This window comes from Vicia villosa, linkage group LG6 (assembly GCF_029867415.1).
Source record: "Vicia villosa cultivar HV-30 ecotype Madison, WI linkage group LG6, Vvil1.0, whole genome shotgun sequence".
In the NCBI taxonomy this organism is placed as follows: domain Eukaryota; kingdom Viridiplantae; phylum Streptophyta; class Magnoliopsida; order Fabales; family Fabaceae; genus Vicia; species Vicia villosa.
Window position 1 is genome coordinate 138531826 of NC_081185.1, and position 72089 is coordinate 138603914.

Consider the following 72089-nt stretch of genomic DNA (forward strand, 5'->3'; position numbering starts at 1 on the left):
TTTGGTGCATTACGAGACGTAATTTGTGTTGTTTGTGCATTCTAATTCTCCATGTTCGCACTGGTATGTGTTGGGGTGTTTGGGATACATGGAATGCTGTTTTTCTGCAGATTGGGGTTTTTAGAATCGCGGTTCGCGCCGCGTACATAGGGGAGGCGCCGCGAACCTGAAGGCATATGGTAAGGAAGTCTTGTTGCGTTCAGTACGCGCCGCGAACAGGTGACCGCGCCGCGAAGGCGTTGTTCCAAATCGTTCCGCGCCGCGAACATGTGTACGCGCCGCGAAGGCGTTGTTTCGATTCGTTCCGCGCCGCGAATGTGTGATGGCGCCGCGTGCTGTTGATGTTTTGTGATTTTTTTAAGAAAGTTCAAAGAGGCATAACTTTCTAACCGTAGGTTTATTTGATGCGCCGTTTTGGGCTAAATGAACCTTATTAATCGATCTATGTGATGATGATTTGACTGGTTTTAGAATGATGACAATATATGTTGCTATTTCTTGATGATGATGATGATTGTAGCAAATATGTGCATGTTTTTGACATGATGATGATAGAATTGTGGTTGAATGATGTTAATATATATGAACATACTCGAATGAGGATGATGATTATTGAGGATGATGATGATAATGATATAAGTATGTTATATATGTTGCATTCATTCATGTGCATTGTTGATACTGTATCCATAAGGGATGTGTTGGATCAGTGAAGGGCATGATTCCCATTGTGTGGAATCTGTGCTGGCAGGGCCGTATCTGGATGATGATAGATCGGTCATGGGTTATACCCATTGGATGACGTTGGTACCACATGCATAGCGTCAGTTCATTCATATGCATGATTTATGACATGATTGGAGGTATTTCAGTGTTGTAAATGCTGATGATGCGTTGGTTGTTATTTATTTTGTTTTGTTTGTCTGTTTATGAAACAATTGGGTGAATGATACAACTGTGACGTGTTATTGCTTTATAACCTTATAACATTTGTTAATTATGACGAGACTCACCCTTACATGTTGTCATTTTCAGACTGAAGATAGCGGCTGTTCGACTCGGTGAGGATTAGCTCATGAGTCAGTGTTTTTAGTTAGCGTCAGGTGTCATGCTCTGGTAGTTGTAACACTGGGAACGTTTGTTTGTGGTTTTGAATGTAACTCTATATTTATCTGTTTTGATTGAAGTCTGAAACATTTAGTAATAATGTAGACTTGATGTGGTATTTCTCCGCTGTGTAGAACATGGTTTGGATAGTGAGTTATGATTTTTCAGGTGTTCCAATGATGCATGACTTATGTGACGTGTATATTTGTTATTTATGAATTGTGATACCTCTCTACATGTTACTCTGATTTAATAATATGTTTAATTGCCGCGGGTTATTTAGAGGGGTGTTACATATATCATCAACCCTCCGAGTGGCACGCAACTTAAACGGACAACCGCACTTTCTCGATCGCGTGTCCTCGTGTTTTAGCACACGGTTTGATTGTACATAACTACCACCCCGTTCGCAATTCAAAACAACGAAAGCTTTCTGCCTACTATTTTCGTTGTCCGACCTTAAAATAACAATTCCAAATCCAAGTTTACTAGCTTCATTCCGAACCCACTCAATCAATTGTTCGCGACTACCGAAGCTCCGATCATTTGTAAATTCTTGCCGAACATCAACCGCATTGATCATAGGAGTAACGTCAATAACCGGATCGTTATTAACGTTGACAATTTCCGGATTTAATACTCCATCGTCTTGCACAATGTTGTCCGGATGCACCATACCTAACAAATGCAAAAATTAGCAAAATTGGCCAAAACTGTTTTTTTTAACTGCCAGGGTATATTTCGGAAGTTCATTTCCGAAATTTATTAGGTGATATATTTCGGAAATGAACTTCCGAACGATATCAGTTTTCAGCATAAATTTGTTGAATCAATGTAGTGAAATAGGGGATGAAATGAGAGATGTTTACTTGAAATTGTAGCTTTCTATGCTCCCTTTAACGTGATCAACGGTTTGAAACTTGATTTTAGGGCGAAAAATTGATGGAGATTGATTGGGTTTTAGAGAGGGTTTTGAGAAGTTTTGGAGAAAAATGATGAAATAGTGAAGGCGGGAAATTTGTATATGCAGCAACAGTTTCGGAAATGAACTTCCGAAAATATGCACGGATTTTGAATTTTTTTGAGTTCGGAAATGCATCTCCGAAAACATCAAAAATTTGGTGTTTTCGGAGATTCATTTCCGAAGTAAAAAAAAAATCAAAAAAAAAATATAGCTTCGGAGATTCATCTCCGAAGCAGAGGCAGTTTTGGGTTTTCGCTGGGGGTGACCCCCATAGGGAGGTGGGTAAAGAAATTTTCTTCTAATATCTATCGTAATATATTTTTAATATTTATGTTGAAAAAATTTTTCATGTTACTTCTATATATGCTTATAATTTACATTGATGAATATATTATTGCACTTTTAATTTTTTTTCTTATTTAATTTTTATATTTTTCTAGCTTTGCTTTAATTTTTATTAAAAGTTATCGAAAATTAAAACATCACTAAAGAATTATAATAATTAATACTTCATTTATTTATTTTGGTGTCTTTCTTTCAATACAAAATTCGTGCAATAGACTAATATGTGATTTAAAGGATGACGAAAACCTTTTTTTTAAGGCAAAATATCCTTTTTGTCCCTTATGTTAACATCGGGGTTCATTTTGGTCTCTTAACTTTAAAAAGTGTTATATTGGTTCCTTAACTCTTCAAAAGGTATCATTTTAGTCATTTTTGTCACATTTGCGATGGATTTAGCGACCGATTTTTCAATTTTTCCGTCGCTAATGTGACAAAAAGGACTAAAATGACACCTTTTGAAGAGTTAAGGGACCAATATGACATTTTTTGAAGTTAAGGGACCAAAATGAACCCCGAGGTTAACATAACAGACCAAAAAAGATATTTTGCCTTTTTTTATTGATGAAGTATTAAAGTCAGCGTCAAATAAAATATTATAGTGAAGAGAAATTTTTGCATGGATACGACCCTAAATCCATATTCTTAGACACAACCAATAAAAAAGAGAGTAATTTTTTAATTTTAATTTAATTTTTAATTAGATTCATAGGTAGTTGAGATTATAAAAGAGAGAGAAAATTCAGTATTTATTTTTTAATTAGTTAAAATTTTGTGATTGGTTGTGTGTAAAACAATTTCTTAAGCCTTTGTCCACCTAAGAATTTTCCTATAGTGAAATTATAAAAAAAAAAACAAATTTTCTCTCTCTTTCTCTACTCGATACAACAACTTTTCTCTAGCTTCTTCTTCCAGATCTTTTCTTCTTCTCACTCAACTTCAAACATCGACCTACTTCATGAAGTTCTAGTTGTTGGTGGTGTGATGAGAGTTTAGTTTTCTCTGTACCACTTTTTCATTCGGTTGGGGTTACTCTTCAAAGTTTGTTCTAAGGTGCCGCCAAATATGCCTCTCACACCATCCTTTGGAGTTCTGGTTGGATTCTTGCTGATCATCATTTTAATGGCCGGTTTGTTGTTTCGGTGATGAGATCAGTTTAATTTTTTGGTAGTTTCGGTTCATATCCGATTGTTGTTGATATAAAGCTACATTTCATTGGTGTTGGTGGTGGTTTCTCGACTTTGATCTCTGGTTCTTTTCAGATATGTTAAGATATGCAGTTCTCAACAGGGTTTGAGGACTTTTTCACTGCACCATTGATTTCTTGCTCGTTAATACCTTGTTGCCGATGATTTGTTTTGTTTATGTTAGTTCGAATGTCTTAGAACTTACTCGATGCGGTCTGGGTTGGTTTGGCTCAAAAGGGGTGTTAAGTTAATGTGATTTTCAATTCATGTTGGTATGTGTATTGTCGGTGTTGGCGGTAGCTACATTCAACATTCTTAAAAAGATGAGTTTGAATCTTTAGACTCATATATCATGTTTTTAGAATGGTGACTTATTTTTACACATAATTTTTTGCAATTTGGTTTGGGCTCCGTGTTAGGTTCGCTTGATTGTGCTTTTGTGTGTAACTATTTGCTTTCCATTGAAATCTTTATCACTTTTGTTTTGCTTTATTATTTCTTTTCATATTTATGGTTTATAGGTGATTGTGGGGTCAAGTTTATGTCCCCTTAAATTTATTTGAATTTCCTTTTTCTTTAATGATGTTTTTTCTTCAAATTTTTTTATAGTTAAACTGTTACGAGAAGTGCAAAAAAAAAAACAAAAAAACAACTAAACCCATAAAACTAAAAAGGAAAAACAGCCGATAAAAATAGTGACCAAGGAACAACCTAAACAAGAAAAAGCTCAAGATAAAACACCCACTCTATGAAGCTCTACCTAATAGAAAATTCAGCTAGATCTTAAACCATCAGACCAATCATCATCAAAACATAGAATTTCATAAACAATAACTACAACCATCAGACCAATCATCATCAAAACATAGAATTTCATAAACGATAACTTCAAAAAAAAAATTATAGTTAAACTTGTTAGACGCTGGCCTATAGATCTAGAGGGGGGGTGAATAGATCTCACTAAGTTTTTACAGATTTTTCTACAGACTCGAGCGAAAGCGGTTCTGAATCGACTTGCGTCTATTCTGGACCGCTATTGCAAAGGTCGTATGTGTTTCAAAACCAAAACGTAAGTGGAATTTGATGGTGAAGTAATATGATAGCTAACCAATACGTTTAACAACTGAAATCCAATTAACTTCTAGATTGACAACTTTGATTTGCAATGCAGTAAGATTGGATCAAGCAAAAACACAAACACTTGGTGCTTATAACCAATTATGAACAGAAAGTAAAAGAGAAAGTAAAAGCGACAAGAACACGATATTTGTTTAGGCAGTTCGTCGATCGTCCTCGCTACGACTACGTCTGCCCCCAATTCCAAATTGAAATTGGGTAATCTTTCATTAATGTTGAAAGTAGTATATACAAAGAAGATAACAAAGCGATAAACGATAAACCAATTATGTCGATCCTTTGAATCTTCTTCCCCCTTAATCTTGAGCAAGATCAAGGTTATCCAAGAGCTTCACTTCGATTCCCTTCTGCAGTGTCTTGATTCCTTGAACTCCCCGTTCCTCAATCGTTACACTCAGCCGAATCCTCAATGAACGCCTCTTGATAAAAACCCCCAAGAACCACCCGTCGTGGAGGACAAAACCCGCAGATTTTATTCACCAACAAACCCCACGAACCTTCACCCACTAGGAATCTTCAATTCCGTTCCATGGACGTTATCGAACTCATCACTAACCCGCAACGCAAGAATGATTATGTGTAATTGTGTTGGAGATGATGAAGAACGAAGATGAGAAGCGTTTGTGTATCTTTCAGTCGTTGGTGTTAATTGAATAATTACCCTTGCACAATATATATGATTGCATAACAGTTAGAACCAAGAAAAACTGATTTTTGAACTTTCTTGATCAGTTAGGTCGACCACTTGTAGTGCTTAGGTCGACCTAACAGAGCTTGCAGAATTTTTCTCCCAGTTAGGTCGACCTGTTGAAGGAGTAGGTCGACCAGAATCCTTTTCTGATGCATTCTGGAGGCTTTTTCACAGATCAGGTCGACCTAGTTGCCATGTAGGTCGACCTAACAGACTGATGTGAAGATTTCTTCATTTTGAGTCGACCTAAATGGTCTGTGAGTCGACCTAGCAGAGGTATATGGATTTTCCTTCATTTTAGGTCGACCTAGGTTGACAGTAGGTCGACCTAACTGCTGATTTTCTGCATTTTCCATGTTCAGCTTGTGTTGAGTTGACTTGTATGCATAGTAGATCATCTTGTGCTTTCATGAGTGATCAAATGCTTTACTTTTCTGATTCCTCCTTGTTGTTTGGATGCTCATTTGAGTTTGCCATAAATCAAAAACATCTTTGAGTGTAATCTTGTATTCACATACTCCCCCTTTTTGATGATGGCAAACCAATAGTCAAAAGCTTTGGTAGTAAGTGATGAAGACTCAACAAGGCTCCCCCGTACATCCAGCATCTATCTCTCAACCAAGAAGTCTCTTCACAAAGCTCCCCCGTACACTCAGCATCTATTGTATTTATCTCCCCCTTTGACAACATCAAAAAAAGAAACAGGAGAATAGAAGAATAACAAGAGCACCATAGATAATAATGCTAGCATGTATAGTGTAGTAGGTAAAAGGTAGTTAATGGTAGAATGAGACACATATGTGAGCAGGAGCAGTTTTTATGCATGAGGTCACTATAAGCATGTTAATTGATAGCATATTATAGTATCAATAATATTTTTGGAAGTGAACAACAATTACGTTACCGCTTTTTCAATATGACGCCTGGCTTGATGATGAACCACCTTTATGCTAAAAAGGATGTTAGCAAGACAAATAGATATATACATAAGGTAAAGAAATAATATTAAGAGAAAACAAACGTAATTAACCCAAATTAGAGATATCGAGTATCCCTAATTCCCTACGAATGTTGAAATATTGCTCCGTTGCTAGCGGTTTGGTGAAGATGTCAGCTAGTTGCTTCTTGCTTTCTACATGTTCAAAAGTAACATCTCCTTTCTCTACATGATCTCGTAGAAAGTGATGCCTTATTTCAATGTGTTTGGTACGTGAGTGTAAGACAGGATTTTTACTCAAGTTTATGGCGCTTGTGTTGTCGCACATGATAGGTATGTGATCAAGCTTAATACCAAAGTCAAGAAGTTGTTGCTTGAGCCATAATATTTGTGCACAGCAGCTTCCAGCAGCTACATATTCTGCCTCAGCAGTGGATAATGCAACCGATACTTGTTTCTTACTATGCCAACTTATTAATGAGTTTGAGAATAGATGACACGTTCCACTAGTGCTTTTTCTATCGGATTTGCAGCCAGCAAAATCTGAATCGGAGAATCCTACCAAATGACACTCATTTCCTTTTGGATACCATAGGCCATATGTAGTAGTTCCACGTAAGTATCGCAGAATTCTTTTGACAGCTTTCAAGTGAGATTCTTTTGGACAAGATTGATATCTTGCACACATACACACACTAAACATGATGTCTGGTCTTGAGGCAGTAAGATACAATAGTGAACCTATCATACCTCGGTATAATTTCACGTCAACCTCTTTACCTTTCTCATCTTTGTCTAGATTTGTATTTGTTGCCATAGGTGTGTCAATTTCCTTTGCTTCACTCATTCCAAATCTTTTGAGCAGCTCCGTACAATATTTAGTTTGATTCACAAACGTTCCATGATTGAGTTGCTTGATTTGTAGGCCAAGGAAGAAATTTAGCTCACCCATGAGACTCATCTCAAATTCACTCTGCATAAGCTTAGAAAAGTCTTTGACAAGTTTTGCATTAGTGGATCCAAATATAATATCATCTACATAAATTTGGACTAAGAGAATATCCTTATCTTTTCTTTTAATAAAGAGAGTAGTATCAACTTTACCTCTAGAGTACCCTTGACTAAGGAGAAATTTGCTCAAACGTTCGTACCAAGCCCGAGGGGCTTGTTTAAGACCGTATAGAGCACGTTTCAGCTTATAAACATGAGTCGGATACATGTAATTCTCAAAGCCGGGTGGCTGAGCAACATAGACTTCTTCATTTATATAGCCATTTAGAAAGGCACTCTTAACATCCATTTGGAATAGTTTGAAGTCTTTAGAACAAGCATAAGCAAGTAAGAGGCGAATAGCTTCGAGACGTGCTACAGGAGCATATGTCTCTTCATAATCAATACCTTCCTCTTGATTGTAACCTTGGGCAACTAATCTAGCTTTGTTTCTAGTAATAACACCGTTTTCATCAAGTTTGTTACGAAAAACCCATCTAGTGCCTATTACTTGATGATCTCCCGGATGAGGGACTAAGTCCCAAACATCATTCCGTTTAAATTGGTTTAATTCTTCTTGCATGGCCATTAGCCAATGCTCATCAAGTAATGCATCCTTAGCGTTTTTCGGCTCAACTTGTGAAACAAAAGCAAAATGATGGCAGAAGTTACTTATCTTTGAGCGTGTTGTAACGCCCCTTGAGATGTCTCCTATTATATTATCAATTGGATGGTCTTTCACGTTTGTCCAGGCCTTTGGAAGCTCTTCATTGTTTGAGATGCTTTCTTTTTCATTTTCATTGTGAGACTCATCTTTCTCTCTCTCAGCATCTTTCTTTACAACACTTTCATCTTCATCTTCCTTATCCTTGACAATGTCTTCAGTGGATGGACCTGCATCATTAAATGAAAGACCTTTCTCGACATATTTTGCATAAGATTCATCAAAAGAAACGTGTACTGACTCTTCTACTATAAGTAATCTCTTATTATATATTCGATATGCTTTGCTAGATTGTGAGTAACCAAGGAATATGCCCTCATCAGCCTTAGCGTCGAATTTGCCAAGATTATCCTTACCATTGTTCAAAACAAAACACTTGCAACCGAATACATGGAGATGAGATACATTTGGTTTTCTACCCTTTAGTAATTCATAGGGAGTTTTGTTCAGTATAGGACGTATTGTTATCCTATTCAAAACATAACATGCTGTACTAATCGCGTCAGCCCAGAAATACTTTGGTAGATTACCCTCATTCAGCATTGTTCTTGCCAGCTCCTCTAGAACACGATTTTTACGTTCAACTACTCCGTTTTGTTGAGGTGTTCTAGGAGCTGAAAAGTTATGCTCAATTCCATGTTTATCACAGTATTTTTCAAAAGAAATGTTTTCAAATTCTCCACCGTGATCACTTCGAATTGCAACTATTTTGTTGTTCATTTTGTTTTGACATAATCTAGCAAATTGAGTAAAGGCTGAAAAAGTTTGATCCTTACTAGGTAAAAAGATTGTCCAACAAAATCTCGAGTAATCATCGACAATGACAAAACCATAGGTGTTTCCACCTATGCTTTTAGTCCTTGAAGGGCCAAAGAGATCCATGTGAAGTAGTTCAAGAGGGCGTGATGTTGAAACCACGTTCTTTGATTTAAAAGAGGTTTTTGTTTGCTTTCCCTTTTGACAAGCATCACATAGATGATCTTTTGAAAACTTCATTTTGGGTAAGCCGATTACTAAATCTTTTGAGACAACTTTATTTAGTAAGTCAAAATTTATGTGGGCGAGACGTCTATGCCAAAGCCATGAGTCATCGCCTAGAGCAACTAGACATTTGGTACTAGACTTAGATACCTCATCCAAGTTTAGCATGTAGATGTTGTTTACTCTTAAGCCCTTAAACATAATGTCTCTTTTCTTAGTATGTTCTATTGTGCATCCAGAATTTGTAAACATTACTTTAAAATCTTTGTCGCACAATTGACTTATACTTAAAAGATTATGTTTAAGACCTTCTACTAGCAGCACATCAGTTATAGTAGTGGTAGAAGGGTTACCTACACTTCCTTTACCAAGTATGGCTCCCCGATTGTTATCTCCATAGGTGACATACCCCTTTTTCTTTGCTTGAAACTCAACGAAAAGAGATAGGTCTCCAGTCATGTGTCTTGAACATCCGCTATCAAGGAACCACAACCTTTCGGCAATGTCAAGACACTTTTCCTGCAAGATTAATTTAAAGAGGGAGGTCCCCAATTTTCATTGGGTCCTTGGTAGTGAGTACACAATTTGTTGCACTTAGGCAACCATTGAAATACTCCTTTAGGAACTAAAATTCTCCTAAATTTGCATTTTTCAATAGTATGTCCCTTTTTGCAACAATAATGACAGGTAATATGATGAGAATATGGAGTTTTGCTAGTTGATACTTTTGGTACAAAAGTGTATTTACTATATAAAGGAGTATACGATCTTTTGAACTTGTTTGGATCAACTGCAAAAGTCACTTTTGGTTGTAGAGCCTTGTCTAACTTGGCTTTTAGATCTCTCACTTCTTTTTGCCAAATGTGACATGTCTCACAACCAAACCATGATGTAGGATCTGATTCAACTTTGTCCTTTTGAATGTCTAGCATAGATTGTTTTAAAGCTTCCATATCCCTTTCGGTTTTCTCAACTTTTGATTCAAGATATGAAAATATTTTCTTATTTGAGGCCAAAAGTTTGAAAGCTTTAATTGCATCTCTATGTAATTCTTCAAAAGCAAGTTTTAGTTGAGAATGAGATACCTTATCTACGAGTTCAGGTTTAAGATGACTTACAGCTTTCTTTTTCTTGTTTTGATGAGCCATGAAACATAGGTTTGCTGATTCTTCTTCATCGCTTGACGAGTTTTCACTAGATGAATCACTTTCCCATGCTATGTAAGCTCTTTTAGATTTGTTATGACCTTTGCTTTGGTTCTTCTCCCTTTCTTTCTTAAGGTATGGACAATCCGGTTTGTAGTGACCGGCTTTCCCACAATTGAAGCAAAGACCTTTGATCTTTCCTTTGTTGTCGTCATCTTGTTTGAACATGTTTGATTGCTTTCTATAGTTGATCAATCCTTTGTCGGAATGTTTTGCTCCATTTTTCTTTAGATATTTGTTGTATCTTCGCACAAACAGTCCCATTTCCTCATCATCGGAGTCTTCGTCATCACTTGTGTCACTATCCTTTGGCTCTCGTTTTGAGGTCTTGGAGCTCGAAGCTTTTAGAGCTATTGACTTCTTCTCTACCTCTTTCTCCATGTTCTTTTCTTTCTTTGTCCTCTTCTCATGCATGTCAAGGCATTTAAGATGCTGTTCATGTTCCTCTAGTTTACCAAAAAGAGTGGTAATGTCTAAAGTGTTTAGATCATTTGCTTCCTTAATTGCTGTAACTTTGGGCTGCCATTCCCTGTTCAAACACCTTAAGATTTTGTTAGTAGCAACTGCATTGGAAACAGGTCTATCAAGAGAATTTAATCGATTTTTCAGGTGAACGAATCTTTTCTGCATGCTTTCGATGGTTTCACCATCTTCCATGTGGAAAAGTTCGAACTCTTGAGTTAACGTATTGATCCTAGCTAGTTTGACATCATCCGTTCCCTCGTGGGCAACTTGCAATGTGTCCCACATAGCTTTAGCTGATCTACAATGGGAAACGCGATAGTATTCATCAACTCCTAGAGCTGAGATTAGAATGTTTCTCGCTTTCCAATCGTATGCATATTTCTTTTCATCTTCAGCATTCCAAGTATCTTCTGGTTTTGGAACAACTGCACCAGCTGCATTTGTCATAGTGATCTGAAATGGACCATTGACAATAGCTGTCCAGATGTTCCTATCAATTGCATTGATATGGACACACATACAATCCTTCCAATAGCCGTAGTTTTCTCCGTTGAAAACTGGAGCTCTATTATGAGCCCCTTTAGGTCCAGAAGCCATCTTTCCAATAAGTGTTTCACGTAGCACGGAATAAACCAGAGCTCTTGATGCCACTTGTTAGACGCTGGCCTATAGATCTAGAGGGGGGGTGAATAGATCTCACTAAGTTTTTACAGATTTTTCTACAGACTCGAGCGAAAGCGGTTCTGAATCGACTTGCGTCTATTCTGGACCGCTATTGCAAAGGTCGTATGTGTTTCAAAACCAAAACGTAAGTGGAATTTGATGGTGAAGTAATATGATAGCTAACCAATACGTTTAACAACTGAAATCCAATTAACTTCTAGATTGACAACTTTGATTTGCAATGCAGTAAGATTGGATCAAGCAAAAACACAAACACTTGGTGCTTATAACCAATTATGAACAGAAAGTAAAAGAGAAAGTAAAAGCGACAAGAACACGATATTTGTTTAGGCAGTTCGTCGATCGTCCTCGCTACGACTACGTCTGCCCCCAATTCCAAATTGAAATTGGGTAATCTTTCATTAATGTTGAAAGTAGTATATACAAAGAAGATAACAAAGCGATAAACGATAAACCAATTATGTCGATCCTTTGAATCTTCTTCCCCCTTAATCTTGAGCAAGATCAAGGTTATCCAAGAGCTTCACTTCGATTCCCTTCTGCAGTGTCTTGATTCCTTGAACTCCCCGTTCCTCAATCGTTACACTCAGCCGAATCCTCAATGAACGCCTCTTGATAAAAACCCCCAAGAACCACCCGTCGTGGAGGACAAAACCCGCAGATTTTATTCACCAACAAACCCCACGAACCTTCACCCACTAGGAATCTTCAATTCCGTTCCATGGACGTTATCGAACTCATCACTAACCCGCAACGCAAGAATGATTATGTGTAATTGTGTTGGAGATGATGAAGAACGAAGATGAGAAGCGTTTGTGTATCTTTCAGTCGTTGGTGTTAATTGAATAATTACCCTTGCACAATATATATGATTGCATAACAGTTAGAACCAAGAAAAACTGATTTTTGAACTTTCTTGATCAGTTAGGTCGACCACTTGTAGTGCTTAGGTCGACCTAACAGAGCTTGCAGAATTTTTCTCCCAGTTAGGTCGACCTGTTGAAGGAGTAGGTCGACCAGAATCCTTTTCTGATGCATTCTGGAGGCTTTTTCACAGATCAGGTCGACCTAGTTGCCATGTAGGTCGACCTAACAGACTGATGTGAAGATTTCTTCATTTTGAGTCGACCTAAATGGTCTGTGAGTCGACCTAGCAGAGGTATATGGATTTTCCTTCATTTTAGGTCGACCTAGGTTGACAGTAGGTCGACCTAACTGCTGATTTTCTGCATTTTCCATGTTCAGCTTGTGTTGAGTTGACTTGTATGCATAGTAGATCATCTTGTGCTTTCATGAGTGATCAAATGCTTTACTTTTCTGATTCCTCCTTGTTGTTTGGATGCTCATTTGAGTTTGCCATAAATCAAAAACATCTTTGAGTGTAATCTTGTATTCACAAAACTGTTACGAGAAGTGCAAAAAAAAAAACAAAACAAAAAAACAACTAAACCCATAAAACTAAAAAGGAAAAACAGCCGATAAAAATAGTGACCAAGGAACAACCTAAACAAGAAAAAGCTCAAGATAAAACACCCACTCTATGAAGCTCTACCTAATAGAAAATTCAGCTAGATCTTAAACCATCAGACCAATCATCATCAAAACATAGAATTTCATAAACGATAACTACAACCATAAAAATCATTTACACATGTTTTGAGAAACATCATAGGTTTCCCTGTCGTTAACTTGTCATAACTATGCTTGAAAGATGACTCAATTTCCATCAAAATTTGTATGGGAGAATGCATCAAGACAGTTCAAGATTGCAAAAAGAATCTATTTTGCAACTTGATTTTGAAGAAAGGAAATAAACCATCACTAAAAAACCTACATGAAATTTGTGTCCTTGTTTGGAAATCCATAAATAATATAATGCTTGGATTTGGAGACGACTTACTAGTCCTATCACTACCAAAAGTTTGGTAAATACTGGGGGTTAATTTACAAGGTTTGGGTAAAACCCCCATAAATTAACTTAACAAAATCCCTTATACTCTATTTGTAAGGGTTTTAAAAATCCTTCGAAGATTATTCTTCCAAAATTGCTCCATTTTCCCTTAGTAATTAATTTTATTTAAAATCTTTTGTCTCGCTGTTAAAAAAAATTGGCTCTATAAAAAACTTCATTTTCTCTCCTTTTTTATCGTAATTTGTTTAAATTGGAGAAACTGATGTTTAATATTGGATTGGTTAAACAACCCACTTGAAGCACAAATCTCTTCGATTAATCTTTTTCTACCCCCAATTATGGAATGCCCTTCCTTCACATCCTTTAGCATTATAGGCTAAGGATTATTTGTTTCTCATTTGAAATAGTGTCTTTTGTAGCTTTCAACAAAGATTACAATGATAACCCATGTATAAAAGTTTTTGGACGGGTCCTCTCTCTAAACATGTTATATGGCCTATCTCTAAACCACCATCCATTCCTCTCTCTCCCTCATATACAAACCTCATTTTTGTGATGTAGCTTCCATAGGTTTAGAGAGTTGTCCACACCGCACCGACGCTCTCTTGGAAACTGCTTCAGATGGGTCCTTTTTCCGATGATTATTTCGGTGGTTGTTTTGGTGGTTCCCTTATTCCTATGGTTAGTCATGTATGTTTTGTGGTAATTGCTTCATGCGGTTCTTCTGTTACGGTGGTTATTCCTTGTTTTTGGTGGTTCCTCTTTTCTAATGGTTGACCATTTCTGGTGTAGAGTTTTTCGTCAGAATGTTGTTGCCAGTTTAAACTCGGTTATGATGCTCTCCTCGGTGGCTCTTCTAGAGGTTGTGGCGCACCTTCGTTTTCCGGTGTGTCTCTTAAATGACGATGGTTTATCTATAATTGCATATCGGCATTTTTGGTGCAGGGTTAATATCTTAAGCTTTTGAAACTCTTATTATCTTTAGAACTGTTGAGATCTGAAGGTCTCAAGATTTAAGGTTTTCCTTCTCTTAGATGATGTTGACTTAATATTCATATGACTCACCCTGATTGAGGTATTTAAGCCCTTGGGAGAGTAATTCAAGGATGGCTTCCGGACTTGGATTGTCTGCAGCTTTTTCCCTGCTGCCCACTCTTCTGCCTTGACTTGAATCATTGGATTACACTATATACATATTAATTTTCTAAAATATTAATTTCTAATGCATATCACCCATTCATTTGTAGCAGGATAATAATCAGAATTGAAAAGGGCAGGAGACGATCCAAACTCATCTTTTCTTCCAATATAAGCATCAACACTTAAATCAGCAGGGCAGACAATCCAAGTCCAAGCCATGAGTTTGGATCGTCTCCTTCCCTTTTCAATTCTGCTTATTATCCTGCTCCAAATGAATGGTTGATATGCATTATAAATTAATATTTTAGAAAATTAATATTTATATAGTGTAATCCATTGATTCAAGTCAAGGCAAAAGAGTGGGCATCAGGGAAAAAGCTGCAAACAATCCAAGTCCAGAAAAGATTTGGTTTCGCCTCTCCAGCCTTGAGGATTCTGAGAAGCTTCACTCATCCTTGATAATGTATAATGTAAATTAAATCTCTGAATTTATTATTTATATATTTTCTTTTAAAAAAGATAACATACATTTTAGTGCAAAAATCATATAATCGTACACACATGTACTCCCTCCTCTCATGAAAAATGTCTTTTTTGCTTTTTCTTCTCAGTCTCAAAATAAAGTTTCTTTACAATATCAATATAATTTTTTTCCACTACTATACTCTTACTTATTAACTTTCACAATTCTCAAGTACTCCACTAACTATAATTAATAAGAACATTTTAGTAAATAGTGTTAAATTTATCCTTAAAATCAACAAATCTAATTATTTTCTTAAGAATCATGCATAAAACAAATAAGACACTTATTGTGAGACAGAGGGAGTATAAAAATTTACTACTACAAAAAACACATTTAACATCGGTCGAATATGAGGTGTTACCTCGAATTCATATGCAAGGTAATGAAGGGCGTCATAAAAAGTGCGCCACATAACTCCCTGTTGGAATTCCACTGATGGGTAAGGTGTAATGGTCATAGTTTTGATCCTTAGGGGAACCTTCTTGGAATATTTAAATGGGAAAAACACCTTTCCTCTCGGTTTTATCATTTAATTGACGAGTAAAACACGATTGAGTTTATTATATCTAGTGTGAATTGCTTATTTCACCAAGCCCTAGCTAAACATATACATTTTCAAATTTATTTATAAAATAATTATATGGACAATTATGTTATATTTGAAGAACAAATTATACTAATCAATGATTTTCTGGAACCCTATAACTCACCATTCATCTCATGTTCATTAATGGTTAGAATCTTGTTTAATGTTTCAAGTTCACCATTCAACACTTCCTTTTCTACTAATTTATTTTTGAAAGCATAAAATTAGATGCTTTACAAAACAAACAAGTATAGAATAAAGTTGAACGAAAACTATAAGTATTTAAGAGATTTTAACCTTAAAAGAAAATGAGATGAATGATGAGTTATAGAATGCTTGAAAAATATTTAACACCGGTAAGATGTTTTTCAAATACAATATAATATTTCATATTATTATTTCTAAAATCAATTTAATATTTTATATGTTCAAAGTGAGGTTAGAGAAACAAACAAATCAACATTAGATGTAATAAATTCAATTGTATTTTTTGTCACTATAATATCCTCTTGACATGTCCGACAGAACAAGATGAGAGATGCACAAAGAATCACAAAAACATAATCTTAATCTCAACCTCAAACTCAAACTCAATAACAACAATAAAACAAAAACATATAACTTTCAAAACTTTTCTAAGTAGAACAACTAAACAACAACAATAACATTAACAACTCAAACTGACAATAAATAACAACAACGAAATTTACACTCAATCTCAAGTAACATTATTCTCCAAAAACCTACAATGTTACCCTCAGTAAACATATGTCATAATTATCTCAAAATAACAACAAGATATAACATTAATCTTAGTTTAAACAATATTAACAAGATTATACCTCTAGGATTTTGTGTCTAAACAACTACAACAACAATAACAAACAGCAACAACAACAATAATAACAACAAAAAACAACAACAAGAACAAAAGACAATATTGACAACAATATTAATGTAACATGAGTAGTATGTTTTACGTACCAGGTCTATGTAGTAGAAGGAAAGAAATGATTCCGGGATTTCATTATGGCAAGTATCAAACGAGAGCCCTAAATATTAATTTATAAGTTTTACGTACTAACAAGTTTTACCATTTGAAATTATAGGTGTTTAGAGACAAGACACCAAAAGACACATGGTCATGTTGTGCATCGTGATTCCTTCAAAGTATTGAATCTAGTGCACAATAATTTTGTATGTTGTTTTTTTCTTGTTTGATGTAATGATGTGATAAATGTATGTCGCTTTGGTGCCATTTGGATTTTGATGTAATACATAATTTTGGTTTATAATAGTTGTCAATATGATTTTGATTCACAAATGTATCATTGTGTTGTTTCTGATCTGTTATGATTCATAAAAATATAGGTTATAATAATGATTGTTTTGTAAAATAAAAAATAATTTTAAAAAATAAAATATTTCACCACGGTTGGTCCTTTCAACCAAGGTGTAACGTGGTGTCCAATTTAAAAAACTCCAAAATGGAGTTGTTGGATATCAAACTAATGAACTCTTCATTTTACACTATAGTTGAATATTACAACTGTGGTGAAAATGTTCACTTTATCCAACTTATTATCACAGACAATAGCTTGTGGTGGTAAGTAATTACTATCACACTCTTCGTTACTCTTGACCCTTATCCATAATTAAATCTCTATTTCAACCGTTGTGAAAGGTACTTTTCATAGTAGTGCACTACTTTTGATATTCTTCCCTTGATTCTTGATTGGCTGAAGATTAATGGATATTAAAAATATGCCTAGATTTGAAATTATCTTGGTTAAAATCTCATAGGTTATTGGTTATCTTGTTAAACCAAAATTGAACTCAAATATTTGGAACTTTAAGACTAACCGCTACAAGGTCCGTATTTGTGGAGAGATGACTAACGACTTCAATCTACAGTTGGGAACAAATCTTGGTCACTTAACTCTTAACAAATTATTAGAGAAAATACTCAAATGCCCATATCAATCATCTTGTATCATTTGGTCGAAGGGGGTTCGTGAGTTTTTCTTACTAAAAGCTCTCAAGTATTATGGAAAAATCTCAAGACCAAGTATTTGGGAGAGGAGTAGGTCCTTATTGTTTTTGACTGAATCTCTATAATTCTTGATGTTCTCTTTCTTCCTTTAACTTCTTAGTTCATTCACTTTAAATATTTACTTCCCGCTACTTATAATTAGAAAATGTTTTCATACTCATATTTAACTTGCCAAAAGTTTTCAAAACAATGTTTTTTCAAACCACACAATTTACCCCCCCCCCCCCCCTCTTGTGTATGAAGTCTCAAGTCAAACAAGTGGCATCAGAGCCTAACTCTTGTGTCAAAACTAATCATCTTGGGAGAAAGATGATTTCCAACACAAGATTGTTTTTAAACAAACCACCACCTTTGGAAAAAGATAGTTTTAATATTTGGAAAAACAGGTTTAAATTTTCTTCAAAGTGTAAATCATGATTTATGGAAAATCAATCAATGGTCTGGTTTACCCTAATCATCAAGTAAATGATGAAGAAGCGGAAAACCCTGTTCTCTTTGGACCGAAGAAGAAAAGACAAAAATAGATATAGATCTCAAATTATATATATATATATATATATATATATATATATATATATATATATATATATATATATATATATATATATATATATATATATATATAGAGCTTCTCCAAGTATCAAGCTAGAGAAAATGAACACATGAGGCAAAGATGTTAACTTTAAATGATTTCCTTGCACTAGACACATAGGAAACTTTATTAAGAAATATTTTGCTAACATATATCTAAGAATTAAGAATTGGAGAATTTATCCAACTCTTAAATCTATTGATATAAACCTTCATGAACTTTAGGAAAAATCAAGAAAGAAGGAAATCATAAAGAAGATGGATGAGCTGATTCAACTAGTCAAAGATGGACAAATCCAAAGCAAAGAATTGTTGTCCTCATCATGTTCATATCATACAACTCCATTTCATTCCTTCAAAAGAACATTCTCTATCGTTGAATGATCAACATCAGACGAAGGATTCTTCCGCTCAAAGAAAAAAAAATAGATGAAAAAGTTTCTTCAACAGTTGAATAAAAAAGAGGAAAGACATCAAACTTGGAGAGAAACATGAAAGAATTTTCTTCCAACGAAGATGATAAAATATGCTCAAAGGCACCCTATAAGGAAGATGTATTCTGGATAGAAAAGAAAAAGCATTTTCTATACAAATGTACCTACTATAAGAAGGTAGAACACCTAAAATATTTTTGTTTAAAACTAAAATGATCTAAAGTTAAAATCCTTAGATCTTCTGTGACTAATGCATCAGGGTCCAAAAAGATGATATGGGCACCAAAGGTAAAACTTTAAGTGTTTAACAAGTTATCCTTTGTAGCTTAAAAATTTTAAGAAAAAATTATTTGTTGAAGCTATACAAAGCATAAGTATACCCTAGAAGTATACATGTTTTAAGTTTATGATTCTGAAGATGAACAATAAAGAGAAAGGTCAACTATTGTGATCAAAGAAACATATTTTGATTGTTTCTCAAGATTAAGATATGAGGTGATCAGTAGAATGAATAAGCCTATGATGGACTTAAATATTGTTGAAAAATCTCACATCAAACGATGTATGGTGAAGAACACACCATTGAGATGTTTTTCCTAAGGGATTTTCATCAAGAATTTTCTTGATAAAATAGGTAAAATTATTATAAGATTGAAATAATCAGTGAAATATGATTAAAATAATTAAATAATTAATTCAATCATGATTTACATAATCATTTTAAATTACTCACTTTCATTTTTACTACTCATATCACATAAAAAGAGTTTGTTCAAGTATTTTAAGTTTAGGGATACTAAAAGCATCAACTGGAGGTGTTAAGGAAGCAACAAAGTCCAACAAACCAACCAAAGCACCAAGAAGACCTGAACGAATAATTATAATCGATTAGCACATGTTGCTAACTGATTATAATTGTCTAAAACACACAATTTAAAATCAAATTCAAGTTTTCCTGATGTACCTAGAAGATCAACTCCCAGCATTAATGGAGATCTCACCAATATCTGAAGGATTGAGAAATCCAATCGCTTAAAGTAAAATATAATTGATTAGAAGACCTAAATATGGAAAATTTGGATACGGTTTTTGGATAGCACAATCCTCATTCAACTCTCGCTTCGAATACAAGCACAAATCCATCATAACACACGCTATAAATAAGTATTGTATTCTCACCTTCTCTTGCATATCACTCTTATCTCCATCTATAAATCGTTTTTGTGTTAGTATCTCAGCTATAAAGTCTATCATGAAGCCCTATTAACAAAGGCCTAAAACAGAGATAACATTATATCCTCCATAAGAAACAAGCATGAAGAAGATAGAAAAACAATCCTAGAAAAGAGAATCTTATAACCATGGTTCATGGAAGAAACCTTCATGAGAGGTTTCAAACCCTACTCCCACATCTATCAAGCTTCCCTAAGAGAGTTCCTTATAAAAACACCCAATAGAATATACCCAAATCTAGTGAGAGAATTCTACCCCAACCTAATAATTGTAGGAAAAACCTAATATCATCAGTTAAGAATGTGAAAATAGTAATTAAAAAAGAACTCTTTGGAAAATTCCTTGAAATACCCTTCATATGAGTCTCCTACAAACCACACAGACACACATGACTCAAAAACTTTAAACAAAGTGTAGCCATAAACTCTCTTGTAACAAATTCCACTGAGGAAAGAAAGCTTCCATATGGAATATATCTCCTAAAACCTAAAGTCGTAATCCTTCATTACTTTCTAACAAGGATCTTGTTCCCAAGAAACACTAGCAACAACTAAGTCATCAAACATGACATTACTCCCCTCTGGCTTCTAACACAAAATATTCCAACAAATTGGGTAGAAAGAGTGTTTTCTCACATGACCAAATCAAAAGAATAAACATCAATAAATCTACCATATAGAGCAATAATCACCACCATCCTAAGAGTCTTAAAAGTTGACTTGCTAGGAGAAAAGTCAATTTCATCCGAGAACATGATCAACTACACCATCCTCAAACAGTTAAAAATCGATGTCAAATTTTTTGAACTCAAAGATGATTGGGTAGATGAGGGAAAAGAAGTAGAGTAGAGTGAAGAAATAAATTTAAGACAAATTTTGGAACTTTGTCAAAGCATAGCTAAAGATGAGAAGGAAATTATCAAAAATAGGATGAGATGAACTAAAGGCCTTTAATGTTTTCATTCCTTTTTCTTTTCTTTTCTTTTTTTTAAATCTCATGTCTTGCATTTCCCTTATGTAATTGGAAATCAATAATATAAGTATGTCTTTCTTTTCTTTAATGTATTTGGTGCCTTTGTTTGCATAACCTTTAAAATCTATCCTTGAATTACAAAATTTGATAAATGTGATACTTTGTTACTATATAGTCGAAGACTCGTGCGTCCATACGAGCAAGTTCATTCATAAATAAATTTATTTGATAGAAATGTAATTTTAAATTAAATTAAAATTATGTTTATAATTTATGACTTATTTACATATGTTAATAATAATTAAAGTAAAAAAAAGGTATTGTGGTGATAGTGACTCGTGAAAATAGTGAATTTAAGTGATAAAGTTTTGATTTTATTGTTAGAGTTCTTTATGGGAATTTTTTTTTAATAACCAAGTTTTAAAAAATATATACATAACTAACCCATATTTCAAGAAAATTACCCCAATAACCATTTTTTGGGGGGTGTTTTACACGTATGAGCCATTCCATATGGCGCCTCCTATTTATTTTCAAATTTTTTCAGTTACCTGTGGATTTACCTGCGGATTTACACGCAGACCAAATATTAAAATATTTTGTAAGTAAATTCTCAGGTAAATCCGCAGGTAACGCTAAATCCGCAGGTAACTGAATTTTATTTAACAAATATAGGAGGCGCCATATGGAATGGCGTCTACGTGGGAAACACCCCCAAACATGGTTATTGGGGTAATTTTCTTGTAATATGGGTTAGTTATGTATATATTTTTTTTAAAGTTGGTTATTAAAAAAAAAATTCCTTCTTTATGTATTAAAAACTAGTTCATTACTAATTCCATTTAAATAATCATACAAAAAGAGAAATTTGTAAATATGAAAATAAGAATTTCGTGCCTCAAATAAAGATACTTATTAATTAAAATTAAAACAAATATTTTGTTGATATAAACTGATAAGAAAAAAATTACGTTTAAAAATGAGAATTTTATATCTCAAATAAAGAAAATAGTTAAACAGAATAAAATAAATATTTTGTCGATATTGATATGTGAAAAAAAGATGTCGTGGTGATAAGAATCAGTAACATAGAACATTTTAAAATAGATATTGTGCGAAACAAGAAAAAATTATTGATTAAAAAAATGGAGACAAAAGTGAGAACTTGAGACAAAAAATATTTTGTTAATTAAAACAAAAAGGTATTGTGGTGATAGTGACCCGTGAAAATAGTGAGTTTTAGTGATAAAATATTTGATTTTATTATTAGAGTTCTTTATGTATTGAAAATTAGTATATTACTAATTTCATTTAAATAATCATACAGAAAGAAGAAGAAAAAAGGCTTGTGAATGGAGGAAGGAAAAAAATTTGACACTTAAAAATAAGAATTTTGCGTCTCAAATAAAAACAACTGTTAATTACAATAAAATAGGTATTTTTCCGATGGTGTTTAGTGGGAAAAAGTTTTTTCAAAATATTAGGTGCCACTTGGATGAAATGAAGCATTTAATTGGTTAGTACTATTTTATTTAATCAATTACAAAAAATGGTATTTTGTAGTGAAATTGATATGTGAGTTAAAGGGTATATTAGATAGACCATTGACATCTTCTATTCTTAGATAGATAGTTGATTTACTCCAAATAAATTTTAAATATGATGTTTATCTCTTGTTTATAAAACATCTAATAAAATATTTAAAATGAAAGAAAAAGTAAAAAGGATCAAAACATTCTTCAGCAGATGCTCGACGACGACTTGTTATTGTAGATATCTTTTTCTTTTCTTTATTTTTTTTGAAAGAATATGTGAGAGTGGAAAAATGTAGGTGGCCCTTTTTTGTATGACTTTTTTGTTTTGTTTTTGGATGAGTGCGGGAGATTTTGTGTAGGGTTTTATCTCATGGAGTTGTTTTTTTTTGTGAAGAATCGTATCAATGTATACTAATTTTTCACGTCAAATAAAAAAAACTATATTGACAAATTACGACCAATCAAAAGCACATACGATAAATTTCGACCAATTAGAATCAAGTATGACACATTGCGACCAATTAAGGAAGTATGACAGATTGCAACCCACTAAAAACAAGTATGACAAATTTCAACAGGTTAGAAATACGAACGACAAATCGGGAATAATTCTGATTTTTTTTGTGATTTGGTGATTCTTGTGATTAAAAATGAATAAAAAGTAAAAAATAATAATTAAAAAAAATGCTTATTTAAAAAAACGAAAATGATATTAAATACTATTATCAGACAAGAATGGATACACAAAAGATAGAAGATGGAATAGCTTTCTCATATTGATGAATGATTACATTGTAGTATATATACAAAGAATGAATAACACTCTAAGCTAAGGTGTATAGCATACATCATACCAAAGCTTGTACGACATAGTAACTAACTACATAACTGAAATAACTAACTGTCAGTTATGTAGGTTAAGATCCCCTCTCAAGTTGACATTTGATATATATTGATCAAGTTCAAGTTGGACATAAGAAATTGAAAGGGCAGGGGAAGTAAAAACTTGGTGAAGAAATCATCAAGCTGGCTCTTGGATGATATGTGTGAAGAAGCTTCATAATTCCAACCATGAATTTTTCTCGTACGATATGGCAATCGATCTCTAAATGCTTAGTCCTTTCATGAAAGATCGGATTTGCAACAATATGAAGAGCACTCTGATTGTCACAGTATAGGGAATGTTACTTGAACATCACGAAGGAGATAAAGGATCCATTGGAGTTCACAAGTAGCAGCAGCTAAAGCGTGATGCTCAGCTTTAGATAAAGAGCACGACACGGTTTATTGCTTCTTAGTGTGCTAGGAAATGAGGGAGTGAGGTTTATTGCTTCTTAGTGTGCTAGGAAATGAGGGAGTGACCAATGAAGAAGCAAGAACCAGATATAGAATGTCTGGTATCTCTGCAGCCATCCCAATCCGCATCAGGAAATACATGAAGATGCAGTTTGGAGTCACGTGGAAATAATAAACCATTTCAAGGGCATGACTTGAGATATCTGAGAACCCTACATGCAGCATTGTGATGAGTAATAGAAGGTTTGAAAAGGAATTGGCTCAACTGTTGGGTGATGAATGTAATGTCAGACCTGGTAGTGTTGAGATAAATGAGTCGACCGATGAGTCTTCTTCTATAAGCTGGTATGTCAAGAAACGGTGTAGCGTCATCAAGGCAAAGCTTAATAGAAGGATCAGATGGGGTTGATGCAGGTTTTGAACCAAGTAAGCCTGAGTCAGTGAGCAGATCCAAACAATATTTGCGTTGGCATAAGGAAATGCCCTTGGAAGAATGAGCAATTTCCAAGCCAAGGAAATATTTCAAGGTGCCTAAGTCTTTGATTTTGAAAGTAGTATGTAGTGTATCCTTGATAAATGTGATTTCTTCAATTGAGTTTCCTACAAGCAAAACATCATCAAGATAGACAAAAAGGATGGTGATGTTGGTGTTAGAAGTTTTGACAAGCAAGGAATGGTCTGAGGCGGCCTGGTGATAGCCATGATGCACAAGTAAAGAGGTTAACTTTTCATACCATTGGCGCCTTTCCTGTTTAAGGCCATAGAGGGACTTGGATAACTTGCAAACCTGATTTAGTTTGGAAGATGATACATCCTGAGGGATTACCATGTAAACGTCTTCAGGCAATTCTCCATGGGGAAAAGCATTATTGACATCGAGTTGATGTAAATGTCGGGAATGTATGGAGGCAAGAGCTTAGCAACTGGAAAGAAGGTGTATGTGTAATCCAAGCCCTCAATTTGATTATACCCTGTAGCAACTAAGTGCACTTTGAATCTTTCAATGCGGCCATTTGCATGGTATTTAATTTTGTAAACCCACTTGCATCCAATGGGTTTGATATTGGGTGGTAGATCCACAATTGTCCAAGTTCTAGTATAAGCTAAAGCATCTAACTCAATTTTCATAACTTGTCTCCAACATTCGAATTTGTTAGCCTCAATATATGTTTTAGGTTCAGTGTTTATGGTAATGGAAAGGATATAATGACAGTGAGAAGGAAATAAATGATAATAGGATAAAAATTAGATAGAGAGTATGGTGTACCTGTGGATGATTGGTGAGAAGCATCATGAAAAGAGGCACAAACGTAATCTTGCAGATGAGATGGTGGGTGTCGTGTTCGAGAAGAAACTCTGAGAGGAGGATTGGCTGGGGTAATATCAAGTTGAGGAGAAGTATTGGTGGGATGCGGTTCCTTAGAAATGAGAGGGACAAGTTGATCAGTGGTGTCATTACTATGTGAAACAATATTAGGGTTTTATGTGGAGGGGAAATTAGTAGTGAAATATTCCAAGTTTTGTGAGGCATCAGTAGGAGTGGTATGGTATGGGAGAATATGCTCATGGAAAGTAAAATTTCTAGAAATGAAGGTCTCATTAGTGTTGAGTTCCAAGAGGACAATGCCTTTAAACAAGGTGGTAACCTAAGAAAAGGGATTTTCTTTCTCTACAAGAAAGCTTGGTTCTATGGTTTTGTAGTGTAGAAGCATAACATAAAGAGCCAAACACTTTTATTTGAGTAATGTCTGGAAGGGTTTTATGCAGTTTTTGGTAAGGGGATTGGTGATTTAGAAGGGGAGTGTTGAGTCTATTAATGATGTAGGTAGCATAGGAGACTGCAACTGACCAAAAAGTTTTGGGAAGTTTGGATTGAAACAATAGGGCTTTGCCTACATTAAGGAGATGTTGATGTTTGTGTTCAACTCCCCCATTCTGTTGTGGGGACTCAACAAAGGACCGTTGGTGAACAATGCCCTTGTTCATGTTAAATTTGGCATTAGGAATTCAGGGCCATTGTCAGTTCGGATATACTTAGGACATGTTCTAAATTGGTTTTCAACTAGTGCAATGAAATGCTGAACTTGTTGTGAAACTTCGGCCTTAGTTTTTAGAAGGATTATCCATGTGTATCGGGTGTAGTTATTAAGGACAGTAAGAATGTATTTATGACCATGAATAGAGGTAATAGCTAAAGGACCCATATGTAAAAATGAATTAACTCAAAAGGAGCAATAGCTCTAGAGGTGCTATGTTGGTAGGGAAACTTTCTTTGTCTAGCAAAGTGACAGATATCACACACAACTTTATTATCATGAGTAATGTTTGAGTAAAATTGATACATTTTACAAAGACAATTATGAGACAAGTGACCTAGTCTAAAATGCCAAAGAGCTTGTAAAGGTATGGTGGATACTCTGTTAATGCTACTCCGAGAACTGTTTGAAGGTGCAATGTGTGTGGCTAGTGTGTTGGGGGTAGAGGTTACCATCATGCAAGAATTTGTACAAGCCATCTATTTCATTAGCCAAACCAATCATCCTCTGTGATTTTAAGTCATGCACAATACATTTGTGATCAAAAAATTGCAATGTGCAGTTGAGAGTTTTACACATTTTAGAGACAAAGATCAAATTTAATGAAAATTCAAGAACATATAAAACGTTTGTAAGGTGTGAGGAGAGAAAACAACTGTGCCAGCATGTTTAGCTATCACAAAGAAGCCATTTGGTAGACTAACATTAACAGGTGTGATTTGAAAATAAGATTAGAAGATATGTAAGGATGAACATACATGGTCATTGGCTCTTGAGTCAAGTAGTCGAAATTGGAGTAAGATCGGCTAGAGAAAATCAAGTTTGAGATTAAAGTTATGCCTGAAGTGCTATGTGGTTTAAATTCAGTTTGAGTAGAGACTTGGTTGGAGCTAGATGTATGGTGAGGAGGGGTGTCATGAGGTACCAAATTTGAATTTTGTCGTAAGTTGATCAACCGAGAAAGTTGTTCTCGAGTAATAATGGCTTGAGCAGTTGATGAATTATCACCATCAGTAATGGATTGTGGGTGATCTTCTACACCAGAAGAGTTTAATGAGTTAGCAGATACATTCTTTTTTACAATATGAAGAGGGAACCCGTGTTTTCTGTAACAGACTTCCATAGTGTGACCGATGCGATGGCAATGAGTACACACATGAAGTTCTTTCTTGAAGACAGGAGTAGTGGAATTTTTAGTACAATCATTGAATTTTATTGAATCATAAGCATTGACAAGTGCATTAGACTCATCGAGGGATGCACTAGTGTCAGATTTTGGAAGTAAAGCAATATGGTTACTTTCTTCTTGAATAACCATGAAGTAGATGTGATTAATGGATGGAAAGGGTTCCATAAGAAGAACTTGAGATTTAATAATAGAAAAGGTATCATTTAAACCTGTAAGAAATTGAATGATTTGATCTTCAATGCGAAATAGTCGAGCGAATCGCATAGCGTCACATCCGCACTGTTGAGCACATGTGCAAGCAGGTAACAAACGATGAGAGTTCAATTCTTCCTACAAACCACGCATGGAAGTATAGTAATCAAGAACTTATTTTTCACTTTGTTTCATGCGGTTGAGCTCAGAATGAAGATTTGCAACACGATTTCTATCAGCTTTTGGGAACCTTTCCTTGAGATCAAGCCAAACTTCAAGAGAGTTCTCCAAGAACACAATAGTCTGTGCAATTGTTTCAGAAACAGAATTGAGGAGCCAATAATGTATGAGATAGTTGCAACGTTCCCATGTTGCACGATTCAAATTAGCGAGATCGGGAATTGCAATAGAATATCATATCATATGAGAACACCTTCTTTATATAAGAATCTGAGAATGAATCTCGATTATTAGATTTTAAAATAAATTGTGACGATTATGAGTAAATATTTTTTTCTCTCTCCTACATTTTTAATTTTAATAATGGAGGAGAGATAAAAAAAATATTCACACATAATCTCCACAATTTATTTTAAAATATAATGGTTCAGATTCATTCTCACATTCTCATATAAAGAAGTCATTCTCATATGATATGCCATATATATATATATATATATATATATATATATATATATATATGATTTTTTTTCTTTTAAAATACCCCTAAAAATAAACTATAAAAATTGCATTGACAACATTTAAGGCACGACACATAGCCCTGCTCTATATGGTTTGTTATTTGTTTATTTATGAGAATTTCTTTATGGATCCTCTATCTTTCTTGGACACCCGCGTCGAAAATACTAAAATATTCTTATATTTCGGAAATGCGTCTCCGAAATACGTTTTTTTTGAAAAAAAATTGATTTCAGAATTGCACTTTCGAAAACACCAAAAAAATGTGTTTTCGGAGATGCATTTTTGAAATCACTTTTTTTTTTGGAGAGGGGTGTCTTTGGAGATGCATATCCGAAATATTTCAATTTTTGGTCTTGGAATGTTTCGGATATTCATATCCGAAAAAATTTAATAATTATTAAAAAAATTAAAATCAAGGTGAATCAATACAATTAATAGTATAAGTAATTGTATTGATTAAAATATATTATTAATTATATATAATCAAGAAATAAGAATATTAGCCTAATAAATATTTAAATTAACACTTTATTTACTATTTTTTTATGATACTTACAAAAATCATTTGAAAAATTAACGTAATTCGAAATTTATATTAAAATAAGAATAAAGTAGTAAGTAGTAAATAATTTTATTCTTACTTGATCTCTTTTATTTTAATTTTTTATTGAATAATTATTAATAATTTATTCTTTATATAATGATAATTGTATTGTATTAGTTATAATATTTGTAATTATTATTTTGAAATATATCAAAAAATGATTAAATTGTTATTATTTTTTTTTAATTTATATTTGAAATTTAAAAAGATTAACCGTATAATTATCATTCTTACTATTCATAACTTATAAATTATATTAATTTTATGATATCTGAAATAATCAATTTTCTAAAATTTTTAATTTTTTGGGATTTTGATTAATTCGGATATGCATATCCGAAAAAATCACTAACCATTTTTTCGGGGGGTTTTCGGATATGTATATCCGAACTAATCAAAATTTCAATTTTTTTTGTGTTTTCGGAGATGTATCTTCGAATTAACCAAAATCCCAATTTTTTCGGAGATGCATCTCCGAAGGGTATTTTCAGGTTTCCGGCAGAAATTTTCACCTTTGGGGGATTCGTAAAAAAATTCTCTTATTTATTTATTTATTATTCAGTTCTATCAATGGGCTACGCTCTAGGCCCTTTTACTGTTTACACCTCATCACTTTGCTTTACTTTCTTTCTATTATTTTTTTCAATAGTTAAGGGAGATGAATAAAGGAACAAACAAAAACACATTGATATACTTGAGATACATTTAAAATGATATTCTTCTATTGTGATTTACTCTTTTCAAATCATGAGAAGTCACAAAATAATAACAAAAATTGATTAAAAAAAATGAATTCTTATGATTGTTATGTGTTTTATTTGATTCCCTTTTTTAAATATGTGAAAGGGGAAAATATAGCATATTGATGTACTTAAGAGACACTTTATAATTATTAAAATCTAAGGAATATATGTTTAACAACTATAGAAGTGATACATGTAGAAAAACTCTATGTTTCAAAAGGTATATAAATAATGTAAACAGATCATTAAATTTATAAATCATAAAGTGATAGAGTAATACTCTATCTAATACATTTAAAAGTTGAAAAATATGACTACATTTATCAAGCTTGTTCATGTTATGATTGTTTTTCTTTCTTTATTTCTTGTTATAATGAACGTTAATGGTAAGCCAACAAGTAATTGTGAATCTTCTTTATTTTATACATAATATCTTATTCTATTTAGTAACTTTTTTTTTTTTACTCTTTTTTATATTACAGGAGAAGGAGAAGAGACACTTATAGAGCGTCGTACATGTTTTACCCCTGCTGATTGCCCAACAAGTGATTGTGCACCTCCTACGAGACCTTTTTGTGCATTCAAGTATTGTATTTGTGGTTGAGTGATTTCACATATGATCATTACCAGATACAATAGAGTATAGACATGCCTTACTATAGTATTCAATAAATTGTCCTTAGTTATGCTGTTTGCACCTAACACTTTAATTTAATGTTTGTTTTTATTTAAATTTCAAGGACCTTATAGTTATGGCTTTGTACTCTAGGAAAATGGTAATGAAATGAAATAAAGTATTAAAAATATAATACTTCAATTTAGCTATATCAATTTTATTTTGAATTCTCCCTTTCTTTTTCTCCAGTTCTCTCTCTCTCCATCTTCTCTATTACTTTCTTATTTTCATTCTCTCTCTTAATTTTTTAGTTTTGTTTTTAATGATGTGTGAGAGTGAAATTTTAAAAGAGATAAAGAGGAAAAGAGAGAAAAATGAAGCAATGATTTTTTTATTTATTTACAAAAGCCCAATAACATTCTAGTCCATAACAATTTTCCTTTCTCACTAAAAGGCCAATTAGAATATCTTTTTTTTTTGAATCAAGAAGGAATTGTATTAATTCAAAAATCTGTAAGAAGTACATGGTGATCGCTTGGATCCAACCTTTTCCACTTAAGACAAAAGGAAAACTACATAAGAATCGTAGCTATATGCTTTTTAAGCTTATTCGTATACCAACCCCTGTAAACTATATTATTTTTGATAGTATCAACTGTTTTCCTATGCACATTTTGATTAAAAATGACTTCGTTCCTGTAAGCCCAAATCCCATACAGTGTCTCTGTATAAGCTAATTTGAGGAGCATTGCTTTCCAACCTTTCCTGTTGGTACTCTGAATCAACCAGCGAATCTCATCGTCCCACGATACAGGGATATGAGTAATATGCAACCACTCATACACCTGCGCCCAAATCTGTATTGAAAACTCACAATTAAAGAACAAATGGTCCTGAGTCTCATCACTATTTCCACAAAGGCTGCACCGTGTTTCTTGGATGAAACCGAACCTCGCCAATCTAGCTTTTGTAGGTAGGCGACAATGACACATTAACCAAAGGTGCATCACTGCCCTTGGTCTAGCACGGTTCCGCTGGATGAGGCAGCTCCACGGGACCGCATCTGTCTTATCAGAAATCAACATGTAAACCTGTTTCATCAAGAATCTTCTCTCATGAACCAGCTTTTCCCATTCGGCGCGGAATAGATTAGCGGTATTGCGACTTTCCAAAATGTTTCTAATCAGCCAAGACCAATGGGGTTTAGTAACAACAAGGAGAGGATCATTATCCTTTATAAAATATATATGCACCCATTGTACCCACAAGTTATCTACTTTACAACATAAATTCCAAAGACATTTCATCATACAGACTTCATTCCAATCAGCAAGATTTACAACATCAAGGCCCCCTCGGTTAATGGGTTTGGATACCGTTTTCCACGCAACTGGGCTCTTTAACATTTAAATAAAAAAAATTTATATTTTACTTTTAAGCCTATCTTTTATATTTATTTTATAATAGTTTTACATTCACCATTAAGAAATGAGCTTTTTTCTCGGTAGAAAAAAATATCACTTCAATTTGAGATCTAAGGATACGAAGAGTGTTTAAAAAGCGTGTTATTTTCTCTCTCATGACATTTACTGAGTTGAAAAACTAAAAAACACATTATTTTTCTACTGATTAAGAGGTTTATTGAGGGGATATCTTTCACTTTTCACATTGGTTGGTCTATGAACCAAGGTGAAATTCCCCACTTTTCCTCTCGGAGAAGTTTGTTACTCAAGGGAATATAGGAAAACGACATTTCACATTAGTTGAAGCTATTAACCGATGTGAAATCCTTTGTATTTTGAAATATAATTTATTTTAATTTTACATATTTTTGTTATAATATTTTTAAAAAAAAAACATAACCTAAATGCCACATTTATACGTATATTTGTTGACTTCAAGGCCAAAACAAAGACTAAAATTATATCAAAATCTAAGTGACACACATTTTGTACCATACATTTAATGGCTGTCAAATATAACTATAGTGCCGGTTAAAGTATACATAAGTTTTTTTTTATTTTATGAATGACTGCTGTTGTTTGTTAAAAACCTATAAGTTAAATAAAAAATAAAACTATTAAATACTAACAATACTACTTATAAATATTAAGAATAAAAAATGACAATAAATTATAGATAAACATTAAAAAATTTGCTTGTTAGTTTTTTCATTTCCCTTGTTGATAATTATAATATATAACCTTCACAAATCATCTTCTTCATATGAGGTATACAAGTGTATTGAGAAATAATAGATCTTATAAATATTAAGAGTTAAATCTTGATTTTAACCACTAGCAGAAATGTGTTTTGTTCGGCGAATAATTGACCATATTTTATTAGAAGAAACACTAGCAAAAAAACACTTTTATTTCTTAGGATACCGTGAAGGAAGGTTCGTTCATATAAATTACCTCATGAAGGTCAATCTGTATGATTCCTAATTCATCGATTTGCACACCAATATTACTATCAATCCACTTGCATTTAATTAAATGAAAATTAAATATAACATAATCAATCTTCCAAATCTCTTCAATGACCCAAAAGTATGATTTATACGCCAATACATGATTCTTATCTTTGGATTTAGAAAAGCACATGGATTTAACCACAACCATAACCCCATTATTTTTTATGGTACTACGATCATCCTTAGATTTTGTATAGAAGGATAATTTACTAATTTCATATGCGCTCAAAGTTATTATATTAAATTAAGGAATATATGATATCCATTTAATTGACTCAGATGAATTACGTGTTGAACACGTGACTCGATACACAAAAAGGGGGAGTGCATTGCGGAGGTTTTAATAATGATAGTTAAAAAGTTATTTTTCTTAATCAAATTTTGAAAAATATTTGATAAGAAAAGTGTTTGGATATGCAGCGAAAAGTAAAAAAGTTAAGGAAAGAGTCATAACACTAGAGATCTACAAAGGTTTAATCTTACTGAAGTGACATGCTCATCTCCCCAATTACTAATTGTATCAAATAATAATTCAAATCTTTTAGAAGGTTAAGCCTATGTACTCCCTTATACCAGAAAAGTTAAGTTTTAGATTAATTTTAAACCAAACACAAACAAAGGAATGAATTGGTTAGTCTTCAGGTCAAACAACAAACAAAGCTTCGAGTGATTAGTCTCTAAGACAAATAAATATTATGAATATAATTATATCGAACCAAATTGAGTATTTTTATTGGCTATCCTTTGAACTGAATCGAGATTTTATACCAAGCTAACAAAGAAACAAACCGAGATTTTATACCTAGATGATCTTGAACCGAACCAGATTTTATACTGAGCTGAGTTCAAGAACCGATATGAATAATTTCACAAGTTATTCTTCACAAACCCAACACGAGAGATTTTCCTCAAGTGGCTAAGCACATGATCCAAAGAGAAACTTACACCAATCCCCCAATAAAGCTTTTAATTGGTTTATCTCCAAACCTAACCAATCACCTCCTAAGGAAGAATAGTTCACTTAAGAGGAAAAAGAAATATTAGTGAATTTATAATAATATCCTTTCTAGAACAACTTCCTCCCTAAAGTCAATAATGTTTCTCAAAGCTCGTGGCTAAAATATGTGAGAGAAAGAAAAAATAATTTTGAGAGAAATTGAGAGAGAGGAAGGTGAGATATCGCATGTTTTATATATGTTACGAAATAAAGGGAAAGACATCTATTTATTGGCCAAAAGATGCTCATAATCATAGGAAATAGTTCATGGACAAAATTAACTTACCTAATCAATTAGGTAATAAGTCTAATTGATTAGGTACCACAGATAATCGATTATTATTGTCCAAAATTGAAGGTTTTGATAGAGAGTCATTACCATTCATTAACACACAATCAAATTTGATTATACGCTTGGTTCACCCGTATCCATCTATGAGGAATTTGGTCTAATCGATTAGACAATTCAAAAACTTGTGCATGTGTGTGATTTATGTGACTTTATTTGAAAAATAAAGGGTTTCAAAAATAGCTTTAGCATGTGTGTGATTTAGAAATGGTACTTCAAAACATATCCTGGTGTTCTTACAAATAACCGATCACTTAACTAGACACGATCACGCAAGCTTTCACACTTCTTCTCCTTCACACTCATAGTCTTGAAATCTTTTTGCTAGATATACCATTCACATAAGAAAATAACTAGAATTTTCTTGTCGATGAGGCTTGATATATCTTCAAGTTAGATGCCATCGTTAGAGGAAATCATTGGTGAATACAAAATCGTAGTTTTTAAACTTGATTCAGAGCAATAGCTTGCTCATCTATCTCTTGCTGCAGTAAAGCGGAAAGACAGAGATTGGAGGTATTTCGGGTTTAATCGTATCTACAAGGATCGATGCAAGGGAAAGAATGTCGTTCAACAGTTTCCGCATTTATGTGTGTGCGTTTGAATTGGGTTTAAGGTATGAAAAGTAAAACATATGTACAGGAAAATAATTTCATTCTTCAAAGAGGAGAAACTTATCACGCATAAATTTAAACTACTCGTCACAAAATTAAACCTATCGATCAGTTGTACTCAATCTATAATACTCGTCAAATCATCACGTATCTCTCAAATCAGTGGCCATTTCTGAAACACCTACGAGATGTACAACAATAGAGGTTATGTCTAACACAAAGTTGCAAGAATAATCGTATTACTGACGTCGGTGATGTCACACACAACTCAAAAAACACATAGGCATTAAGCTTTGATACCCAAAGTGAACATTAGTTCTAAATCTATCTCTAGAATCTGGAAACTAATATGTATCCATCCCTAATAAGAATTTTTTAGGTATATGTCTATAACAACACAAATCTAAACATAAAGCAAAAAGACTAAAGAAGACATCCATGTTGATGTGTAAAGCAAGCTCTTTACAACACCATAACCAATAAATATACATAGGTTCCGAGTAAGCTTACAAACATAACCTAACAAATAGGGAAATACATCGATAAGAATGAAGAAGAACTAAACAACTCCCGGGTTGTCAGCTCCGATTGATGAGAAATCCAACGGATCATCCATATACAAGCTCTGTTGTTGTTTTCTAGCCTCTCTCTATCAAAGAATGATCTATGATGGTTTGAGATCAAAAACTACCCAAAACATACGCTAAAAATGTGTTATAAACCTTAAATATAAGTTTCTGGCAAGGAAATTTCACTTGGCGAGAAATTGTTTCGCACGGAGACGCGCTACTTACCCAAATGCAGTCCAAAACAGGCAAATTCGCACTCGGCTTGCCCCTAGCTCGCTAGGAGAATTTGACAGCAAACAGGAAAATAATTATCTTGCTTTCACCATAACTTGAGAATCGTAACTCTGATTTACGCCTGGTCAGAAGTATTGCAAAGCTTAATCGATGCTCTATCTAACAATGAATAAACATCATTACTTGAATACCAACAAAAAATGAGAAAAAATAAATCAAACTCAATGATATTTACATGATAATGCAATATATACACTATAACCTAAACTATATCAAATATACACTAAAGTTGAGGTTTATTACCGAAAATCAAACGAGTTAAGCCAATGAGTGCTAATTAATCATACTAAAAATAACTAAAATGTAGCACTCAACAAACTCTCCCCAACTTAAACTTGTTTGTCCCCAAACAAGAATTAATCAAACTAAGGAAACAAACGTAATCGTCAAATAATCTTGCTCAACAAGTCACAAATAGAAAACAAATAGATGGTAAACAAATAAAAGCACACACAAGGAATCATGCTTACCACTAAACTACAACGACATATTGAAAATGAAACAAAGTCTAAGACAACAAACATGTTAGAAATTCTAAAACAACAAATGTTCAAGAATGAATCACGCCCAACGCACAAATGATCAAGGGATGAAAAACAAATAGGAGGGATCGCTTACACACAACAATCATGCCAACATCAATCCAAATTATGCATTCATCTAAAAAAACTCATGTTGAAAGTACAAAAGCAAAAATCACAATGGCTTTAAGAGTTATAATGTGGCATGGGAAACAACTATTTTTTTTCTAGGTAAATGAAACAAAAAATTTCCTAATCAAATGAGAGTGATCATTAATCACAATCTCAAGCTCTCACGAATTTCCTTCATCTTTTTCCCTTTTCCCATTGTTACACCAATCTGAAATTCTGGCACTTACAATAGATGTCAACAACACTCAATGTCAAGACATATGTTATAACATATGCTGACTTACAACACACTTATCCAAATTGAAATTAAATTGTAAAATAATAAATAACACAATGAATTGTTAACCCATTTCAGTGCAACAACATCTAATATGAGGGCTACCAAGCTAGAAAGGAAATCTACTATTAGCGGTATTAGTTCAAAGCCTAAACAATCACAGTTTAAAACTTCTCACCTAATCTCTACCCAGTACTACTTCTACCAAAAAATCGACATCTAAACCTGGGAAGTCGACATCCCACTTTTAATCACTGCAATAATAAATAACATTCACACACTCTGTGAACAAGGGAATCCAAATAGATAGATTACACTTTCCAATACAAAATACTTAGTTAAGCACCCTAACTAATATAATACTTGATCTTGCTTAAACACTTTGATAAAGAACAATACTCAACTCTCTTACTTAAAAGCTTGAAGAGTGAGAACACACGTCCACCTCAATGTCTCAAAAGATACATTGAGTAACACAGAAGAAAAGAACACACAAAGAACTTGAGAGACTCCAAAAACAATAACCCTTATTGCACCTATGGTTTCCCTTGTGTGAATGTTTTCAAAACTAGGTGTCACAAGTTCCTTTTTATAAACTCTTGTAGTATGGTCTTGGACTCTAAAAGAAATCCAATCATCTTCTTTTTTAAAATAGTTGCAAGATATTTACACATATTAGGAACAAATCAAATCAAATAAAATCTTAGTTTTCTAATAGAATTCTCAAAGATTCTTTTTTCTAAAAAACCGAGACCAATATGTATTTTTCCAAAATCTTCCTTGATTTCCTGCACCTATAATAATTACCTGAATATATTAAATTCTCATATTTTTCAATCAAATCTTTCAAGGATAAGAAAAGTCTAAACTATTAGGATGTTCTGGTATAGGATATCACAACATCTAGCAGAAAATCTGTCAAAATACATAGCAACTGAAGTTGTTATAGTAGGACAAGATGTTACAACATCTTGCTCAACATAAATTAAGAACCATGTTTTAGAAAAATTATACCAACTACAAAAACCATGGAAACTAACAATCTCCTTCTTTGGCAAATTTTGGCTAAAACAACTAAAACATAGTTAAGTCCTAGAGATACATCACATTTACATGATAGCATGTAAGCTTACAACAAAGTGCAAAGATATATCAGAGATACACAATATTTACACAAATAAGGTTTTCTTCAAAACTCTTTGGAGGTTGTAAAAACAGACAGGTCCATTACTCTCCTTGTCATACAAAACTAGTACCCCCCAAAGGGATACTATAACATGAACTATTCAAGTTCACACATCAGAGGCATATGCAGCGGAAGATAGTTTAAAAAGCCTCATATTCAGCAGGATGTCAGAATATCTTGCACACATTCTTTAATCTCTAGTCTTCAGTCTTTAGTACCAGCAGCGGCACAATCAAGCAACATGACATACTATTATTATCTCCCTAAATAATTGTAGTAGGCAACCACAAAAGCTACTCTTCCCTTAGGAGCATCACAGTCAAGATGTATTCCAACCATCATGTTGTAATATGTATTGTAACATCAGGACAATAAAAAAAATTAACACTTTACTCCCCCTTTTTATCCAGAAATTGACAAATAGAGTAAATGTAAACATATGGAAACACACAAATATTGCAATCAATTAACACATTCAAACACAGTTGGAAGCACACAAATATGATGGAAACACACATAACATAACACCTTTAGGTGGTCTTCCATCTCCTACCACAGTGAAAAAGTTTTATGCATTCCTTGTGGCTGTCTTTTAGAGACCTTCTGTTCTTTCCCTTGTCTATAGCAATTTTAGTAGGCTTCACTAGCCTCCAAAAATAAAGGAATGATGCAGTAGTTGTTGCATTGGGAAGGATGTTCCAGCATTATCATTAACATTAAGATCACTGTCTGTGCTTGAATCATCAATCACAATATTTATTAATTCCATCATGACTTAGGTTCTAGTGATGAAAACTCTATAGGCTCTATTGTTTGTAGAGTAGCCAAGAAATATTCCTTCGTTACTTTTGAGATCCAATTTTCTTCTTTGTTCACGATCAACTAAGATGTAACACTTACTTCTAAAGACATGAAAGTATTTGACAGTAGATTTCCTTCCTTTCCATAATTCATATAGAGTATTTGTTGTTCCAGTCCTTAAGGTAACTCTATTGTGGATATAACAAGCAATATCCATAACTTGTGGCAAAAAATAATATGGTAACTTCTTCGCACGAAGCATGACTCTTGTTGATTCTTGCAAAGTTCTGTTTTTTCTTTGCATAACTCCATTCTGTTGGGGAGTAATCGGAGAGGAAAATTCATGACTAATACCTTCAGAGGCAAAAAATTCAACAAACTTGTTGTTTTTAAACTCCCTATCATCGTCACTTCTGATCCTAACAATGTTATTTTCTTTCTCTCTTTGAATTTTTTGGCACAACTCTTTGAAGACTACAAAGACTTCTGATTTTTATTTAATGAAATTTACCCAAGTGAATCTAGAAAAATCATCAACAACAACATATGAATACCTTTTCCCTAATCAAATTGTTATCAAAGACTGTCTCCCTGATCTTATGGAGGATCTGGTTAGTAGGTTTGACAGAGAGATTTCCATCAGAAGTAGTTGAAGAATTAGACATCGAACTTTTCCTTCCACTCATTATAGACTTCAAATACTCAGCAGGCTTAGTCTTCTTTAAGTTCTCTAACTCAGTTGGAGTAAGAGGAGTAGTTGTGGTGGTCGAAGAGGCCCTAAAATCTTTAACAGTCCCAAGGGAATGAGTAGCATTAGCAGTACCATCTAGTTTAGGTTTGTCCCTTTAGGTTCTCCTCCCCCTTTAGGTTCTTCATGGGCATAGGACATATGTTCATCCTCATCCTTTGCTCCTCTTCAATTGGAGTCGAAATTTTTAGAGAAGAATCATCACCTTGGGGTCTATCTTCAGTGTCGGGGGCTTCCATGTCGATGTGGTCAAAATCTCCTTCATCATGACCAGTCTCAGTGGATTCAGAATGATGAGGAGAAGGCGGGGTTGGAACACCTTTTTGTTAGACTTTGGCAAGTTGATTAACTTCGTAACTTGAACCTTTGTTGGATAAAAGGTGAGCAGAGGGATAACTCGTACTTTAAGGGATATCCTTCTTAATGCTGGAGGTGGCAGTACTCGTTTGAGCGCCCTACAAATAGAAACATTAATTGTTATTAGTTATGTGTAAAACATGACGAATAAAGAGGCAAATTGAGGGTTAAAATTGCCTTAGATCCATCATCACCTACGCTAGAGTTGTCGCTTTTGACAAGCTCAAACTCCACATTGATGGGTTAGGGATCTACGTCAATCACCCTTTTAACAGGAAGTTTCGTTTGTCTAAGTTTGGTGTTAGGCTTTGGAGGAGAAAAATCAGAAGTTGTTGGCTTCTTTTTCTTTAGAACTGGTTTTGAAGTATCGGGAGAGGTTATAAAACAATACAAAAAATTTATTAAATAATTAATATTGAATTTTTATGATTGTTATGTGTTTTATTTGATTCCCTTTTTTAAATATGTGAAAGGGGAAAATATAGCATATCGATGTACTTAAGAGACCCTTTATAATTATTAAAATCTAAGGAATATATTTTTAACAACTAAAGAAGTGATACATGTAGAAAAACTCTATGTTTCAAAAGGTATATAAATAATGTAAATAGATCATTAAATTTATAAATCATAAAGTGATAAAGTAATACTCTATCTAATACATTCAAAAGTTGAAAAATATGACTACATTTATCAAGCTTGTTCATGTTATGATTGTTTTTCTTTCTTTATTTCTTGTTATAATCAACGTTAATGGTAAGCCAACAAGTAATTGTGAATCTTCTTTACTTTATACATAATATCTTATTCTATTTAGTAACTTTTTTTTACTCTTTTTTATATTACAGGAGAAGGAGAAGAGACACTTATAGAGCGTCGTACATGTTTTACCCCTGCTGATTGCCCAACAAGTGATTGTGAACCTCCTACGAGACCTTTTTGTGCATTCAAGTATTGTATTTGTGGTTGAGTGATTTCACATATGATCATTACCAGATACAATAGAGTATAGACATGCCTTACTATAGTATTCAATAAATTGTCCTTAGTTATGCTGTTTGCACCTAACACTTTAATTTAATGTTTGTTTTTATTTAAATTTCAAGGACCTTATAGTTATGGCTTTGTACTCTAGGAAAATGGTAATGAAATGAAATAAAGTATTAAAAATATAATACTTCAATTTAGCTATATCAATTTTATTTTGAATTCTCCCTTTCTTTTTCTCCATTTCTCTCTCTCCATCTTCTTTAGAAAAAAAAATTTAAATAATAAGGATTAAAAAAAAATTACCAAAAAAACAAATTTTTAAAAAAATTTACCAAAGTGTCTAGGTTTTAAAGACCCCCTAGAGTATGCGCCAAATGAATTGACGCATTAGTACAAAAATTAGGAGTATGCGCCATATGGTTTGGCGCAAATGGGGATTTTTTTTATTTTTTTTTTTTACTTTTCACAAACACATATACGCCAAATGAATTGGCTAATTCAAAAAAATTTATACTAATGCGCCAAATGGTTTGGCGCATACTCTAGGAGAACCTATAAAACCTAGACACTTTGGTAAATTTTCTGAAAACCTTATTTTTTATGTAATTTTTTTTATAAACATTGTTATTTAAATTTTTTCATCTCTTCTCTATTACTTTCTTATTTTCATTCTCTCTCTTAATTTTATTTTTGTTTTTAATGATGTGTGAGAGTGAAATTTAAAAAGAGATAAAGAGGAAAAGAGAGAAAAATGAAGCAATGATTTTTTTATTTATTTACAAAAGCCCAATAACATAATTTTCCTTTCTCACTTAAAAAGCCAATTAGAATATCTTTAACATTTAAATAAATAAAAAAATTGTATTTTACACTTAAGCCTATCTTTTATATTTATTTTATAATAGTTTTACATTCATCATTAAGAAAAGAGCTTTTTTCTCAGTAGAAAAAAATATCACTTCAATTTGAGATTTGAGGATACGAAGAGTGTTTAAAAAGTGTGTTATTTATTCTCTCAAGACATTAACTGAGCTGAAAAAAATAAAAAACACATTATTTTTCTACTCGATTGAGAGGTTAATTGAGGGGATATGTTTCACTTTTCATATTGGTTGGTCTATGAACCAAGGTGAAATTCTCCACTTTTCCTCTCGGAGGAGTTTGTTACTCAAGGGAATATAGGAGAATGACATTTCACATTAGTTGATGAAACTGTTAACCGATGTGAAATCCTTTGTATTTTGAAATATTTTTATTTTAATTTTATATATTTTTATATAAAAAAACATAACTTAAATGCCACATTTATACGTATATTTGTTGACTTCAAGGCCAAAACAAAAACTAAAGAAAATTTCTTTAGCCACCTCCCTATGGGGGGTCACCCTCAGCGAAAATTCCAAAATACCCCTGCTTCGGAAATGAACTTCCGAAGCGCTTTTTTTTTAAAAAAAATTTCCACAATTCGGAAGTTCATCTCCGAAAACACCTCACGGGGGGTGTCTTCAGAGATGAACTTCCAAAAACACCTCATGGGGGGTGAATTCGGAAATGAACTTCCGAATTATGCAGAAACTGTGTTTTTTTTTTAATGTTTTTTCTTAAACAGTCTCGCATTTTAATTAAACGCAAACGCCAAATAAAATAAGCGACATATAAACAGAAAATACTAATGCGATAAATAAAATCCAAATAATATATACAAGCCGAACCAAATAGTAATAGTGTGCGCAATATACAATCCGAAAAAATAAATAAATAAACCCGACCACTACTGGGTGTACCTAACCCTCTCACCCTGAGCCCTCCTCTGCCGCCTGTACCCCGCCGCACGGCCCGCATCAGTGACGATCGCCTCCATCACGGCGACTGCATCTGGACCGCCCTGAAGAACGACACCCCGATCCAAGGCGTCCCGCCCAAGCATCTCTATCCGCTGGCAGATCGGCAGGAGATCAATGGCGTGGTCATCCTCGGCTTGCTGGTTCTCCAGGATCTTCTCATGTGCTGGTCTAGGAGCGCCGAGAACGTCGGGTCTCATCAGAGGATGGGACACCCGGTAGAACCATGTGACGTACCCCTCCTCACTGTGCCAGTCCTGTGTGACCCGAGTGAGATGGTACTCCTGCGGTACCACATGATGCTGCCAGTCCTCCCATATGGCAGTGAGCTGCACTCGGGTCACTGTGTCGGGAGCAGCCTCAAAGGGTGACCTGGGTATGCGCTGCACGAATCCGAACTGACGCATGCACCGCTCAGGGAGATACCGGACCATGATGCCGGTCCCGCATGCCAACCAGCCTGAATATAGAGCAATGCCGTCAAAGGGGACAACCTGAGCGTAGTCGACGAACGGCCTCCAGGTGACGTCGTCGTGCATCATGCGGTCCAGGTACAAACGTTATGGTCCCACCGCATCGTTCCCCCTCTGGAGAGCGTATCTGGCGGCCCTGGGCATGGCGTCAACGTACGTAGGATCGATGTGGAAGCCGTGGATGCGGGAGAAGTAGGAGATGATCCAGCTCTGAAACACAAACACGATAATGTATTAAAAATAAATACGAAACATAAATAAATAAATAAATACGATAATGTGTTAAAATAAAACGTACCGTAAGTAGTGTGCAGGATCCGACCAACTGCCTTGTCCTCCAGTTGGAGGCCTCATTCAGCTTCTGGTAGAGGTATGCCAGAGTAGCTGCCCCCCAGTTCCACTGGTGAACGGTATCCAGGTCCATGAAGTAGCGGAGGTAGGTCACGTCGACGTACCTGGCACTCTTGTCCACAAAGCATGCAGCGCCTACCATATGCATGTACCAACACCGGAGAGCGCAGCCGCGGTGAAAGTGTGTGAACAGCTCGTCACCCTCACCCTCAGCCCCGGCAGCCGCGTTCTGATGGTGCTCAAAATAAACGCTCAGTGTGGTGAACCGGACATGAGGCCCAGAAGTCGTGGCGCACTCAAAGTGAGCAACCTCGTGCTCCATGCCCAAGTAGAGCATCATCCACTCAATGGCCTCCACCCTCTGGATCTTGGAGTGGGTCAACAGCGGCCCCCTAATCGGCAGGTGGAGAAGACACTGCACGTCGTGCAAGGTGATCGTCATCTCCTCAACCGGCAAGTGGAAAGAGGACGTCTCCTTGTGCCAGCGCTCCACAAATGCCCCCTGCATGCCGGTGCCGATCGTGGTGTACCCTGTCATGCAGAGCCCGCTGAGCCCTAAACCTCGCACATGGTCGTTAAATCACTCAGCTGCTGGTTTAAACAGACCGAAAATCTTGCGGGTGTGGTTGACCATTTTCAGCGGCTCTCTCTCCTGTTACAAAAAAAAACAAATAAGCGACATATATTAAATAAGCGGACATATATTTAATAAGCGACAAATAAATGGTTAGATTATAAAAAATGGTGACAAATAAACGGTTAAATTAAAAAAATACCTCTCCCTCCCAGATCCGCCAAGCGACGTGATCGTGGTAGTGAATCAGCACGGAAGTGTCAAAGGGCCCTCCCGGATAGCCATCCTCCTCCCCGGCTGGAGGGTCAACATCCGGTACACCCTCCGGCTCGTAGTATGGCACTGGCACCTCCTCCTCCTCCTCCTCCTCTCGCTGGCGGGAAGAAGATACCCGAGCCAGCCGACTCCTAGATCCTAAAGCAGATGTACCCTCTCCCACGTCCACGGGAACTCGCACACGGCGTCCCCGGCCCTGCCCCCGTCCCTGGGTCGACGCCAGCTGCGCCGCCGCCCGCTCGCGTCTAGCCGACGCAGTCTGAGACTCTCTCCCCTGTCTGATGCGTGCTGGTTGGTTGCCTGACATGTTCCTGTAAACAATTGAAATCGATTAATATGCGAGACAAAAGAAGAAACAAAAATAATTGAAATTCTGATACAGTTCGGAAGTTCATTTCCGAAAACTGGGATGGAGGTGTTTTCGGAAATGAACTTCCGAAACACCCCTGCGATGGAGTTTTCTACAACTTCCATGGCAGACCCCAAAACCAAACATCAAACCTATGTCTACACATTCTAAACTTCCTAAATATCAGTATAAACCTAACCTAATACATTTTTTGCTATTTGTAAACACCCTAATATACATTTTAATCATAGATCTTAAAATCAAAATGCTTACCGATTGAATGGATTTGAGGACTTTTGAATGTAATAGAGCAAGTAGTTGGAGCCTTTGAGGTAGCTTGGAACTGGTTTGCACAAAAATCTCTTGGGGTGTGAGTTTGGAAGAAGATTAGGGTAAATGATTAGGGGGAGGGGGCTGTTTTGCTTAATCTGCAAAACGCGCAGTATTTCGGAAATGAACTTCCGAAATGGTGTTTTCGGAAGTGCATTTCCGAAATAAGTCAAATTTTTTATAAAAAAAGGCGCTTTCGGAGATGCATCTCCGAAAATACCTTTTTCCTGCATTTCGGAAGTTCATTTCCGAAGTCAGGGGTATTCTGGATTTTTCACCAGAGGTGAGCTAGAAGGTTGGGAGGTGGCCAAAGAAATTCTCAAACTAAAAGTATATCAAAATCAAAGTGTCACAACTTTTGTACCATATATTTAATGACTGTCAAATATAACTATAGTGTTAGTTAAAGTATATATATTTATTTTTTTACAACAAAACTCGTAAAACTCCAGGAATCAAGTTGCTCAATGTGAACTGATGTATGTCATATACGTTTTCTTTTATGAATGACCGCTGTTGTTTGTTAAAAACCTATAAGTTGAATAAAAAATAAAACTGTTAAAATACTAACAATACTACTTATAAATATTAAGAATAAAAAATGAAAATAAATTATAGATAAACAATAAAAAATTTGCTTGTTAGTTTTCTCATTTCCCTTCTTGATAATCATAACAGATAACCTTCACATAATCTAAATCATCTTCTTCATATGAGGTATACAAGTGTGTTGAGAAATAATAGATCTTATAAATATTAAGAGTTAAATCATGATTTTAACCACTAGCAGAAATGTGTTTTGTTCGGAGAATAATTGACCATATTTTTTAAAAGAAACTCTAGCAAAAAAAACACTTTTATTTCTTAGGATACCATGAAGGAAGGTTCGTTCATATAAACTACCTCATGAAGGTCAACCTGTATGATTCCTAATTCATCGATTTGCACACCAATATTACTATCAATCCACTTCCATTTAATTAAATAAAAATTAAATACATAATCAATCTTCCAAATCTCTTCAATGACCCAAAAGTATGATCTATACGCCAATACATGATTCTTATCTTTGGATTTAGAAAAGCACATGGATTTAACCACAACCATAACCCCATTATTTTTTATGGTACTACGATCATCCTTAGATTTTGTATAGAAGGATAATTTACTAATTTCATATGCGCTCAAAGTTATTATATTGAATTAAGGAATATATGATATCCATTTAATTGACTCAGATAAATTACGTGAAAAGGGGAAGTGCATTGCGGAGGTTTTAATAATGATAGTTAAAAAGTTATTTTTCTTAATCAAATTTTGAAAAAAAATTTATAAGAAAAGTGTTTGGATATGCAGCGAAAAGTAAAAAAAGCTAAGGAAAGAGAGATAACACTAGAGATCTACAAAGGTTTAATCTCACTAAAGTGACATGCTCATCTTCCCAATTACTAATTGTATCAAATAATAATTCAAATCTTTTAGAAGGTTAAGCCTACAAACTCCCTTATACAAGAAAATTTAAGTTTCAGATTAATTTCAAACCAAACACAAACAAAGGAATGAATTGGCTAGTCTTTAGGTTAAACAACAAACAAAGCTTCAAGTGATTAGTCTCTAAGACAAATAAATATTATGAATGTAATTATATCGAACCAAATTGAGTTTTTTTATTGGCTATCCTCTGAACTGAATCGAGATTTTATACCAAGCTAGCGAAGAAACAACCCGAGATTTTATACCTGGATGATCTTGAACCGATTCAGATTTTTTACTGAGCTGAGTTCAAGAACCGATGTGAATAATTTCACTAGTTATTCTTCACAAACCCAAAACGAGAGATTTTCCTAAGTGGCTAAGCTCATGATCCAAATAGAAACTTACACCAATCCCCCAATAGAGCTTTTAACAGGTTTATCTCCAAACCTAACCAATCACCTCCTAAGGAAGAATAGTTCACTTAAGAGGAAAGAAATATTAGTGAACTTATAATAATACCCTTTCTAGAACAACTTCCTCCCTAAAGTCAATAATGTTTCTCAAAGCTCGTGGCTAAAATATGTGAGAGAAAGAAAAAACATTTTTGAGAGAAATTGAGAGAGAGGAAGGTGGGATATCTCATGTTTTATATATGTTAAGAAATAAAGGGAAAGACATCTATTTATTGGTCAAAAGATGCTCATAATAATAGGAAATAATTCATGGACAAAATTAACTCACCTAATCAATTAGGTAATAAGTCTAATTGATTAGGTATCACGGATAATCGATTATTATTGTCCAAAATTGAAGGTTTTAACAAAGAGTTATTACCTATCATTAACACACAATCAAATTTGATTATACGCTTGTTTCACCCATATCTATCTATGAGGAACTTGGTCTAATCGATTAGACAATTCAAAAACTTGTTGCAGTAGGCAACCACAAAAGCTACTCTTCCCTTAGCAGCATCACGGTCAAGATGTATTCCAACCAGCATGTTGTAACATGTGTTGTAACATCAGGACAATAATAAAAACTAACACTTTACTCCCCCTTTTTATCCAAAAATTGACAAATATAGAGTAAATGTAAACATATGGAAACACACAAATATTGCAATCAATTTACACATACAAACATAGTTGGAGGCACACAAATATGATGGAAACACACATAACATAACACCTTTAGGTGGTCTTCCATCTCCTACCACTGTCAAAAAGTTTTAAGCATTCCTTGTGGCTGTCTTATAGAGACATTCTGTTCTATCCCTTGTCCATAGCAATTTAAGTAGGCTTCACTAGCCTCCGAAAATAGAGGAATGATGCAGTAGTATTGCATTGGGAAGGATGTTCCAACATTATCATTAACATTAAGATCATTGTCTGTGCTTGAATCATCAATCACAATATTTATTAATTCCATCATGACTTGGGTTCTTGTAGAGTAGCCAAGAAATATTCCTTCGTTACTTTTGAGATCCAATTTTCTTCTTTGTTCATGATCAACTAAGATGTAGCACTTAATCCAAAGACATGAAAATATTTGACATTAGGTTTCCTTCCTTTCCATAATTCATATAGAGTATTTGTTGTTTCAATCCTTAAGGTAACTCTATTGTGGATATAACAAGCAATATTCATAGCTTTTGCAAAAAAATAATATGGTAACTTCTTCGCACGAAGCATGACTCTTGTTGATTCTTGTAGAGTTCTATTTTTTCTTTCGATAACTCCATTCTATTGGGGAGTAATTAGATATGAGAATTCATGACTAATGCCTTCAGACGCACAAAATTCAACAAACTTGCTATTTTTAAACTCCCTATCATGGTCACTTCTGATCCTGACAATGTTGCTTTCTTTCTCTCTTTGAATTTTTTGGCACAACTCTTTGAAGACTTCAAAGACTTCTTATTTTTCTTTAATGAAATTTACCCAAGTGAATCTAGAAAAATCATCAACAACAACATATGCATACCTTTTCCCTAATCAAATTGTTATCAAAGACCGTCTCCCTGATCTTATGGAGGATCTGGTTAGTAGGTTTGACAGAGAGATTTCCCTCAGAAGTAGTCGAAGAATTAGACGTCGAACTTTTCCTTCCACTCATTATAGCCTTCAAATACTTAGCCGGCTTAGTCTTCTTTAAGTTCTCTATCTCGGTTGGAGTAAGAGGAGTAGTTGTGGTGGTCGAAGAGGCCCTAAAGTCTTTAACAGTCCCAACGGAATGAGTAGCATTAGCAGTACCATCTAGTTTAGGTTTGTCCCCTTTGGATTCTCCTCCCCCTTTAGGTTCTTCACGGGCATTGGACATATGTTCATCCTCATCCTTTTGCTCCTCTTCAATTGGAGTAGTAATTTTTGGAGAAGAATCATCCACTTGGGATTGTTCTTCAGTGTCGGGGACTTCCATGTCGATGTGTTCAAAATCTCCTTCATCATGATCAGTCTCAGTGGATTCAGAATGATGAGGAGAAAGCGGGGTTGGAACACCTTTTTGCTAGACTTTGGCGAGTTGATTAACTTCCTAACTTGAACCTTTGTTGGATAAAAGGTGAGCTGAGGGATAACTCGTACTTTAAGGGACATCATTCTTAATGCTGGAGGTGGCAGTACCCGTTTCAGCGCCCTACAAATAGAAACATTATTTGTTATTAGTTATGTTTAAAACATGACGAATAAAGAGGCAAATTGAGGGTTAAAATTGCCTTAGATCCATCATCACCTACGCTAGAGTTGTCGCTTTCGACAAGCTCAGACTCCACATTGATGGGTTCAGGATCTACGTCAATCACCCTTTTAACAGGCAGTTTCGTTTGTCTAAGTTTGGTGTTAAGCTTTGGAGGAGAAAAATCAGACGTTGTTGGCATCTTTTTCTTTAGAACTGGTTTTGAAGTATCAGGAGAGGTTATAAAACAATACAAAAAATTTATAAAATAAATAATAATGAATTTTTATGATTGTTATTTTTTTATTTGATTTCCTTTTTAAAATACGTGAAAGGGGAAAATATAGCATATTCATGTACTTAAGAGACACTTTATAATTATTAAAATCTAAGGAATATATTTTTAAGCTATAGAAGTGATACATGTATAAAGAATCTATGTGTCAAAAGGTATATAAATGATGTAAATAGATCATTAAATTTATAAATCATAAAGTGAAAATGTAATACTCTATCAAATACATACAAAGGATGAAAAATATGACTACATTTATCAAGCTTGTTCATGTTATGATTGTTTTTCTTTCTTTATTTCTTGTTATAATGAACGTTAATGGTAAGCCAACAAGTAATTCTGAATCTTCTTTATTTTATACATAATATCTTATTCTATTTAGTAACTTTTTTTTTACTCTTTTTTATATTACAGGAGAAGAGCGTCGTACATGTTTTACCCCTGCTGATTGCCCAACAAGTGATTGTGAACCTCCTACGAGACCTTTTTGTGCATTCAAGTATTGTATTTGTGGTTGAGTGATTTCACATATGATACAATAGAGTATAGACATGCCTTACTATAGTATTCAATAAATTGTCCTTAGTTATGATGTTTGCACCTAACACTTTAATTTAATGTTTGTTTTTATTTAAATTTCAAGAACCTTATAGTTATGGCTTTGTACTCTAGGAAAATGGTAATAAAATAAAATAAAGTATTAAATATATAATACTTCAATTTAGCTATATCAATTTTATTTTGAATTCTCCCTTTCTTTTTACTTCGGGGATAGGGGTGGCGTAAATATCCCCCGCCCCGTGAAGTCTCTGCCCTGCCTAAAATAGGATAATGTCCTTAATTAATATATAAACTTAAATTGTTGTGTAAGTTTATTTGTCATTTCATATAATTAATCTTGTACACAAATTTAAAATATATATGTTTTTTTTAAAGCAAGAAATTATATTAAATCAACATAGAGTCATCCCACAAGAGGGCCAAACAAGAAAATTACAAATCGATTGAAACCTAAATTAAGTAAAACAATGGGTTTCTTCGCAACCAAAGGCTCCATAAAATCATAGAAGTTATAATTGGAATGAGTAATTTTCCCGATGAACGACCACCTCCAAACGAGTGCTTTACAACTCCAAACGACATCCCGCGAATTCCACGAGCCGCTGTTGAAAACAATGTCGTTTCTTCATTACACTCAATATTATAGATTAAATATTGTTAAAACAATATATTTATCATAAAGGAATAATTTTTAAATTTCTTGTGGTTAGTTTTTGAAGCTTTTACTATTAATTTGGTTTAAAATAAAAAATAACAAATCATGTTTGAGGACCCGCGTGGACGGGGATGGGGACAAAATCCCCCCGTAGCAGGGATTCGAAGCGGGGATGAGGAATATATTCGAGGGTGGAGATTGTGATGGGAATATATCCCCGCCTCCGCCCGGGAATATATCCCCGCCTCCGCTCCGTCCCGTTGACATCCCTAGTTGAAATGTAGCACGCCTTCAATTTAGCTATATCAATTTCACTTTGCATTCTCTCTTTTATTTTATTTTTTTATTATCTGTCTATTCTCTCTTAATTTTATTTTCTTTCTTAATTCTATTTTTGTTTCTTTAATGATGTGTGAGAGTGAGATTAAGAGAAAAATAGAGAAGATTGAGAGGAAAAAATAGAAAAATAAAGAAGGGGATCCAAGTCCATATTAATTTTTCTTTCTCACTTAAATGCACAAACCCTACTATTCTAGAACTTATGCTGAGAGGTATGGACACTGGCAAACATTATTCTCACCTAAGAGTCGAATTCGATATTCCTCAAATTGTATCCTTATAGGAGTTTCTTTCCCAATAGAGCTCAAATGTTTGGTTCAATTAGTACATCTTTAATACTTAAATAAACAATCTATCATTTTATTTTTATTTTATGATAATTTTACATTTATTATTAAGAAAGGAGCTTTTTTTCTCAGTTGAAAAAAACTCTTACTTCAATTAGAGATTTGAGTTAAACGAAGTGTGTTAGAAAAAAAGTGTGTCATTTTTTTCTTTCAGGACATTAATTGAGGCGAAAAATTGAAAAACATGTTATTTTTTATTTGATTAGGAGGTCAACTGAGGGGATATTTTTCACTTTTTACATTGGGTAGTCTATGAACCTATCACGTGAGTTTGTTATTCCACGGGATATAGGCAGTGTTTTAAAAATCGGACCGGTCATCGAATCGATGAGGGTGTTGAGTCACTGGTTTATCGGTTATCCACTGAGTCACTGGTCGAACCGCACGACCAAACCGAATTAAATCGGATTAAACCGAATAACTCGGTTGAATAGACCTGTCATTATATAGGTATAAAACCGGTCGAATTGGATGATTCCGTCTCTAAAAAAATATAAGTAGCTTTTAAATTTTTTAAAATATCATATCATAAATTCACAATTTCATAACTTAAATTAAAATTTTAAACAAAGGTATCACACATAACAAAATAGTAAAAAATTACAAAGTTCTAATTGCAAACAAAGTCTAATTACAACATAATCTAAACAAAGTCTAATTACAACATAATCTAATTGAATAGTTTATAACAAAATAACTCCAATGTGTACCAAATTTAATTAAAAATAGGATCCTCCTAAAAAGAAAATCAAATAAAATTCAATATGTTTATGCTATTTAAGAAAATTTATTAGCAAAGATAACAAATAGACAATAAAGTTTTTAATTTGTCACTAAAAAACTATTTGAGAATGCTATTTAAGTAGTACACTACTAAATATATTAAAATAAAGTTAAAAAAAAGTTTAAAAGAAATGTTAAAAAAAAAGTTAAAAAAAAGTTTTAAAAAAACCAAAAAAAAGAGTAATTAAACCGCCGGTTTTCCAGTTTTTCTGATTTTTCCGATTCCCACCGGTTTGATGGCATACCCAATTCGACTATTGAATCAGACCGATTCTCAGTTCGACCGGTCTGACCGGCCGATCTGATCTGGTTTTTAAAACACTGGATATAGGAGAACCACATTTCACATTAGGTGACATTGTTAACCGATGTGAAGGCTAAAACATAATTTATTTTAATTTTACATTTTTTTGTTATAATCTATATTAAAAAAAAAACATAACCCTAAATGGCCCATTTTATACATATATTTGTTGATTTCAAGGCTAAAACAAAGACTATAAATTATATCAAAATCAAAATGACACATATTTTGTACCATATATTTAATGACTAGATAAATATGTCTAGAGTGTCTGATAAACTATACATATTTATTTTTTACAACAAAACTCATAAAATTCAAGGAATCAAATTGCTCAACGTGAATAGACGTATGTCACATAAATTTTCTTTTATGAATGACCGATGTTTGTTAGTTAAACACCGATAAGTTGAATGAAAAGTTAAAATTGGTAAAATAATGACAATACTAATTATAAATATTAAGATTAAAAAAAAACAATAAATTATAGATAGATATTAAAAAAATTGCTGGTTAGTTTTCCCATATCCCTTCTTAATATTCATAACATATAACATGCACATCATCTAAATCATCTTCTTCATATGAGGTATACACGTGTGTTGAGAAAGAAGGGATCTAATAAATATTAAGAGTTAAATCTTGATTTTCATCACTAGCAAAAATGTGTTTTATTTGGAGAATAATTGACGATATTTTTTTAGAACGATCACTGGAAAAAAAAACTTGTATTTCTTGGGATGCCATGATGGAAAGTTCATTCATATAAGTTTCCTCACGAAGGTCAATTCGTATGAATCCTAATTCATCAATTTGTACACCAATATTATTCTCAATCCACCTATATTTAAATGAATGCAATTTAAATATAACATAATCAATCTCCCAAATCTCTTCAATGATCCAAAAGTATACGCCAATACATGATTCTTATCTTTGAATCTAAAAAAGCACATGGATTTAACCACAACCATAACCCCACTATTTTTTATGATACTACAATATTGTCCTTTGATTTTGTATAGAAGGATAATTTACTAATTTCATATGCACTCAAAGTTATAATATTGAGTTAAGGAATATATGATATCCATTTATTTTACTCTGATGAACTTCTTGGTGAACATGCAAGTGACTCGATATACAATAAGGGGAATTGTATTGTGGAGGTTTGAAAAATGATAGATAAAAAAAGGTATTTTCTTAATCAAAGTTTGAAAATATTTTGATAAAAAATATGTTTGGATATGCAGCGTAAAGAAACTAAACGAAAAGTAAAAAGTTAAGGAAATAGTGATAACACTAGAGATCTACAAATTAAGGTTTAGTTATAATGAAGTGACATGCTTATCTCCCCAATAACTAAATCTTGAGAGTATCCAATAATACTTCAGATCTTTTAGAAGGTTAAACTTACAAACTCCCTTATACAAGAAAACCGAAGTTTCAAATTAATTTTTAACCAAACACAAACAAAGGAATAAATTGGCTAGTCTTCATGTCAAACAACGGACAAAGCTTCGAGCGATTAGTCTAAGACAAACAAATCTTTTAAACGTAATCATATGAAATCAAGTTGAGTTTTTTTATTAGCTATCCTCTAAACTAAACCGAAATTTTTTACACAGCTTACCACGGAACAAACCGAGATTTTACACTAAGATGATCTTAAACCGACTGAACTTTTGTACAGAGCAGGACTCAAGGATCGATATGAAGATTTTCACTGGTTATTCTTCATAAACTCAAAACGAGAGTTTTTCCTCAAGTGACTAAGCTCACAAACCAAAGAGAAACTTACACTAATCCCTTAAAAGAGCTTTTAACAGGTTTATTTCCAAACCTAACCAATCACTTTTTAAGGAAGAATAATTCACTCAACAATAAAATTTTTTTTGGTGAATTTACAATAATACCTCTTTTTGAACAACTTCCTCCTTAAAAATCAATAATGTTTCTCAAAGCTCGTGGCTAAAATATGTGAGAGAAAGAAAAATAATTTAGAGAGAGATTGAGAGAGCGGAAGGTGAGATATATCAGGTTTTATGGATTTTAGAAATCTTCTCTTGTTTCATATTAATAGGATTATGTTGGAAATCTACTAATTAAGCTTTACCCTTTGTTTTTCCTTAAACTATTTTATTGAAAGCATTCTAAACTTTGATCAGACCCTTGCTCTTCTCTAGTAGAAAAAATATTTAAATACAGTTCAAATCATTTCCCTAATTTCGAGTTGTACATTAACCCCTTTCTTAGTATAAGAACGCGCTAGTAATAGTAACGTGATTATTGAAGGGGTCTTAGTCCCACACCGAGTAAAGATACTCTATTGTGTAGTTTATTGACTTGTTCTTCTGCATTAATAGTTAGCTTTTAAGAGTGAGTTTATCAAGACACCAAGTCAAGAAGAGGGAAAAAATTGTAATCAAATTTTTTTGTTGAGTAATAGTAATAATGGAATTTATTTTCTTACATGCATTATTTGGTTATGGACAAGAAATGTAACATAACTCTCACTCTTTTGATAGTTGTGATATGATCATATATTCTTGTTTGTTGATGTTTAGAATACTGATCATTATGACCTTGTGATTGAATCATGCTGATTAGATGATCTAAATATTCTTTATTCTTTTCATCTCCCTTTGCATTAAGAATTGATCCATGCTTATATTTATTCTGATTTTACATTTCTTGGAAGCATTACTTCACTAGTTTTTTTCTTTTTCAAATCAAAATAAGTTGTTCCACATCAAACTTAGTCAATATTAGAACTTCATTAAATTCATCCCAGATGAGATGATAAAGGTTATTTAATACTAGAACTAAAAACAAAATTATGTGAAGGTGAACTAAAGGAATGCTTCAACCAGCCGTTTCACAACACTAAATATAAAATGAGTTTTTTAAAATTTGAAAAAACAAAAGGATTTATAAAAAGAAAATTTCTCATTGCATCCTTGTACAATGGTGTACACCTTTGAAAATTCTAAAATGCTCTTAGGTGAATTTTGAGATACATTTTCGAACGCATTAAATACCTTTTTTTTTTCTTCAAAATTTAGTTTGGAAATGCATCTCCGAATTATTGTTTGTGTGTTTTTTCATAACCAATTTATTAAGATTTTGTTGCTTTCAATTCAAACTAATTTTAATTTGATTATAATTATTGTTATTTGTTTCAACGATTAATAAAAATAAATATTATAGAACTAAGTAGTGTGTTAATAAAATCGAATATTATAGAAATCGAATCTAATAGTACAACTATTTTTTTTCAAGTCGATGAAAAATAAACAAAATACAATCAAAAGCATAGTTACTGAGTATGTCTAATCCTAACACCCCAACTCCGACTCTTCCTACGGTAACCCAAAACATTCATGTCTCGATAACACTATAACAAATAACGCTTTTTATGACAAAACTCACACCTCGAACAATGAAAACACGAGGGTATAGGTCTTAGGAGCGTCATGTTTTGTTTTTATTTTATTAATGAAAACTTTACCCATTGGATATTTAATAAAACCGAGGTAAGTTAGGATCTCGCTTCGACACCTAGTTGCTGCCACTACAAGAAATGAGGTCCCCAGCTGCTTAATATAGTGACGTGATTTGAACGTGTTAAAATTATGGCTGTTGCGACGTGATAATCACGTCACTACATACTATATTCATAAAATATTACAGATGACATTACTATTGTGTGTCAGTGTTTTTATTTTAAAAAAAAAATAGTGATGTGAATAACACGTCGCTAACTAAAAAAATAAAATAAAATAAAAATGGGCGGTGGATTTCAAATGGGGGAGTTTGAAAATTTTGAAATTCAAACTAGCGACGTTATCCCCACGTCGCTAATAAAGTTGTCTGACTCAAGCAGACAATGATTAAATTTTTGTTGACCGTTACGTGTTTAGCGACGTGAGAAGCATGTGTGAAACTAGCGACGTGATATACACATCGTTGACTGGCAGAGTTGGCAGCTTTTGCATTAATTATATATCCGTTAGAGGTTTGCGACGTGGGAACAACGTGTGAATTTAGCGACGTAAGCAGCATGTCGCTACATTTATTATATGTTTCCCAGACAACTTTCGTTCCTCACCATTATCTCTCACAACTCTTCTTCATTTCTCTCAAACTCACCATCTCTCAAACCCATTTTCATTTCTCTTCTTCATTTTTCTTCTTCATTTCTCTTCAACTCTTCTTCCCCAATCTCTTCCCCAATTTCATTTCTCCAAATTAACCATTTCAATTGCAAGGTATATTTCAAAACCCTTTTAATTTCTTATTTCATTTTATAAAATATGTTATGCTCTAATTTTATTCTTAACAAAAATCTGTTTCTTGTAGGTATGATTTGTGTTTGAAGGAGCTTCCAGAGGAACATTTGAAGAAATAATAGAGGAAGATAGAGGTATTTTTAGCATTTATATTTTATTTAATGTGTTATTAGGTATAGTTTTTGTATTTGTAGGTATAATTTATTCTGTTATACACTTTAATGGGTTATTAAATCTAGTATACATTTATTGAAATCTGTTATATATAATTTTTAGATATTATATTAAATCTGTTATATCTTATTATGTATAATTTTTAAAATAAAATATACATTTTATTGAAAACAAAATTATTAGTTTTAATAAGATAATATACATGTTATATCTATTATATATATATATATATATATATATATATATATATATATATATTTTATTGGAAAAATATTAGTTTTAATAAAAACAGATTAATTATATATATATATATATATATATATATATATATATATATTATTAGAAACATATTATAAATGTTATTAAAAATAAGTTAAAAAAATTTTATGTAAAAAACAGACAGGTAAAATATTTTGCATTTTATGTTTTTGTCAATTGTTTAATAGGTATTTCTCACTTGGCTCCTTTCCAATGAAGTTTTTATTTTTTTTATTTGTTCCAACAGACAGGTAAAATATTTTGCATTAACAATTTCATAATACTAATTTCAAAATTTTATTTTAATATTTTATTTGATATACTATAACTCTTCGGTTTTTGAAATAACCGACGTGGTATATCTTTTAAAGGAATTCTTAGAATATGGCGCTATGAAGTTTTCTTTTTATATTTCATATTTTTAATAATCGCTTTTTGTGTATATCAACATGAAACTTATTTTACATGAAATATTTCAGATTACTATCTAGTTTCTAAATTTTCATTTACCTATCAACACTCAAACGTGAGTTTGTCATTTCGCAAAAAACCCTAGGTGATTTTCAAGTTTATTTTCAAAAAAATCTTCCAAAAGATATTCATCAAACTTCATTTTCGCAAGTAGGTTTGTTATTCACTGAAGCGTAATTTTGTATATTCATCAACGTTAGTTTTTCATTGAAATTGTCTCTTGATCATTTTGTTTAGGATTTTTTTTGTTAGTTTGTCTATTGATAATTTTGTTTTGGATAAAAGGTTACTGTTTGGTTCATCTTGATAGTCATGGCCGATTTGACTAGCACCTCCCATACAACATCTGTTGCAAACTCTGTTAATACACGTAAAATAAAAACTGGAGGTACCATGATGTATACAAAGGTGAAAAAAGCCAACGAAATTGGTATTCGGTTCCTCCTCATGTTTTTTGGATTACGTTGCCTTCAAAGGTAGAAGTAAAGTGAGTATTTTGTAGATAGTTGGCATGTTGTTGATAAGAAATTGAAAGACGACATATAGATCGATATTGCGATATTTATTTTTGTATTCTATCATTTGTTTTACAAGTATATATATTTTTGTGCAATACTAATAACATCTCTATTATGTAAACATAGTATGTGTTCATTGTTACTCCAAATGATAAGAACGTGAAAAAGAAAATGTTTTCTAATTATGGTGAGCCTCGGAAGGGGTTTAGGACACAACTCACCCATGATTATATTACAAATGGAGTAAATAAAGAACAACCTCCACATTTATTGATAAAGCTACTTGGGAGGAATTTGTAAAGTCTCACAACACTCCCAAGTTCTTACAAAAGAGCAAAAAACAAAACGAAAATCAAGCTAGAAGTATTTATCCACATAGGTTGTCTCGTGGAGGATATCAAGGACTTGAACAAAATTTGATTAAAGGAAAAAGAAAACAAATGGAGGAAGACTTGGAGGTTATATAAGTCTTGATCGTACTACATCTCCACCATCACGATACGAGAAATGGAAGAGGGCACCCAATGAAAAGACGACGAGTACACATCAGATGCTACACGCGAAGTGGCCCAAAGGATTGTAAGTAGATACTTTTTTCAACAATATTTATTTTAGTTAAATCAATTTAGTAAAGATAAAATTTTATGTGTTGTAGGATGATCTTGCTGAACAAACCAAGGTCGGCCTCGTCACTTCACATGGTCGTCATGACAACTTGGTATAAGCGATTGGAACAGAGGAGCATCTGGGGCGTGTCCGTGGTCTTGGTAAAGGCGTTGGCTTCAAGGTATATTTTGGACGCTCTCAATCATCTAGAGATAAAATTTGTAAGAGAGAGTTGAAGAGATTGTTGTTGTTGAGTTAGGGAAAAAAAGGAAAAGTGGAAGGAGAACCAAGATAGGTACCTGGAGGAGGAGAATGAGAGATTGTAGTAGACGGTGCAGGAGAAGTTCTCGGAAGAGGAGGGGAGAAGTTTTTGAAAATAGTGTAGGAGAATTTCATGTAGTAGGAGAGGGATAAGTTGTTGAAAACAGTGTTGGAGAGTGTCCAGAAGGAGCAAAAGGAGCGAGAGAGGATGAATGAGGAGAAGATGTTCGAGAAGTGTACCCGTGATGTTTTTGAGGTATAAGTTGTATGTTGTTGTTATTATTGTCTGCGTATTTCAATTTTGGATTATATTTATGTTGTTTCTATGGTGCAGAAACTAAGTTCATTGGGTATATTCAGCCACACAAATTTAAATCAATTGGAAATTCGAGGGAATGTGGTTGAGAAAGTTACGAGTGGTACAAGCGTGGTACATTGTTTTTCTGCTAACCAGGGTAGTGTTGAACCCTCACCACCAAATCAAAATAGCTTTCATAAACTAGAGATGATGATGGCGAGTATTAATGAAGATCTAATCTTGGGTATTCCATTAAGAGATGATCCAGAGCAGTTATATGTACTTTATAAGCTCTTTATACATGTATTTTTGATTGGGAATGAGTGGATAAACAATTCCGTATTACAATTGTGGTTCTCATAAGTATAATGTTTACGTTGACTTTTCTTTATATTCATACTTTCTTGTACTTTAACATAAAGATTTTCCCTTGCACGCACATCCATGAGTTATGTGTTGAAAGGAATCTTCTAAGAAAATAATGTATCTTGGATGATGCGAAGATTTCTCTTACTTGCGATTCTCCAGGAAACAGAATAAAAATAACTTACAAGACAAGTTAATGGAGAAAGGGAACACCAAAGCTTGTTATTTGGCCCCGTTTTACCGCGAGTAAGTATGTATTAATTTATGTTTTAATTTATAAATCAATTTTATCTATATTATTAGTTATTCAAAATGTTTAATGCAGGCGACATTGGCATCTATTAGTCATATGTCTGAAGAAAAATACTATAGTCGTGTTATGCTCGTTGCACTCTAGACTGCTTCATGTTGTGATTAACGCTTTGAATGGGTAAGTGCCATTATTTTCAATATTCATATTTAACTTTAGAATTAAATAGTTTTTATTCATGTTTAACTTTAACCAACATGTGTAGAGCGATAGAGGAATTTAATGCGCGCAAAAAGAATCTTATAAGTCAAAAGTCATGCTATGTTAAACCAAAAGTAAGTATATTACTTGTGGTTTTTGACATTATATTATTTGTGTGTATTAGTGTGACATAAATAAATCAAAATTATTTGTAGACGCGAAAATAACTTGACAACTATTATTATGGATACTATATTATGAGATATATGCTCTATATTGTCTCCGGATGCATTACAAATGGGTGAATGAAGAATAAGATATTAGCTTAATCCATATATACACACACGTATACTTATAGGTTAATGTTGTTGTTTTTAGCGTATCGTACTTTAAAATTATAGGAGCTTAGCAACCAAACACCATACTCAAAAAAGAAATTGATGACATTCAATCACATTGGGCTAGTTTATTCTTATCTTGTTATGAATCTCTACAACAACAATAGTTTTTCTTGGTTGTTGTAATCTTAATTTGTATATGAAGAGAGATTTTTTCATTTTAATGTGTAAATATGTAAATGCCAAATATGTGTATTTTGTCTTGATGATGATAACATATAAATTTGTACATTTTGTTTAAAATGAAATGATATATTCCAATTCTATTACATATTTGTAGTTTTTGTATAAAAAATAATACATGCAGATTAATAGATTTAATGATAAGATACAGGTCAATAAAAATGATTCAAGAAAAAAATACACTCCAATGAAATTGGTACAAATACAACAAAAAATATAGATTAAACCCCTCAGTTATAACATAAAATCGAGGTAAAATAACTTATTATCTCAGATTTTAAATAAAAACGAAAGGTTTATGACGCATGCACCAAAATTTAGAAAATAAAATATGCAGTTCTTTGGGATCGAACCCATGACCTTTTAACACTTTAACCTCGGTGTTTAGTGCTAGCTTTTCATGACGCTCTTTGTTACCTCGCCTGGTTAGCCGAGGTTAAATGCATTTTGCGACTGACGTTACAAGTGTTATTTGTAGTAATGTAAGATAGACCGGTAAAAAAATCAACGACATGGTCATCCATGGCCTGCTCATTCTCCAGGATCTCCTTATGAGCATGCCTAGATGGACGTCTAGGAGCGTCTGGTGTCATGTTAGAGTGTGACACATAATAAAACTAAGTCATGTAACCCTCAATATAATGCCACTCAGATGTGGCTTCTTGACTCTGGTAATCCTCTGGTACCAGACAACTCTCAAAATCCGCCAGAATGGTATCTAGCTCTCTGCGGACAATACTAATAGGACCAACCTGGAGGGGGGATCTCAGAATAATCTGCACGTACCCAAACTGCTGCATGCACAACTCAGGTAGATACATGCACAAGATATTAGTCCCACATGCCAACTATCTAGAGTATAAGGAAATGTGCTTGAATTGAATTCTTTCCTGGTGAGTAATGTATTAAATCCAGACGATGTCATCATGCTAAGTCCGGTTAATATACACATAGAATGATAATATAGCATTATTCCCTCTCCTAGGGATAAACAGATAAGAAAATGGATAATCATCAATATAGAGCGAGTCACATATAAACTCATGTATGCGGTGATAATGGGAAAGGATTCATCCCTGAAAAAATTATGAATAAAAATATTAGTAATAAGTGTGAAAAAAAAAGTTGTTTGTAACTTAATAGTTAGATTTCGAAATTACCGTAAGCATTGAGCATGATCCTGTCATTTTCTTTGTTGTCAATTTAGAACCTTCACTCATATTAGAGTACAGGTAAAATAAGCATGTGGCGCCCTAATTTCTCTCGTGAATGGCCTCAAAGGCAATAAAATATTTGAGGTAAGCCTCATCCACGAAGATTTCACTTTTATCCACAAACATGGACGTGTCATCCAAGAACATGAAGAAGCACCTCAGAGCATACTCCCTTTGGTAGGCCACCCAAAGATCATCAGTGTCCAGGTGTTCGCCAACAAAGCAAACTTTGTATATGCACCCCTGGTGCTTCTACACTGCTCAAATGCTTATGCAAGATCAACTCATAAATAAGCCACCATCATATCCACTGCATCGGCTCTGCTAATCATAGAATGATCAAGTAATCTTCCTCTGATGGGAAAGTGTAAGAGGCAAGCTACATCATCTAATATAATAGTCATATCACCAATGAGGAGGTGGAAAAATGACGTTTGGCTACGCCATTTCTTAGTAAATACAGCCTGCATGCCTTGGCTAATGGTGGTGTACCCAGAAGCACATTGATCTGCAAGCCCGAAGTTCTAGAGTGCATTTTGGAACCACTCTTCCTCAGACTGATAAAAATTATAAATATTTCTTGCATGGTTCACATATTTTAGACTTTCACGTTCCTTTTGAAAATATAATATAACAGTCTCAATCGAGTTTAATTTGATTACAAAATAAAAAAATAGCACCATTCAAAAATATACATCTCCGTCCCAGACATGCGGAGCCACATGTTCTCCAACGTATATCAGTAAATAAGTGTATGTGGACCCTCCTGGAAAAGGGTCTGCAAGTGTGGCATCCTTAGCAATTGTGACCTGCGGTTCAACTAGGGTATCCTCATCATGGTGCCCACGACTCTAGGATCCCGATCCCCGTGATAGTTGACTCCAAGAAAAATGATTCTTTGATTTTTCTCAATTCTTTCTTCAGTTTCTCATGTTTGTTTGTCTTGTTTTTTAAAGCTCGCAAGACTTCTTTATATATGAGATGAAAAGATCCGTTGGAGGGTGAAGTTGAAATATTCTCAAATTTTCCAGCTTTAATGAAAAATTGCTTGCTTCATGTAGTGGTGTGACGATGGAATGATTGGTGACAACTATACTACAATAATAAAGTCCTTTTTTGAAGTTCAGGATAGTGGAAAGGATATCAACGTATTTGTCTTTTTGGAACGTTTGATTTTACCGCTTTTAATGTTGTACTATTCAGAAATATTCTTTCAATCATTCTTATATTCATTGGCTTCTATGTGAAAAGATTTTAAGCTTAATCATATTTTCAGAGCCTTTTCTTCGGAACTTGAAGAGAGTGAGACTTCATAGTGTAGTGTTCAGAGTTTTGAGGCTTCAGAGTCTTTACTATAGTTAACCCTGTTTTATTTGTACCTCTTTCTCATAATTAGTTGACGTTTAGAGTTTCTTTTAACAATGTTTAAATATGTGTTTATCTAGAGCACATAGTCTTTATCTTCAGATGATGATTCTTCTTCAGAGTTTATTTCCTTCAGAACTTGTCTTCAGAACCAACATGTATTAGAGTCCATAAAATTCTAATTTAACGTTCAGATTCTACATACTCAATGGAATGATTAGTGTACAAAATTTACTTAAGGGTTGGGAAGTAGAACCAAACTTGTTCCAACATATAATTCCAATTGTATTCATGAAGTAGAGTAGGAAAATCAAGGATCCATACCATGACCTACGAGCTACAAGGGATGATTTCACTCCAGACTTATTTTCAAGTGTAGGGGACATGCATGAGTTAACTCATGTAGGGTGGTCGTAGGATATATTGGATTTCAATGCTATGCTTATGGAAGGGCCCTGAATGGTCATGATCGTGGGAACGGTGTAGGAGTTATACAATCGTGGAAACTTTTTTCAAATATTTTTTATATTATGTAAAAAATACTTTTTAATATTTTATTCCATTTTAAAAATATTTATTATTCTTCCTTTTTTTTTATTATAATTGGAGGAGGTGATTTTTGTAAGTGCTAATTCTGCATGCAACACTCCTTTGATAACTTTATGTGTTTTTAAATTGTGTTTGTGTTTAAAAAGGAATTCAGTTATTAGTTTTTGAAATATTATTCTAATTTATGATTTTTCTTTTTCAATAATAAAGATTTTAAAATAATTAAAAATTGATTTTAAAAAATGAATTTTTAGGATTAATAATTTTTATATGTGATATCCTTTCTAAGTACGTAAAAGGTGGATTAATAATGATTTTTTTTATGATCTCCTTTCTAAGTAGGTAAAAGGTGGAAAATAGAACCCATTAATGTATTTATAAAATATTTAATTATTTATAAAATATTTATTTTTTACAACTTTTTACGCTCCACGTTTAAAGAAACTTTGTACGTGTTAAAAACTATAAAGGTAATGTAAGTAAAGCATTAAATTTATAAATCATAAAGTGATAAAGTAATATCATATCTAAGAAGTTTATAAAAAAAAAAATATATATCATATCTAAGAATGGAAAATGTTGCTAAAATTTTCAAATTTATTTATGTTATGATTATCATTCTTTCTCTTTTTCTTGTTGTAACCAGCATGCATGACTGTAAGCTATTTTTTTCCTTTAAATTTTCTTCTTTACTTTGTACAAAATATTTTATTTTATTTTAAAATTTTATCCCATTTTACTAATGTTTTTTTCATTTTTTTTTGTTATAGCGGAGGGTGATGATTGTACTGATAGTTCTCATTGTGAATGCGACCCTCCTGAGACACCTTTCTGTGTTTTTAAAATGTGCATGTGTTTATAAAAGGATTCAGTTATCTACCATCTATCTACTTCTACTATTCTACTTCTACTATCTACTATTTACTTCTACTATTTTTTACCCATTAATAAAAGATTGACCAAACTTCCAAAAATATCCTTCTCTTAAATTTTTTTTACACTACACTTTGGATATTTTAGTAATTAACAAATTCACTTTAGCTTTCAATCATCATTGGACACTTGGCAACCTCAATTCTTTTTCTCCCCAACACACATCTTCTCTCTCTTAATTCAAATTTCAAATTTCTTTCACATTTCATTTTCCCACACTTTTTTACTTTCATTTTAATTTTTCTACATTTACTTATTATCACAAAAAATATTAATAATCTATTTTTTAATTTTAATAAAACTAAATATTTATTTATCTCACGGGTCACTATCAACACAATATTTAATTTATTTTAACCGACCATTGCACACTTTCTCTATCTTAATTAAAATTTCAATTTTATCTCACATTTTATCCCACACCTTCTTCCTTTCATTTTAATTTTTTTCTATTTAGTTATTATCCCTAAAAAATAATTTATTTTTTAATTTTAATAAAATTAAAAAATTTATTATCGGACGGGTCACTATCAACGCAATATTTATTTTATTTTAATATTGTTTTAACTTGAGAGATAATATTCTTATTTTTATGACGGGCCACTATCAACACGATTCTTTTTTTTTTAATGATTATTTAATACAATAAAATATATATGATAAAAATAATGAAATGAATGAGAAAATTAGAATCACTCAAATTTGCTATTTTTACGGGTCACTTTCACCATTATACATTTTTTATTTTAATCAATAAAATATTTATAAATATTTATAATTATTAGTAATATTCGTAAATATTTGTAATGTTAGATAAATCCTATAAAAATTCATGCTTTCTTTACAAATGGAATCCTATAATTATCATAAGACCAATATCCATTTAAGATTATGTATTTTAGATGATGTACCATTGTTCATCATCTCACCAAATATATTGATTTTTTTTTTGTATTTAGAACATATTTTATCTATTCTATTTGTTTATTATCACTAAAAATACCAATTAATCTATTTTTTAATTTCAATAAAATTAAAAATGAACTTTATCAAAGAGAATAATACTACATAGTTATTCACACAACTAATTTTTTATCTTACGAGTCACTATCAAATTATTACCATTATTTTCAAATGTCAATTTTTTTCTTCTTTTTCCATGTCACAAGTTTTTTTTAAAATTATTTAATACGATTTAGTTTATCTAATAATTGTTTATTTTACCATGTGTATCTAAATACATCATATATCAAATTATTTTTTGTTATAATATTTTGATTTCATAATTTTTCATTGTATTTTTCTAATAAATATGAGTTTTTCATATGTATATCTAAAAAAATTATTTCGTCAATATTAAAATAAATTCATCCGCACGGGTCTCTGACTAGTGATATGATGATTATCAGATCCTAGAGAGTGAAAAGAAGCCCAACTACAATATTAAATAAGTTGTCCTTTAGTTATGATATTTCTATTTTATAATTTGATTTTCATCTAGTTTGTTATTTTGATTTATATTTCATGAACCTTGTAGCTATGGGCTGTATTGTAAAATGATGTTAAATGGATAAAATAAGTTGTCAAATTTTCTTTACAATCTTGTTGTCTATTAGATTATTTATGTAGAAAATACTTTTTAGATTACTTTAACCCTGTCATTTTATATTTCTTAAGAAAGTCACTACAAGAAAAAAAACTATAAAGAGTGGAATCAAAGAAAGAAACATTTTGAAAAAAATTATTTGTTAATAAATTTTTTCTCTTTTATCTTTAGATTTTTTTAATCCAAAGAAAAATTAATATTTTTTTAAGCCTAACCACATTGTCATCGAAAGAAAAATTTTAGTGATCCATGACTAATAATAAATCATATGATATTGCTTAAGTGAAATACGAAATGTTTATATAGTTCATGTATTGTCCAATCATGAGAGAAATGATAACTATTGAAAGATATTCAGTAATATCATTATTTAGACGAATAACTAACTGTATATTTAAACTTATTTTAAAATCTCACTTTAGGCAAGTAGTTTATCTTCATGTTATAGTTTGTGTAAATTTATAATGTTGGCAAAGAACTTGCAATACAAACAATATCATGTCATAAAACAAATCTTTTTCAAAAGCTATTGATCAGGTGATTTAACCCCTCAAGAAATATGCATTACAAAATTTCTAAATCATCTTAATAGATTTTGTTTGAGTATAAACAAAAGATTAGTTTGTGTGAGTTGATAAGTTCCCTTGTTTTGTAATTGGGATTGAGTACCCCTAATACTCTTGATTAATCAAATCCTTGCTTACAAAATAAAAAAATAATAAAATTCTGATTTATCAATGAAAAATGATTAACAAAAATAGTTTAGACTTTTTACTTGAAAATTAATCAAAAACATGTGAAAATGATTGAAAAACCACCAACTAAAATGCAAAGACCTTGCCAAGACCATCTTCTACCACTACTACAAAAAGTGTTTTTAATCTCGGACGGAAAATGCGTTTTACCATGGCTATAGAAACGAGGTAACGAAGGGCGTCATAAAAAGTAACATGTTTCCTAATTTATCTAATCATGTTTCAATCTTTTACAAAAAAAATTAGAATAAGGAAGTTTTTTCCAAAGATCATTATACAACAAGATTAAGATTTAACCAAACAAACATTTTCAATCAACATAATGGAAGCTTGGTTTCTTGCGCTTTTGGGAAGTTCAACCATGTTCAAAGACCAAAACCTTAATGAACTTTTAAGCTAGACCCTGTTGCTCTTTAAGGAGGCATTCTCCGTTGTGAACAAGGAGACATTATACAATTAAGTTAGGTGTGTTTATTTGTCTTAGGTGTTTTTGTTTTGTTTTGTAATATTTTACGCATAAGTCTTATTAATGTATTAAGGGAATAGAGTATTTGGATTGTATTTTGGTTTCATCATTTATAAACACTTGTAACTGATCAAACTCCAAGAAGAATGTTCTAGTGAAAGTGAAACGGGTCTCATATTTAGGGGAGTCACGAATAGAAATTCACAGGAAGTATTAGAAAAACAAACATTGAACTAGGAGAGTTCAAATTAGATCACTTTGTAATTTTAACTATTAAGAGTGAATTTTCTTTCATTATTTGAATTCCTTTCAAACGTAGGTGGCTTTGCACCGAATTAGGTTACCGATTCATGTGTTATTTGTTTTACAACTTTAACTTTATTGATTGCACATTACACATGTCATACACATTGTTACTATATTATGTTTAACATCTCATAATCCAATGAAAAGAATTTCAATTCGAATTAGAGAAAGGACTTTGTTCTGGTAGGGGGAGCTCTATGGGATTTATATATTATGTTCAAAATGGACAATACTAAAGAAGGGGGAGATATAAATTAACCACCTATTATAGATGGAAAAACTATGTTTATTAGAAAGCTCTCATGGTTTCTTTTCTCAAGTCTATGTATAATAAAACATGGAAAGCAATCATAAAAAGGTGGATACCCCCAAAAGGTTACAACATAAGACTACATATAATATGTGAAGCCAGATAGTGATATGTTAAAAGATGAAGATGAATAAGCTCAAGGAAACTTTTGTGCTCTCAATGCTATTTACAACGGGGCTGACAAAAATATTTTCAAGCTCATTAATACTTGCTCCAGTGCCAAAAAAGCTTGGGAGACCCTCTAATTTACGCATGAAGGCCCCTCCAAAAAGCTACCATTGCCACAAGGCATTCTCAAATGTCTGCAAGATTACCCCAAGGCTGGCACTCGTACATTCGACCTGCTGCTCAGTTAGGGAAGCGAGTTCAAGGCTCAAAAACTCTAATTCCTTCTAGCCCATCGAAAGATGGGCTTGAGCAAATGATAGACTTCCTTGAACAGAAACCAAAGCCTCACTCTTCCTCGCTATTGTCCTCACCAGATGGGTCACCTGATCGGCAAGATAAACTATAAGATTAAGGGGAGGCAAAGTATCTCTTACCCATGTAAGAAAGGTATAAGCTATCTCTATTTCTTGCAAGTACTTATACCATTGAATATTTAGATCACGAACACTCTCCTCCAGTTGTTACTTCTCTACACGATGCTTGTTGGATCAAATAGTTTCCAAGCATCCAGTTTCCCTAAGGGATACAATGGTTGAGGCACGAAGAGTATACCAAGCCAGAGTCTCTAGTTCCTCCTTTAGAGCATACCCATACATATTTTCCAAGTATGTGTAGTTCTCTTCCAAAGGAGGGATCCAACGATCTCTAGAGGAATGAGAGCTTGACCCCATTAACCACTAACGTGTAGGAAGACTCGACATACTCGGGGAGTGTCACAAGTGTGTTCAAAGAAGCTTCACTCCCCACCAGACATATTCATCTCTTTATGAGACGAAACTATAGTTCATCCTTCATCTAATATACACATCACAAGTGTTAGAAAAATACATCATGAATAGGAATATTAAAGACTAAGAGGCCAATAGTTTCTAAGACATACCAAATATGAGTTTTCTTTCTTCCTCAAAATTGGCCTTTATAAGTAATGGAATGTCGTCGAGGACTTTCAAGCATTTCCAATCAGCCTCCTCTATGGGGGTACCTCTTTCGAAATAACTTAGGTCATTGATGAAGCTCATCAACTATTTCTTCTGGTACAAATCTTCTAAAGTGAGGTCCTTCTCCTTGTTTACGAATATATTGTTCCATATTAGAAAGTTACTTTCAATCCCATACTTAGGAAACTGCTCGACACATCTTCCCTCTACCCCGTCTCCAAACTGTAGAATGAGCTTATGGGTATAGGGGTGACAAGAAAGAACAAACCTTCAAAAGGTTGTAGCTCAGTAAGATACCCAAAGACACACATTGTCGGCTCCAAACAGATTATCCTTATGCTCTGTGTCTGAATCGCCGTGTCATGGTGGAATTGAAAGAGGTGAAAGGAAAGGATCACATGATCGGTAAAATAGCAAGTGTACTATTTTGTCTCTATAGTAATAAAGGGAAAATTCCCCGAATGGCGAATCTCAAGGACTACTTGACGAATAAGAGTTTTATCAATATTTCAATTAGACAAAAGTTCAAAGGGGTTTTGAATGGTTTATAGTCAAATTGCAATTAAAGAAAAATTAAGTATTGAAACGATGAACAGAGATGAATAGATTGTTAGGGCTCGGTGAATGATTCTTCCTGTAACAACTTGTATTCCCAATAAAACAGCATAATTTTCATAATTGATTACCGGTTCTCTAGAGTATCTAATCCTAAGGCCTTAGTGAAAAGATCTTTGACATCACAACCTAATTACTATGTTCATAGGCAATTACAGTTATGATCAAGCATTTCCATAAAAAGAATTTCCGGTTACGATAAAGTATCCCTAGTCCTAGGTGATAGTTATTACCATATGTTCTTAGTCAAGTCAACAAACAATAGCTATCCTACTTAGATTATTCATGCAATTTCAATATCTGTTTTTCTGGCGGTTAAAGCATTAAGAACAAACATAGAACAAATCAACGATTATGAAAACCAAATTGTTATTGCATTAAGGAAATAAAGTCATTACATTATAAATTAGGGTCACCCCCTAGAAATAGGGGGTTTAGCTACTAATAAAAATAACAAAAAACATAGTGTTAATGACAGACATTACAGATAAATGAAGGAAATCCAATCTTCAATGGAAAAATCTCATAGAAATCTTCAATCCTTGCATCAAATCTGAGTTCTCCGGCCTTCTGCAGTGTATTTTCGCTCCCAAATTCGTTGAACCCTTGTGCCAACGCATTCTCCTCATTTTATCTCTTTTTTGTCTGGGCTTTTCAGCAAAGAAAGCCCAAAATCACATTTGACACGCATCTGGGCACGCGTCCTAGGTGAGGAGGTATTTTCAGTGCAATCCTATGCTTCTGGAACGCGTTTGGCCACGCGTTTTGGCAGGTGACACGCGTCTGGAGACGCGTGTGGGCAGAGGGGCTGATTTCTGGATTTCTGCAAGACTGGCACGTGTCTTGGGACGCTTTTGGTCAGCCTGTGGCATTTTCTTTGTTCCACACGTGTCTGGGGATGCGTCCTCCCACGTGACTTTTTCAAGCTCCACACACGTTTGGGGATGCATTTGCTAGTTTATGTGCTTTTCTTCAGTTTTTCACTTTTTAGCACTGATTTTCCCCACTTCATTCATCTGAGTCTGCAAACACTTAAACACACAATCAAAGCATAAAATGCGGAATAAAGAAATAAAAAAACTTAACAAAATCTCTCAAAGGCAACTAAAATCAACAGGAAAAACATGTGTAAAAACCATTGATCATCACATAAGGCTTTCCTTTTAGGTATTCTCACCAATAATGATAAACATTCATGTATCCCAGCATGCGAAATGAAGTTGTTAAGAAGCCATCGCTATATGCTTCAGGATTTCTATCTCAAAGGCATTAAAGGGCACAGAAATACCCGAAGCCGGAAAAATGCACTCATAAAAGGGATTGGCGCAAACGCCATACTTACTACATATTATTTCATTGTTTGTGAGACTTAAGCACCCCAATCACGCGATGAGCTAACTTCAAGAAAGGCATCATCGAAACTATTGTTCTTGGAAAAATAGAAAGACTAGAAAAGTAGATAAAGTCTATCCAAGAAGATAGAGGATGCTTTTGGGATTTGTGATTAATCTTCTATGACTTTTTACCCATTATGTACAAACTTTTTAGAAGCAGGAAGGTAAACCACTAAAGAAGAAGACAACTACTAAAATGGGAAAATGACTCAAAGAAACCAATACCGACTCTTTAGGGACTATGTTCTAGCATACAAACGGAAATAGACCTTGTCAAACATTTCAAATCACTCGCACACAACACTCAAGTGTTTTGTCTTCCAAGAGTCATAATGATGAGACTTTTGAAAAGGTGTTTCAATTCGGATCATTAAATGAATGAATCCCCAAGGTAATGAAACATTTCATTTTTCTCTTCTAAATGTAAAGGCGAGAGTAATTGGAAAGTAACAAACCTATGCCTCGTTGAGCATAGACACGAGCTTGGGGAAAAACTGCTATGGGCCGGTCATTCCGACCCAAGCTGACCACTATAAGGGAATAGTAATCCTTCCAGAATCCTATTCGCACACGAGAATTCTCCTCACGGCGATACAAAAGATCTAAACTACAAGTACATTCAACAAGTCTCCGCAATTCACTACTAACAAATAGTAAGTTTGTTATTTCCTATTGTCATACCCAAATTTGCCCGCCCCATTTCGAAGAAAAATCAAATGATTTTCAAATTTGGGTTTTATAAATTTCTTCGATTTATTTTGGATTTTTATTAAACACATGGTTTGGCTATTATTTCATTCCGCTTACTTAAAAATATAAAAATAGTTTGTTTAAAATTATTTGTATTTTTAACCTTCATATACTTTCAAATGGCTTTCTATTTCGAATAAATAAGATATCACAGTTGGTAAGAAATCAGTGCTTGCAAATATAAGGTCATGGGTTAAAATTTCACTTGGTGCACTTTAGTTATTTTTTGGCTACTTTTAATCTTCTTTGCACCTGGACACAAATATATGTCCAGATTCTTAATCTTGGTGACCAAAATAAGTTTGGACTTTTTTCTATTGGATAATTTTCTTTTTAGTGTTTTTTAACCTAATTTTAAATCTATAAGGGTTTACACCAACATGCTAAAAGAAACAACAAACATTGATTGCTAAAATGACGTTTTTATTTATCCACTATATTATTATTGTTTTATTATTTTCACGTTCATTTATAAAATGTTTATAAATAATCAAGTTTTTTAAAAAATAAATTATAGGATTGATAAGTTTTTTTAATGTAAACTTCATACTAAGTGGTCCAAAGGGTCAAAAACAATAATGATATACATTAGATTCATTTAATAATTTTTTTAAAAACTATTCTAATTTTGTGAATTTTTATTTAAAATTAAAAGTTATAAAATACTAAAAAAGTTTATTAAAAATGAATTCTTCTAGTTGATAAGTTTTATAACTTTTAAGTAATGAT

General features: G+C 33.2%; 1 protein-coding gene and 4 long non-coding RNA genes across 6 annotated transcripts; 4 read left to right on the top strand and 1 right to left on the bottom strand.

Moving 5' to 3' along the window:
* Positions 1–29339: 29339 nt before the first annotated feature.
* LOC131612515 (uncharacterized) lies at positions 29340–29983 on the top strand. Its single transcript, XR_009287398.1, has 2 exons — positions 29340–29544; positions 29641–29983. It is a non-coding gene; the product is annotated as an uncharacterized LOC131612515 (long non-coding RNA).
* Positions 29984–38814: 8831 nt separating this feature from the next.
* On the bottom strand, positions 38815–39434 carry LOC131612516 (uncharacterized). Its single transcript, XR_009287399.1, has 2 exons — positions 39290–39434; positions 38815–39193 (listed from the first exon to the last, which is right to left on the bottom strand). It is a non-coding gene; the product is annotated as an uncharacterized LOC131612516 (long non-coding RNA).
* A 204-nt stretch (positions 39435–39638) lies between these two features.
* On the top strand, positions 39639–40292 carry LOC131612517 (uncharacterized). Of its 2 annotated transcripts, none has more exons than XR_009287400.1 (2): positions 39639–39851; positions 39944–40292. XR_009287400.1 is itself a non-coding variant. In XM_058884305.1 (2 exons), the coding sequence occupies exons 1-2, from the start codon at positions 39776–39778 to the stop codon at positions 40063–40065; spliced, it is 174 nt and encodes a 57-aa protein (XP_058740288.1). In that variant the 5' UTR covers positions 39663–39775; the 3' UTR covers positions 40066–40292. The 2 variants fall into 2 exon arrangements, 1 of the variants encoding a protein (XP_058740288.1); XM_058884305.1 differs by having other exon boundaries at positions 39663–39851; positions 39968–40292.
* An 8565-nt stretch (positions 40293–48857) lies between these two features.
* On the top strand, positions 48858–49460 carry LOC131612518 (uncharacterized). The gene is made up of 2 exons (XR_009287401.1): positions 48858–49047; positions 49141–49460. It is a non-coding gene; the product is annotated as an uncharacterized LOC131612518 (long non-coding RNA).
* A 14135-nt stretch (positions 49461–63595) lies between these two features.
* On the top strand, positions 63596–64093 carry LOC131612520 (uncharacterized). The gene is made up of 2 exons (XR_009287402.1): positions 63596–63776; positions 63890–64093. It is a non-coding gene; the product is annotated as an uncharacterized LOC131612520 (long non-coding RNA).
* Positions 64094–72089: the final 7996 nt, after the last annotated feature.

Excerpts from the sequence above, each read along its gene's own strand:
- LOC131612517 (XM_058884305.1), top strand. The coding sequence starts at position 39,776 with ATGACTACATTTATCAAGCTTGTTCATGTTATGATTGTTTTTCTTTCT. Across the intron at positions 39,852-39,967 it reads TGTTATAATCAACGTTAATG|AGCGTCGTACATGTTTTACC; the intron begins GTAAGCCAACAA and ends AGACACTTATAG.